Below are 71,905 nucleotides of genomic sequence, written 5' to 3'. Positions count from 1 at the left end.
TCTGATCCAGCCCCGGGGGCTGACCAACCGACGGCTCCTTCCGGCCTCGAGGTCATGGAGCTTGAAGAGGATCTAGCAACAGAGCCCGACCCTCTGGATGACTGGAGAACACTCCATCTCGACTACCTCCTCCATGACACGCTGTTGACAGACAAGACGGAAGCTCGACGGCTCGCACGTCGCGCCAAGTCCTTTGTTCTTGTAGAGGGTGAACTCTACAAACATAGCCACACCGGGATCCTACAGCTCTGTATCCCCATCGAACAAGGGAAGCTTCTGCTGAGTGATATCCATGGTGAGGTCTGCGGTCACCACGCCGCGCCTAGAACCTTGGTTGGGAACGCATTCCGATAGGGCTTCTACTGGCCCACTACAGTAGTCGACGCCAAGCAAATCGTACGCACCTGCTAAGGGTGCCAGTACTACGCTCGGCAAACTCACCTCTCAGCCCAGGCACTCCAGATGATCCCCATCACGTGGCATTCATGGTCTGGGGGCTCAATCTAGTTGGGCCTCTCAAAAAGGCACCCGGGGGCTACACCCACTTGCTTGTCACCGTAGACAAGTTCACAAAATGGATCGAAGCTCGGCCGATCTCCGTCATCAAGTTTGAGCAAGCTATGCTGTTCTTCCTCGACATCATCCATCGCTTCGAAGTACCGAACTCCATCATCACAGACAATGGCACACAATTCACCAGCAAGAAATTCATTCGATTCTATGATGAACAACACATCCGAGTCGATTGGGCAACCATCACGCACCCCCGAATGAACGGACAGGTCGAGCACACAAATGGCATGCTCCTACAGGGCCTCAAGCCTAGGATCTTCAACTAGTTGAACAAGTCCCACACACGCTGGGTCATCGAGCTCCTTGCAGTGCTCTGGAGCCTAAGGACAACTCCCAGTTGGGCCACCGGCTACACACCTTTCTTCATGGTCTACGGTTCCGAGGCCATCCTCCCGATAGATCTTGACTATGGAGCGCCAAGAATCAGAGCATACGATGAACAGGGAGCCGAGGCATCCCATGAAGATGCCATGGACCAGCTTGATGAAGCCCACGACATCGCCCTCCTCCATTCGGCCAAGTACCAGTAGGCGCTGCTCGGTACCACAGCCAACAGGTGCAGGACCGAGCCTTCAACATCGGGGACCTAGTTCTCTGCCTCGTGCAGAGCAACAAGGACCGTCACAAGCTCTCCCCGCCCTAGGAGGGGCCATACGTCATCGCGGAAGTACTCCGGCTAGGCACCTACAAGTTGAAAACCATCGACGGCGAGGTCTTCACCAACGCCTAGAACATTGAGTAGCTACGTCATTTTTACCCTTAAATAAACACATACTCTTTCTTATCAGTTTTTGTCTCCAAAAATCCCCAATCTTTAGTGACATCCGACCCCTACAAAGTGCGAGGGGTCGGACCTCACACTAGGGCTTATATAAGTACGTTTATCTTACAAACACTCTTTGTGTTATCTTTGTAAATATTCTCTGAGTTTTCCCTCTTTTCTCATAGCGAGTCCTGAGGGCTAGGATTTTGGGAACAAAATCTGAGTATAACTGGTAGGACTGCGGGAAACCCACGCCCCAGCTACTACGACCTCCTTGCTCACCAGCGTGATTAGAATTGGCTCACCCACACTCCGAGTTTTCATGAGCTTAACTATGGGAAGGGTCGGAAGGCACTAAACCACTTTTACAAAAAGAGGGAGAAAAGCCGAAAAGTTGTTTGCCGTAACAAAAGTTGAAAACTTATTCATTTTTCGCACAAATTTATCACTTACAAAGTGATTTCCACGAAAAGGACTAATGTATTCATAAATACAAAAGACTGTTCACCCAGGGGCTCCCCCACAAACTTATTCGATTACAGTTTCTGACCAGCTCTACTATGGGTACTACTACGATCGCCGTGCCACACTCTCCACCGGCGATATCCTACCGCTTCGCGGGATCGTCGAGGGCGCCATCATCTGCAACATCGAGCACCACGTCGGCGACTGTGGCACCTCCATCAAGGCATCCAGGGACTGCACCATCGTCATCATCCGCAACCCCGACAACGACAGCTCCGCCGGGGCATCCAAGGACTGCGCCATCGTGATCAGCCGCAACCCTAACAACGGCGTCTTTGCGGGGGGCATTTCCCGCCAAAGAAAGGCCGCCACAAACGATGGCAAAACCGACGACGCTCAGCACCCTCCAGTGCACCTCCTCCTTCGACGAAAGTGATCCCTTCTCGGTGAAGGTGACCAGCACCATCTCATCTATGTTGGAGGACCTCTAGCTCGACATCACGCTCCAGATTCATGAGTGGATCTGTGAGTTTCTCTCCCTAGCATTACCCTCTCTCACTTAGGAACCGCTGGGACGCACGAACGCATTCGGTGAAAAGGAAGGAGAACAGGTAGCGGCTCAGAAGCAGGCGAAGGAATGGGACAAGAACTCCCTTCCCCCTCCCTATTTAAGGAAGAAGTGCCACAGCTGAGGAAAGGCAAAAGGTTGCAATGAAAAACTCTCTCCCTTCCCCTAATTAATGCCGATGGGAAATCAATGCTGACGGGAATCCAAGGGGACGCGCCTGGACCAACGGGACGCGCTCTGGTCGATGAGATGTTGCCTGGTAAAATAGGATGTTGCCCGCACGTGGCCCACCACTACCGCGTGTCGGGTGCAAGAATCAAGGCGCACCCGCATGCAGGTGACTCTCCACTTCCCCAAGCAGGACATGGAACGACCCAACGATGAAACCCCCATCCAGGGGGCCCAACAGGCCTCCTAGGTCGATCGGACGGCCTAGGTAAAATGACGAACGATCGACCGCTGAAAGATAAGCACCTCTGCTTACTTACTTTGCGTGTTAATTTCATTACCGAGCTTTCGACCCCAGCAACGGCAGGGGCACGGACATTGCTCGGGGGCTACCGAGAGTGCCTACTCGTTTAGGCATCCCCATTACCTGACCCCTCCTTACGTTTAAAAACCAGAGACATGGGGTGCAGGTGTAAAGCTTTGAGTAAAACTAGACGAACCGCTAGACCCTATGCCCCAACGGCTATGGTGTTTTTATTCACCAGCATAATCGAATTCGTAGTTCCCCGTACCCCAAGCTTTTGCATCCGCCTTCTCGAGAAGGGTTAGGAGGGGTCCACCTACAGAATCTCCTTCAAGGAGAAGCTGTCAGGTCACTTAAAGTCAATCGAATGGCTCGAATCACCACCGAGAGACAAAAACAAAAAACTACGGTGCTCGTGCAGGTCACGCCGGCCCCATCACAAACATCGGACTCGAACCCTGCACGGACATGTCCGGTAAGAGCTTCTCATTGCTCATGCCACCGAGGTAACATTATCGACCCCCGCTTTTGTTTCAATTAAATCATACATTAATCCCATCATCTAGACAATGCATATGTGATCTTTGCATCTCAACACTTCGTGTCGCGCCACGAAGCAGCGCTCGCCTCTTTCGATATGAGCGACAACCGACCGAGGTTCGAAGGCCGGCCAACGAAGGGCTCGGGGCCATCTCGTGTCAAACAGAGCCAGGGGAGAAAACCCGTGATGAGCCCCAGTGGCCTTGCCCGACCCCGCTCAGAAGCGGATAGGGACATCTTGACCTTTCTTGTTTGATTCTAACCTCAAGCCAAACCCACAGAATCTCCATCGAGGAGAGGCCAACGGGCCACCAGAGCCTATCGAACGGCTCAGGCATCTACCGAAAGGCGAGTTAAGAAGTAGTGGAATGCCACATGAGGGCTCTGCCGACCCCGTCAGCGAATGATGGACCTGGATTCCACACGAACATACCCATTAGCGAGCTCATTGAGTGCGACACTAGAGCCGTCGAGGCAAGTGTCATCAACTCAACCCCTCCGATTGTGGAAACTGAGGATAGGGTGACGCGCGAAACATGGCCGACCCCTATCAGACCCTAAGGGGCTCAGAGGCTCGAGCCGCTCAATCTGAGATCGAGAGACCGAGGTTCGAAGGCTGACCCACGAAGGGTCTGAGGCCGCCTCGCGTCAAACAAGAGCTAGGGAAAAAACACAGATGAGCCTCAGCGGCCTTTGCCAACCCGCATTGAGGGGGAATATGTTGGAAGGCAGGTCAAGAAGCAACGGAACGCCACCCTGTCACAAAGCGACGGGATCGGATTCCATCCGAACATCCCCATTAGTGAGCTCATCAGGCACGACACTTGAGCTGTCGAGGTAAGTGACGTCGCCTCAACCCCTCTAGTTGTGAAAAACTACAGACGAGGCGATAGTCACAAAATGAGCCGACCATTGACCAAATCCCCACCACGCGCGGGGGCTCGGGGAAGGCCGGGCGAGCAATAGGACCAAACGCACGGTCATGGAACGATTGCCAAAATCCTAAGTAGGGGGTACGTGCGAATACAAAAGTAAGTTCGCTACCCTCGCTCCAATCTCTAGTAACATCCGACCCCGGTGACCGCAAGGGGTCAAATCTCACTCGGGGGCTGATAAAGGTACGAATACCTCCTTTCTTTTTTCGAAACAGTCATTGCGTCAGACCTTTTCCTCACGGTAAGACTGACGGCAAGGTTTGTGGGAACAGGTAAACGAGCACGCCTGGTAAGACAGCAAAAAGCCCACTCCCCGATGGCTACGGTAACTTTGCTCACTAGCTTAATTGAAATTTTCCCCTTATACACCTCAGGCCCTATAGTCTTAACGAGCAGAAGGGTCGGATCACATAAACCTTTTTTCTCGAATGCAAAACAGAAGAAAGTAAGATCAAAACGAACGAAACAAAATTACAAAATGAAACTATTTTCAGACATAAAAGTACCGACACTTGTCCACATGTTACAGATAGATGTTTATCAAACTTATTCAACTAACTACTTCCTCAGAGGGAGAACTATGCCTTTTAGCCTGTCCACTAGGTTCTGCGCAATGGGAGTGACTGCCTTCTCAATCTCATCCAGCTCAGAGCTTTCATAGCCAGGCGCGAATCCACGGCTCATTACCTCCAAGTTAACTTCCCGATCATAATGAGAGTGAGCAATAGCAAAAGCTTGGGTGATCCTGGTGTGGAAGGCGTTCTCCTCAAGCTGGCCCACCCATGCCATGATATCCATGGCACAGGCCTCGAGTGAGCTGGTTTCCTCTGGCCGTGCCACCCCTAGGTCATCGAAGACCACCCCGACGGCGGCGCACAGGAGATCATGCTCATCACTCTCAACCTGAAGAATCCCCCGCACCTCAGCGAGCTCCGTGCCCAGCCTAGTAGAGACATTCTTGGCCTCCAGCCTTCGGGTCACGGTGACTCCAAGTTCCACCCGGAGGGAGTTGACCACCTGACGCGCCTCATCGCACTCTCAAACGGTCCAGTCGTGCTCCTTGCGGACTGAGCCGTGCTCTGACCGAAGTCTTTCTGCAGTCTGGCACAGATCATCTTGCTCCCTGCGCAATCGGGTGATCTCCCCGATGTCCTGATTCGCCCTCTGCTGCAGGGCCGCGGACCTTTCCTCGGCCCTCAACTTGAGATCCTGCTTCGTCTCTAGCTCAACCAGGAGGTTGACGGCCCGATGGCTAGCCTCGGCATCCTTCTGGAGCAGCTCATCCCGCTCCTTTTGGACCCTAGCGGCCACCTCCTCGTCAAGCTGCATCCTCGCCGATAGATCCTGGAACATTCCATGGACCTCCTCCATGTCCCAACGCGCCTCAGCTTCCCGCTATTGGGCGACAGCAAGCTAGGCGCTCACATCTCCGTGCAACCGGGCCTTCTCAGTGAGGCGGTCCCATTCCACCTTCTGCTTGCGGAGGACTTGGGATTTCCCCCGGCTATGAGCAGGACTAAAAAGAAGATCGGTATCAAAAATACGAAAATACAAGAATACATGAAGAAAAGAAGAAAGCGAGAGGGAGGATCAAGGGCATACCCAGCCAGTGGGAATGATGATGTCACGCAGGATGCCCCTGGCCTGGGTCAAGGCATCAATCATGGCCAAGAACCCAATGTCGAGACTCTCTCGCTCCATGCTCTCGAAAGCATCGTTGAGCGAGAAGAGAGTCAACGTTGGGTCCTAAGGCGCCATCCACCAGAGCGGCGGCTCACCCCACGTGGGCGACCCCCTGCTGATCCTCTCCACCACAGCCACTATGCCCGGGGACCCTCTGGTCGTGTCCTCCTCAGTTCGGCCTGCCTCGGGCGCCGCCACCAGGGCCGCCGGTGGCATGGATTGCACCGCTCCCTCGGACACCGCCGTGGCTACATCCGGCTGCTCCTGACTTGGCACGGTCACGGCCACCTCCGCTTGCGATGCCAGGGGCTCAACTTGCGACACCGCGCCCACCACAGGAGGCGCCACAAGCGCGGGCGGTGCCTCCGTCCCCTCCAACGTAGGCAGCGGAGTCACCTCCACCATCATCTGCTCGGCGACCCTCGAGGGTGCTTCCTCAGCTCCGGCGCCTGCCTGACCCACTGAGGGGACGGGTGCCCCTGCTGGCGGAGCCTGACCACCCGATGAGGCCGCAACATCGGCTCTGCTCCTGCTCAAAATAGGAGCGACGTTAGGCGACGACACCCATTCCACCTGAAGAGCGACACTCTTCTTAGGCGCCAGCGCCAAGGAACGGCCCCGTTGCAAGAGTCTGCAAAAAGTTAAAAGGCATAAGGTCACACCGAAAAATAGAAAAATAGGAAATGCAGAGGAATCGGTGACTTACTCCGGCGCTGTTGGGCGGTTGGGACATTTTGGGGACAAACCCACAGTTTCTTGCCCCAACTCGTCTGGGCAGGGCCGCTTCGAGCCTACCCCCTGCTCCTAGGAAGAGGGGATCATCTCCCTTATCTCCGAGGGCGTGGCGGCGGAGCCACCCCTCTCTGTTGGTGCCTCGGGCGTGGCGACAGATCCGCCCGCCCCCGTCAGCTCGTGGGGCGCGGCAGCGAAGCTGCCCCCCTCCATCGGCGCCTCGGGTGAGGCCACCGATCCACCTCCCCCCATCCACCAGTCCTCCACCAGCACCCCGAGCATGACGGCAGATCCTCCCACTCCTACCGGTCCTGAGGACAGGCCAACGGTTTGGCCCGCCTCCACTGGCGTCACAGACTCACTTCCCCCCGTGTGGAACGGGAAGTTACCCTACGTCGACAATTGGGTGATTGTTAGCGAATCCTCGCCCTCTAGGACATCTCAATCCACGTCGGCTACTACCTCATCAAACTCCTCATCGTCATCATCATCGTCGTCGTCGTCACTGCATGTCTAATCTCCTCGATCTCGCGCTTGCTACTTCCGTAGCATCTTCTTCTTTTTGAGCTCCCGCGTCCTCCCAGCCCACTCCGCCGTGGTGCGATTTGCTGTCGCTAGGATCCGGTCCTTCGGCAGCGGAGCCAGGCTATCCTCGAGAACGAGTCTCTGTGGCTGGTCCCACTATCCTAAGGTCAACATCAAGGGGCCAGGAATTCAAGGAAAAAGGAGACACTGGGGAAAAGAACTTATGAAATCGATGAACCTCAGTTCCGACCGCATTGGGGGATGCCCCGGCACTAGATACACAAAGTCAAGGACAACGCTGGCGTTGTCCTTCATAGGCTCCATCGCCTCCATGATACGCTGCGCCACTTCAGTGGGAGGGAGCGCTTCATCGACAAGCGTCGTCCCTTCGAGCAACGCCCCAGGCGCCATCAGGTATAGAGGCAGCACGCGGCTCATTAGTGCCGCCACCCTCCACGTATGGTAGGCGCCGATGATCCCCGACCCTTTCACTCCCCTCTCCGTCAGAAATTGGAGGGTGGCAAGATGGTCCTTGAACCTCTTCATATCTTTGTCTGGGACACCCCACATCCACGACCCCAGGACATCTTCGATGAAGCGCTCGAAGAACACCAGCAAGGGGGTGGCCATGTCGTCCTTGACGTAAAACCACTGCGAAGGCCACCCCTTGTTGGAGGTCGATAGATGCATCAATGGGTAGTCGTTCGCTCGATTGTTGCATAGATGAATGCTGGCACATCCCATCGGCATGCTCAGCTCTTGCTTCCCAACCCGCTTCTTCGACAGGTTGACGGCGAAGAGATACCACCACAGATCGAAGTGGGGACTAATCCCCAGGAACCCCTCACGCAGGGCAACGAACGCCACAATATGCTAGACCCCATTGAGAGTAAGGTGCTGCAACTCCACCTGGTAGTAATCCAATAGCCCCCGGAGGAACTTATGAGCAGGTATGTCGAATCCTCGCTCATGGAAGAGAGCAAAGGACACGACGTATCCTTCGGCGGCGATGGCTCATCCTCATCATCAGGCAGCCACCACTCCTCGACGACGGTCAATGGGCAAATGAGGCCACGGCGGATGAGGCCCTCCAGGCGCTGAGGGGTGATGTTGGATCTGCACCATGGCTCCATTGAAATGATGGAGGAGGGGGTGGATGCGAGCTTGACGGCGGCTGCGGTGCGGATGCGAGCTTAACGATGGCTGCGATGCGGGTGTGGGAGGTTCAGGCGATTGGCGGTGGGGGTTGCAGATGCGAAGGCGAGGAGGCAAAGTACGGAACCCTGGGGGCAAACCTCATGGTTTTATAGGGGCGATAGATGCGAGAAGTGCAACCGTCCACCTCGGTCTCCGAGACTGCCACGATACACCACCACGTCATGTCGCGGAATATGCGCCCGCGATCCCTATCCTTTCCCACCAAAATCACGCTGGGCAATTTGCTTTCCCAAGCAGACCAGGAATCTTTTCCCACAGAGGGGATGCAGGTCAAAAAGCTTCTTTTCTGGCCCTCCTAGACCTAGGAGTCCAAGGGCGGGCCCAACAGTCTCGATGGCCATCCCAACGAGGGATGGGCCCACAATCAAGTCCAAGCCAGGCAAACCCTGGACGAATCCCCACTAACGGGATACCAGGATTTCCTTCAAGCTGTCCAGATTAACAAAAAAACAAAACTCACAGCCATATCCACGAAGGGTCCGAAATTACCCCCTAGGCGATTCTATCCGAATCACCCGGGGGCTCAGGGGCTACACCCGACGGGTGCGCTCGCGCGCACCCTCTGGCAAATCGAAATACCCCTCGGGCAATTCTGCCCGAATCGCTCGGGGGCTCGGGGGCTACACCCGTCGGGTACGCTCGCGTGCACCCGCTGGCAAATCAAAATACCTCTCGGGGGATTCTATGCGAATCACCCGAGGGTTCGGGGCTACTGTCGGGGACCTAATACCGGGGTATCCAATGAGGTGGAACTAATAACCATCGAATGTTGATGCTTCCGGACAGACAAGAACACTACTACACTTCTTGCCCAAACAACAGAAGATTGGTTCCGCCTAGCCTGACCCCCGAGGGCTAAGTCTTCGCCTCGCCCGACGTCTGAGGGCTAGCTCCACTTCGCCCGACAGCTGAGGGCAAGCTCTGCCTCCCCCGATGGCTGAGGGCTGGCTCTGCCTCACCCAAACACCTAAGGGTGGGCTCCGCCTCGCCCTCTCGCCCAGCGCCTGAGGGGTGGCTCCGCCTCGCCCGATGGCTACACCCTGTTCCTTCAGACATACGAGCACAGGGTACGACAAGACATTCGAGTCAACCGCAGTACCGAGGGCCATGCCCTGCTTGGCTGTAGGAAGGTACTGTCAGGATACGATGGGACGGGCGCTTAGAACTGTCTAGGTAAAGACTGACATGTTCTACCTTAAATTACTGATAAACTTTCTCTCCTTATCAATTGCGGGTCAAATTAACTGGCACAACTCAGGAGGAATTCGTAGGATCGGCTAGCCCTGTGTTGAAGCCAAGCGGATTTCCAGCCTGGCTCCATCAAACAGATCTTTTCGACTTGCTGTGTACCAGACGCATTGACACATTTTTGCGCCGAAAGTTCTCGTACTACCTTTTTAGTTTCACCATCTTCTCATGTGCGCAGTCCGAGTAATATAATCCCTCGGTCGTCTTGGATGGATTCACACTTAACTTTGCCTAAGATGCATGGTGAGATGATTGCTACGTCCCGTCTGCCGATGCCCCTACATTCATTCATACAAAACAGTCGATTTGTTCGCATTTTATATCCTTTCTCGTTAGATTCATCGGCTCAATGATTTACACTGATAATACCCACCTATCTGATGATTTTTACTTAAATCTGCGTGTATTGTACTTGTCAACATAAAATCAATCACAATCCACGAGCTTTACAGTCCGTAACAGCCGATTTCTTCGTGTATCGGCCGTTTAGTCGATTTTTCCCGTTTGGCTGCTCCCGAAGCGGCACACTTAGAACTGTCTGGGCAAAGACCGGCATGTTCCACCTTAAATTACTGATAAACTTTCTCTCCTTATCAATTGTAGGTCAAAGTAACTGGCACGCCTCGGGAGGAATTCACAGGATCGGCTAGCCCTGTGTTGAAGCCAAGCGGATTTCCAGCCTGGCTCCATCAAACAGATCTTTCCGGCTTGCTGTGTACCAGACGCATCGACATGTTTTTGCGCCGATAGTTCTCGTACTACCTTTTTAGTTTCACCATCTTCTCATGTGCGCAGTCCTAGTAATATAATCCCTCGGTCGTCTTGGATGGATTCACGCTTAGCTTTGCCTGAGATGCATGGTGAGATGATTGCTACGTCCCGTCTGCCGATGCCCCTACATTCATTCGTACTAAATAGTTGATTTGTTCGTATGTTATATCCTTTCTCGTTAGATTCATCGGCTCAATGCTTTACATTGGTAATACCCACCTATCTGATGATTTTTACTTAAATCTGCATGTATTGTACTTGTCAACATAAACCACGAGCTTTATAGTCCGTAACAGCCGATTTCTTCGTGTATCGGCGGTTTAGTCGATTTTTCCTGTCACACTTAGAACTGTCTGGGCAAAAACCGGCATATTCCACCTTAAATTATTGATAAAATTTCTCTCCTTATCAATTGCAGGTCAAATTGACTGGCATGCCTCGGGAGGAATTCACAGGATCGGCTAGCCCTGTGTTGAAGCCAAGCGGATTTTCAGCCTGGCTCCATCAAACAGATCTTTTCGAGTTGCTGTGTACCAGACGCATCGGCACGTTTTTGCGCCGACAGTTCTCGTACTACCTTTTTAGTTTCACCATCTTCTCATGTGCGTAGTCCGAGTAATATAATCCCTCAGTCGTCTTGGATGGATTCACACTTAGCTTTGCCTGAGATGCATGGTGAGATGATTGCTATGTCCCGTCTGCCGATGCCCCTACATTCATTCGTACTAAACAGTCGATTTGTTCGCATGTTATATCCTTTCTCGTTAGATTCATCGGCTCAATGCTTTACATTGGTAATACCCACCTATCTGATGATTTTTACTTAAATCTGCATGTATTGTACTTGTCAACATAAAATCAATCACAATCCACGAGCTTTGCAGTCCGTAACAGCCGATTTCTTCGTGTATCGGCCGTTTAGTCGATTTTTCCTGTCTGGCTGCTCCCGAAGCGGCACACTTAGAACTGTCTGGGCAAAGACCGACATGTTTCACCTTAAAGTACTGATAAACTTTCTCTCCTTATCAATTGTAGGTCAAATTAACTGGCACGCCTCGAGAGAAATTTGTAGGATCGGCTAGCCCTGTGTTGAAGCCAAGCGGATTTCCAGCCTGGCTCCATCAAACAGATCTTTTCGGCTTGCTGTGTACCAGACGCATCGACACGTTTTTGCGCCGAAAGTTCTCGTACTACCTTTTTAGTTTCACCATCTTCTCATGTGCGCAGTCCGAGTAATATAATCCCTCGGTCGTCTTGGATGGATTCACACTTAACTTTGCCTAAGATGCATGGTGAGATGATTGCTACGTCCCGTCTGCCGATGCCCCTACATTCATTCGTACAAAACAGTCGATTTGTTCGCATTTTATATCCTTTCTCGTTAGATTCATCGACTCAATGATTTACACTGATAATACCCACCTATCTGATGATTTTTACTTAAATATGCGTGTATTGTATTTGTCAACATAAAATCAATCACAATCCACGAGCTTTACAGTCCGTAACAGCCGATTTCTTCGTGTATCGGCCGTTTAGTCGATTTTTCCCGTCTGGCTGCTCCCGAAGCGGCACACTTAGAACTGTCTGGGCAAAGACCGACATGTTCCACCTTAAATTACTGATAAACTTTCTCTCCTTATCAATTGCAGATCAAAGTAACTGGCACGCCTCGGGAGGAATTCGCAGGATCGGCTAGCCCTGTGTTGAAGCCCAGCGGATTTTCAGCCTGGCTCCATCAAACAGATCTTTCCGACTTGCTGTGTACCAAACGCATCGACACGTTTTTACGACGACAGTTCTCGTACTACCTTTTTAGTTTCACCATCTTCTCATGTGCGCAGTCCAAGTAATATAATCCCTCGGTCGTCTTGGATGGCACACTTAGCTTTGCCTGAGATGCATGGTGAGATGATTGCTACGTCCCGTCTGCCGATGCCCCTACAGCGACCCGTTTGATACGTGACAAGAGATAACTAAGTACAGTAACTAAAGAGAGGATCACTATAAAATCGTAAAAGCACGCTCTCTCTCCCTCTCTGGGCGCTCTCTCTCCCTCTCTGGGCATTTCAAGTTTTTTCACTCTCTCTATTACATCAAATTTTTGGACACATGTATGGAGTATTAAATGTAGATAAAAAAATAACTAATTACACAGTTTGATTGTAAATTATGAGATGAATCTTTTGAGCCTAGTTAAACCATAATTGGACAATAATTGTCAAATACAAACGAAAGTACTACAGTGCCGAATACTGATTCCAGCCGCGAACTAAACAAGGCCCTGGTCTTCTCTGCCAAGGAGAAGTATCGTGTATCGATCAAGAAGCAGCGTACGCATGCCTACAGCCTGTTCGGGAGGCCGTATCGTATCGTAGATTATTTACTGCTGGCTGGTTTGGTGTGAGAGAAAAATACTATTTCCGACTGAAAATTTACGATCGTTTACGACCAAGCGAACATGCTGCTAGTCATCCAATGGAGTTGAGGACGGTTGCCGCGAGTGACCGGCGACTGCCTTTTTGACTCACGGACCCGGGTGTGGCTGCTGCTGAGTGCTGAAGAGCAAAGCAGCGCAGGTTGGCTCTGCCTCGGATCACTCGAGCACATCTAGACAGAGAGAGACCGTGGTGACTTAGCTGCTGCTGAGTGCTGAAGAGCAGAGCACGGGGATACCTCTAGTTCCATATACGGCCCGTTCGCTGGTTGATTTCTAGAATAATAAACCCGACTAGTCTTAGTTTATTATAAGAGAAAAACACTCTTGGCTGGCTGATAAGCTACGACTAAAACTAAAAAAGTGAACGGGCTGATAAACTGTGGTAGTACTTTGTTTCATCTCTTTATGGCTTAAAAAAGCGGGGGCCCAAAAGTGGCTTTTAGGGAAACCGGAACGGATGCCGGAATGCAGGCGTTTGTGGAGAGCACGAGAGAGGAATCGATCCTGAGAATCGGACCAAAGGTGATCGCATCGCCGGGCCGGCCGGCAAACACGAGCCCCGGTCTAGCATAGCATAGGGCCGCTTGGGCCATGGAGCAGAAGCCATTCTTTGGTTTCTTCAGATGTGCCAGTCCCAACACTGACCGGATGGTCCAGACTCCAGACCCAGAGGCCAGAACTAAAAGAAAAGAAGGCGGAGGAATAACGAATAATCTTCTTCGTAAGCAGAAGCACAGCGTCATCAGCGAGTGACGCTGGGCTGATGGTCGCCCCCAAAAAAAAAACTGAGGCCTTCTTTCGCCGACGGCGTCGTGGTGTGGCGCCCATGGACAGGACCACCCCCACTAGTGCCGCAAATTAATCCGAGCAACGGCGCGTAATAAGCTCCTCTGATGGATGCAGCGAGATTGAAGACCACCGCGGGCGTACGTGGCAACCAAATAGTAATAATATTACTACGCACGCCAGAGCGACCTGCCACATGCGTGTCACCGGCTCGCGCTCGCCACGGAGCATGGGCGGCCGCATGCGTCGAGTGACCGGTCCGCGTCAAGGAGAGGCGTCAGCCGTCGTCCGGGCCAGGAGGAGACGCGCCAAGCCTGCCCGCGTCGTCGGCACGGCGCAGGGGTGAGGGGTCCATCCAAGCGCCAAGTGCCGGGCGCTCCTCGACCGATCGAGGCCCCGCAGCGTGGTGGACTTGGGGGGTGAAGGAAGGGAGCGCCGGCACCTGGTACGTGATTGTAATGCGGCTGCGTGCGAGTGCCGAGGACATCTTTTCTTTCTTTCTTTCTTTTCTTTTTTTTTAAAAATTAATACAAAAATACTGCTAGTAGTAGCTCAAGTGCTCAGTCTCCCCCTCCATATACGCTATGCTGCCGCAGAGAACATTCCATTTGTTTAGACAGTGGACTAGCGTGGAGCCAACACCGAGGTCCATTGGTTCCCTAAACAAGGGGGTAGTTTGCAACTTAACTTTTTTACCACCCACCTGTGCTCCGATCCATCGCTGATTTTCTCAGCGCCGTTCTTGTCTTAGGACCTCACTCGCCCCGAACACGTTGTGTGCCTGGGACGAAAACGGATCGGATACGGACGAATATCATCGATATTACATTTGTTTTCATATTTCTGTCCGGATTCGGATTCGAATACGGATAGTGTCAACTATGTCGGATATGATATGATCGGATATCGATATCATAAATATGCGATTTAAGTATTCGGATACGGATACGGTATCGGATGTTGGATATCCGGACTCAGATACGGACAGATCTCAACCCCTCTAAACGGATTCGGTTTCGAATACGATCAAAAAATATCCGTACCGTTTTCATCCCGCCTGTGCCACGGGAAATGGTCCGTCCTCCACCGTCAGAAAACACGGTTTCTCCACCACCACCAGGTCCAGGTGCTTGGTTCCTCGGTCTACTACTCGAGAGAACTTGCATCGCCATCATCATGCCAGCGCCCAGGCCATATACGCCATATAAACGTCCACTCTTCCTCTACTAAGGGTTTTTAAGATCCGGTGACTAAAATTTAGAAGGTGTGTCGCATAAGGTGTTCGGATACTAATAAAAAAAATAAATTACAGAATCCATCGGTACTCCACAAGATAAATTTATTAAGTCTAATTAATCCGTCACTAGCGCATGTTTACTGTAGCACTACAATTTCAAATCATGGACTGATTAGGTTTAAAAGATTCGTTTCTCAAATTAATCGTAAGCTGTACAATTAGTTTTATAATTAATCTATATTTAATACTTTATATATGCGTCAAACATCCGATGAAACAGTGGTCAAATATCCGATGGGACAGCCAGGAGGAGAAACCAAACACCTGATGCCACCGGCGCGCTAGAAAGCGGCGATTTTCCTAGCCTTCCCGTGCGGCATGAGCACCATGACATGCCGCCATCAGAGCGTGACCGTCAGACCCGGCCCAAACGGTATGGGGAGGAAACAACAGAAAACGAAATTAAAGCAGACGGACCAGCTGACCAAGCAGGCAAGCACACAGTGACACAGCACTGCTCCTGCTCCAGGACTGGCAGCTCGGGTCCTTTGCCTCGCCGAAAGCTCCGAAACCGGCTGCCATGTTCCTGCTGTCCGCTTCTCGCTCTCTGCCTCTGTATATGCCGTATCTGCCGCCCGGCTCGCCCGCGCCCGTTTCGTTTGCCACTTTGCCGTGACGAGGACCTGACTCCTGAGGATACTCTTTACCAAAAGCCACCAAGCAAGTTTTACTGGAACCAGCCACCGCTAATCTTGTAGTAGCTTTTACTTAGGTCCCGTTTAGATTTTAAAAATTTTCACCCTAAAATATCACATCGAATCTTGCGGCACATGCATGGAGTACTAAATGTAGACGAAAAATAAAACTAATTACACAGTTGGGTGAGAAATCGCAAGACGAAACTTTTGAACCTAATTAGTCCATAATTAGACACTAATTGCCAAATACAAACGAAAATACTACAGTAACAAAAACCAAAACAATTTGCCAACTAAACGCGCCTTTGTCCCTTTGTTTTTCAGAGAAGAACTCTGCCTTTTCGCGCCCGGGTTCCTTGTTTTTTTTTTTGTTTTGATAAGTTGGGTTCCTTGTTCTTGTTTGCTTGCTGCTCTTCTGTTCTCGGGACCAGCAAAGTGTGCGGGAGTAGAGTAGCGTAATAAGGCTCCGTTTAGATCCAAAGTTTTTTGAATTTTTACTATCGCAGTACTTTCGTTTGTATTTGATAATTAGTGTCTAATTATGAACTAATTAGGTTTAAAAGTTTCGTCTCGCGATTTCTCATCTAACTGTACAATTAGTTTTTTTTCATCTATATTTAGTACTCCATGTATGTGCCGTAAGATTCGATGTGACGGGTACTGCGCAAAATTTTTTGGAATCTAAACAGGCCCTAATAAGAGGAATTCCATGCGTGCTATTAAAAAAGATCACGTTGTCTGAGTCTCTGAAAAAGTTCAGTAATCTTTAGCGCTACTGCTCTAACTTTTTTGTGTCCTTCATACCACTGTCGTCACTCTGGGCTCTAACGCCGTCAAATTGTAGGTTTGAAAAGTCAAAAATACCCTTAAGTTTAAATATGTTATTAATTTTTTTGAGCATCTTAACGGTTTTAAATGAAAAAACTCAAAACTAGAAAGTTGTAGATCTCGTCGAGATTTATAATTTTTATATAAAAATTATCTTTATTTAATTCCGCAAAAAAAGATATATTAATCATATCAAATCATATTTTTTGCGGAATTAAATGAAGATAATTTTTATATGAAAATTATAGATCTCGACGAGATCTACAACTTTCTAGTTTTGAGTTTTTCATTTAAAGTCGTTAAGATGCTCAAAAAAACTAATGACATATTTAGACTTAAAGGTATTTTTGATTTTTCATACCTGCAGTTTGACGACGTTAGAGTCCAGACTGACAACCGTGTATATAGAATAAAAAAAAGTTAAAGTAGTGACGCTGAAAACCGCTGAACTTTTTTAGATGGTCACGTAATATCATGATCTTTTTTAATAACACGTGAGGAATTCCCCCTAATAATAATAACATAACAAGCGGATTCACATTTGGTTACCTCTGGTTACCTCTGAACTTCGGAAAAGGACGTGACCGAGAGACTGCGAGGGTGTGTCGTGTGTGGGGGGAGAGAGAAGGGAGGACCGGCGAGGAGGGGAGAGAGAGAGAGGACGTGTGTTGCCCCCCATTAAAAAGCACACGCCGCTGAGCTCTACTAGCACAACTGCTCCCTCCGCCCGTCTCTCTTGCGGCGGTGGAGGATTAGGAATTGAGCTCACGGCAAGCTCGGGGAGTTACTGATCAGAATCCATCTGATTCCCACGCGCGCAGGCGCAGCTGCATTCCGCGTTCCAAGGCGGCGGGAGGCGGGTCTTGAATCCAGAAACGCTCTCTCCGCGTCGCTCTCGGCGGCAGCGGCGGGGCAGAGCGCCGTGGTGACTGGTGAGAAGAAAAGAAGCCGTGCTTGCTTCAGAGTGTCGGTGGTGCCGGTGTCCCATTTCCTCCGCGCGACTGTTGTTCGAGCCTTCAGTTCCCGGTGGCGGCAATGGCGCCAGGCCTGGGGTTGGCCTACCCGTGGGGGAGGGATGTCCGGCGGGGCACGCCGGTGGTGGTGACCATGGAGAACCCCAACTACTCGGTGGTGGAGATCGACGGGCCCGAGGCGGAGGCGCTCCGGGCTGGCGGCGTGCCTCCCACCATGGACAAAGGCCGGGGCCGGAGCGCCAAGCAGTTCACCTGGGTGCTGATCCTCCGCGCGCACCGTGCCGCCGGGTGCCTCGCCTCGCTCGCCGCCGTCACCTGGGCGCTGCCGTCGGCCGTCGCGAAGCGTTTCCGGCGGGCCGCCGCCGCCGAGGGCCTCGGCCACGGCCACGGCCGGGGCTGGCTTCTCTACGGGTTCATCAAGGGGCTCTTGGCGCTCTCCGTGCTCGCCCTCACCGTCGAGCTGGCGGCCTACTGGAAAGGGTGGCACTTTCAGAGGCCGAATTTGACCGTGCCTGAATTGCATGTGCCGGAGGTGGAGGACATTCAGGGGTGGCTGCACACGGCGTACCTGGCCTGGATGTCGTTCCGAGCGGACTACATCCGGCGGCCGATCGAGTTCTTGTCCAAAGTTTGCATTTTGCTGTTTGTTGTCCAATCGTTGGATCGGCTCGTCTTGTGCATCGGGTGCTCCTGGATTAAGCTCAGGAAAATCAAGCCAAGGATCGAAGGGGACCCATTCCGGGAGGGTTCAGGGTATCTGCACCCAATGGTGCTTGTTCAGATTCCTATGTGCAATGAAAAGGAGGTAAGGAGCTGAGTTTCCTTATGCAGCTTGTGATGTGCTGGTTCATTGGGTTGTGGATGACAGAATCATTCTTGCAACAGGTCTATGAGCAGTCGATTTCAGCCGTCTGCCAGCTAGATTGGCCTAGGGATAAGTTTCTAATCCAGGTGCTTGATGACTCGAGTGACGAGAGCATTCAAATGTTGATCAAAGCAGAAGTTTCTAAGTGGAACCAGCAGGGTGTGAACATTATCTATCGGCATCGGGTGTTGAGGACTGGGTATAAAGCTGGGAACCTCAACTCTGCAATGAGCTGTGGCTATGTCAAGAATTTCGAATTTGTTGCCATCTTTGACGCGGACTTTCAACCAAGCCCTGATTTTCTCAAGAAAACAATCCCACATTTTGAGGTAAGAGTTGTGTATTCAATTCTACTATATCAGCTGCTGTGTGTCCACTTCATACTATAGTGCAAATCTTTGGGTGATTCAGGGGAACCCTGAGCTTGGACTAGTTCAAGCCCGATGGAGCTTTGTGAACAAGGATGAGAACCTCTTGACCCGCCTTCAGAATATCAACCTTTGCTTCCACTTTGAAGTGGAGCAGCAGGTCAATGGGGTCTTCTTGAACTTCTTTGGGTTCAATGGAACTGCTGGAGTTTGGAGGATCCAAGCTTTGGAAGAATCAGGAGGCTGGCTTGAGCGGACAACCGTGGAGGATATGGATATTGCTGTTCGCGCACACCTGAATGGATGGAAGTTCATCTTCTTGAATGATGTGAAGGTACATTTGAATAACCATAGCATTTCACATAGCAATCGGTGATGTCCATGTGGAAACTGATTTTTCTTGGCATCATCATCATCATCCAGGTCTTGTGTGAGGTTCCAGAATCTTATGAAGCATATCGGAAACAGCAACACCGGTGGCATTCTGGCCCAATGCACCTTTTCCGGCTGTGCCTTCCGGACATAATTACTGCCAAGGTATGCAATCCTGATAGCTCGAAGTTGGAACTTGTGCTGGGGATCAAAGTTCCTTTTCTCGGGGGTATGAATCAATATTTTTCTTTTGACGAAAATTTGCTACTTTGAATGCAGATCTCCTCATGGAAGAAGGCAAATTTAATACTATTGTTCTTTCTTTTGAGGAAGTTGATACTTCCTTTCTATTCTTTCACATTATTTTGTGTCATTCTTCCACTAACCATGTTCGTTCCCGAGGCCGAGTTGCCTGTGTGGGTCATCTGTTATGTGCCGGTTTGCATGTCCTTCTTGAATATTCTGCCATCCCCAGGATCATTTCCCTTCATTGTACCATACCTCCTCTTCGAGAACACCATGTCAGTGACCAAGTTCAATGCAATGGTCTCTGGGTTGTTCAAACTTGGGAGCTCCTACGAATGGGTTGTCACCAAGAAGTCTGGTCGATCATCTGAATTGGATCTCTTGACATCAGCAGAAAAGAATAGGAAGTGCATCACACTTCCTCAGCTCCAGAAGCGATTGCCTGAAAACAGTGAATTGATCGAGATCAATGCGCGAAAGGAACAGCGAGAGAAAGTGCCAGATGACGCCAAAAAGGCTAACAAGATCTACAAGAAGGAGCTTGCTCTTTCTCTGCTCCTACTCACTGCTGCGACTCGGAGCCTCTTGTCTGCTCAAGGGATTCATTTCTACTTCCTTCTGTTCCAGGGGGTGTCATTCCTTGCCGTTGGCCTTGATCTAATTGGTGAACAGATAAGTTGATTCCTTGCATGCTATTGTTCAGACAGCATGGAAATCACGCATATGTTCATACATACAGTGATATTCAAAATTCTAAACATCCCGTTCATGCTTAGAATTTTGCTTCAGAATTGCAACCCTGCTCAACGACAAAGGGGAGTGCAATTGGTTCTGCAGTTCAGTTCAGATTCAGGGCACAAACCCGGAAAGCCCAGCAGTACGTAATAAACCTAAGAGTAGATAGCTCTTGTTCATCTGTACACTGTCAGTAAATGTTCCAGCAGTGTTCATATATAGAGTTCTATTCCGCCGATGTTCTTTGAGGCCTCGTTCGCTTCGCTGAAAAAACAAGCCGAAACACTGTTTTGGCTGATTTGTTATAAGAGAAAAACACGGTTCCGGTTGAAAAAACAAGATGAAAAAGACGGATTATAAAAGAAGCGAATAGGGCCTGAAAAATGTGTACCGTGTTCATTTGTAAATCATGATACGCGAAATTGGTTCCGAAGAAGATAAACTGTGAACATGTACAAATTCTGTTTGATATTTGTCGCCCTCCTAGCTAGGTGAATTGCATTGCAGCCTACTATCTTGTTGTCTGTCGGTGGATCTGCTTTCAGAGTTCTAGCCAACAGGCAGGTAGTTGGATCAACTATTGGTGCAGTGAACTTTGTTCTCACGCACCATCATAACTTCATAAGGGCATCTAGCAATTTATTTGTGGTGCACCGGCGTCACAATTGTCCTCTCACTTTCGTTGAAGATGCTATTACAGGGTTCCAGCTACCTCTGTCCTGATTACTAGCGATGACTGGTACGTGCCAGCAGGTTGCTACTTGCAACTGCTAAGATCTCTGATCCCAGAAGTAAACACAGTTCAGATAATCAGATGTGCAAAACTGAATTGTGGAGATGGGATTTCACTTCCTGTCATCTGAAAGTTTCTGAACTGTGCGAAAAGAAAATTGGTAAACTTGCCTTGACAGGTCAATACAAGCAGCCAAAATTCTGTTCATGCTTCATTCAATACGTGAAACGCTGGCCATTTCTGTTGTGCCAACGTTTTATTAGTCCAAATTTTGTTGATTTACCAATTGAAAAAAAAAATGCTGATTATCTTGCAGTGCCAACTAGCACTACTTTCTTTGCCATCTAAAGTAAAGCACCCCAGTGCAATGCTACAAAGGAAGTGATGCTGCTGAACTTTTTTTTCTTTTTTTCTTTTTGAGATGCTACTGAGCTGCATTGAGATGGAAGAAGTACAACAGTCCTTAAAAGGCTCTTTTATTCATCTGACAAAGCCATTAAACTTCTTTTTACTCCATTGCTGATCTACGCTTCCAGGCACCATGGTGTCATTAGTGCAGCTCATCTGATGTGATCTGATCTCGCCAGGCCATCAAGGAGGGAGTAAACGCAACTTTGCTCGCCGATCAGCAATCACTCGCTAGTAAAGAGTCACTGATCAGCAGAACAGCAGTACAACTATTGCCTGTGATTGCACATGAACATGAGCACAGAGGTAACGTTAGCACTGCTTGTTTGGAAATGCAACTCCATCCAAGATGAAGATGAACCATCGGTGCTTGTGATTGCCCAACGTACGTCAGTACGAAACACATGTTTTTCGCAGATTGTTCCCATGATGTGTCGGTGGGGAGACAGGAGGGCTGGTGGGAGGACTGTTGGGGAGGACGAGAGCACCAGAACCTCTCTAACTGCAACCAATGGCACAGCGGCAGCGGAGCCCGCTGCTCTCCGCAGATCCGTATCGCGGGCTCACGGCCGCCGTTCTTTCTGCGGCACAGCCATGTGCGTAGGTAGGACCTCGACGGCCTCGCTCGCTCCCTACCGGCCCCCCTGGCGCGATGGGAAGGGAGTGTCACATTTTTGGCGAGGCATAATACGTGGCGTTGATTTGACAGACGGCGACGATGGACAAATGGAGGCCGGCCGATGCGGGCGACGCCGACACGACGGGGAGGGGCCGGCCTCGTGCTGTCGTGCATGCGAGTGGTTCGGGGCGCAGCTCCGCGGTGTCGGCCGAGGTGTGCCAAACGGCTGCTCTGTGCTGTGTCAGACCGAAGAATTCACTGCAGAGCGCTGCCACGACGAATGTTCGTCGTGCCACGGTTTCTTCGTTGGCTGTTTAGTTCACTGCCATAGTTTACTGCCACAACTATGACACGCCACACTTTCTTAACATCTTGTCCCACATGTCATAAACTTAATTTCGTGTCAAACCTTTTCACAAGTGTGGCTTCAATTTTGATCGCCACATTTTCTTTGGTATCCATAATTTGCCGAAGTTTAGACATGGTAAGTTTCGGTCACCAACCAAAACTACCGTTTTCAGTGAATTCAGGTCCACAGTCCACTTGCCTTTCGCTCACTTCTTCGTCGCATTACATGTCCTACAGGTTCTGTGCTTACTCGTCCTTTTCCTTCCAGTAACAGCGAGGCCTGCAGCTGCTCCTGAACGCTTGTACCAGAAGAAGAAGAAGAGCATTCGGCCATTCCTGATACCGCTCTGACCATGGACCGTGTGGGTGGATACTATCACAATATCCGGTTAGTTGTGTTAGATGGTTGTCTTAGGGTGCGTTTGGTTTGCTTAATATCCCTAGAAAGGAGATAGCGGTCCAAGGAAAACGGTGTTTGATTCGCGGACGAGCGGATATGGATATCACTGACAGGGGAATATTCTCTCGGATGCTGGATATCATTGCCACCAAAAAATTGTCTGACGAGCTCATCCATGTTTTCTAATCTTCATCAATAATAAATAATTAATGATTATTAGTTTGTTATATTATTGCTTAGTAATTATGATGTCAAGATTAATTTTGATAAGTGCTAATAGGTTAATTAGTATATGTTTTGTATTCTAATTAGGATAATAATTATGCTAATTAACATATTTTATTTTTTAGTAAATTAACATATTTTATTTGTAATATCGGAAGCAACAAAAACAAATCTCTTCTGGAAGATGTACATGAATTGCATGTCCTCTCTCTTTTTTTTCTGCCCAGCGGGCCGTGACGGCCCACGGCATCCTGTTGAATTTCTAGCTACGGCCCATACAGGTTCCAGTGGCGGGTGGATAGGCCTACCGAGACCGTCCTGAGTATAGATGGCCAACGGACCGGCCCGAAGGGGGTCGGGCCAGCACGGCACGCGTGCCACTCGGGCCATGCCGAGGCGGGCATCGTGCCTGACCAACGGCCTAGGCACGGCCTGCTGGGGTTTTTTTTTGGGCTGGGCCGGCCCGAAAAGCATGACCCATTCAGCGTGTCGGGCCAGCCCGGGGCCCACGACGAATTGCGAGCAGCCAGAGAGAGGGGGAAGGGGAGCAAGCGTGAGCGAGCAACCGGAGATCGTGGCGTCGGGGCAGAGCTCGTGGCCGAATCTGGCGTCGGGGCGGAGCTTGGGACCAGCGCGCTCGTTCCCGCGGCGGCCAAGGCTGTTCCCAGCGGCGTCACTCGACGAGAGGGAGGGGGCATCGGCGTCCGCGCTCGGCTGTTAGCCGTCGGCGGCGGCGCTACGAGCGAGGAGGTAGCGCCACGCGGCGTCACGAGCCGGAGGGGATGGGGAAGAAGGAGCGGCGTGCGCTGAGTCATGGGTGAGGCGCGGCTGAGGGGAGGAGTCACGGGAGGAAAGCGGTGTGGACGCGCGGTGCGAGCCACGACTCATGAGCAGGAGTCGGGCGCGGGGGAATGGGACAGTTAGGGTTATAGTGTGCACAGGAGTACAAGACTTGGGCTCTTAGCAGGCCAGGCCAAGGTGGTTACCGGGCTTGCCACTAAAATGCGGGCCGTGCCGTGCCAGCCCGCGTGCCTAGGGTGTGGCCCAAGCACGACCCTATGCATCGGGCCATGCTGGCCTGGGCCTGCACAATATCGGGTCATGCCGTGCTTGGTCCGGGCTAAAAAACCGTGCTTCAGACCGTGTCAACGGGCTACGGGCTGTATGGACATTTATAGTCCTGAGCTCCTAGCGCGTGTCAGCTCTAAACAATTTGTCAGATTGTGTCACCAGGCCCTGAGTAGCGCACGTGATGGGGTAAATGCTGCCCACGGGCCACGCGGCGAAGAGGACGTGCACATGAGCACATCACATGCAGCGGCAGCAAGAGAGCGCGCACGGCTGTTACACTAGCAGGGCCCTGATTGTTAGCCATGCCAGTCGTCCAACAGAACGCGCATTAAACTTGGGGAGCTGTGAGTTACTTAGCTAGGTTCGTCGTCGTAAAACATGTACTCACTCTATCTTAATAAAGAGAATACAATTATTCTCACTTTGCTTGAAATCAACAATTTCATACTTGATCAATTCATCAATACGAAAAATTACTAATTAAATATCATTAAAATGTTATGAAATATATTTTTATAGAAAATGTATGAGACATTAATAATGATACTATTTTTCATAAATTTGGTCAGCCTTGAGAAAACTTGGCTCATTTCAAATATAGAATTGCATTTTTGGGGACATAGGGAGTACGTTTAGATTTAAGTCCCTGATTTAGCATGAACACTCCTATTTTTGGTGAATTATTTTCTTAAGGGAGAAGTCCTTTTTTTTACCATGAAACCATTGCCATAGTTTAGTTTTAACCACAGAACTCAAAAACAAAAAAATGTAACTATTAAAGTTATTCACATTTGGCCATTTAGGCTATTTTGATGGTAGTTCTGGGTTACTTGTGGCAGTGGGCCCATATGTCATATCTTCTCTTCTGTTCATCTCTCTCTTCTTTCTGTTGCCCCTCTTCCACACTGTGCTACCACATCCTCCCACTTCCTCGACATACTCGGCACCATGATGGTCACTACTATCTCACTATGATGATAACAACAAATGATGACAAGGAGCAACTCCTTTATGCCGATGCCTAAAGGACATCCTCCTTTGCGGATGTTGCTTCCCTCTTGAGGCGGACAACAACACCACCCACATCGCCACATCAGTCATCGTCGTTGTCTCTAGTGGTAGGTAGTAGCTAGTAGCTAGTCTAACTGCTCCTCAATGAGTGCTACCACGTACAATGAGTAGTCCACAACACCACCTCCAAGCGAGCACAAAGCAATAGTCGGTCTCAACAAGCCCTCGCTAGCCTGTTGAAAGCCCTATGTTTGATTTTGGTAATTGAGAAAACTAGCTAGTGGACGAACCTCTTGCCAAGTGTTTGATTAAGCTAGGTTAAGTCCACACCTAGATGGAGATCAAGGCTTGGAGATGGATGAAGGGTGATCAATTAACATGGAGCAAGCTCTCACTAGGAGAAGAAGAAAGATAAAAACAAAATCCAAGTTGTGAAGGCAAAGGTATAAATAGGGATTTTGTTTTGCCGGTCAAGACACAATAGAGTGCGTGGTCGAGTATAGGATAGATAGTCGTACTATTAAGAGAAAATCTCCAAAGTTCAAATTGGTTATCTAAGTGGCACTAAGCATGAAATTATACTACGTATGCATTTGACCTAGTAACGAGGTGAGATAACGTGAAAACCCTTTGAAAAATGTTTGTGAAAGTCCTAACTCACTTGCACACATGTTGGAACACTTGGAGTTGGCACATTTGAAAAAAGGGGTTAAAAACCGAGCTAACAGAAGCTTTGGATGGGCATCGCATTGATCCGATGGACCCCGTCGGAGCATAAGTTACATTGTGTGCGACTAAGTGTTAACTTTGCCTAGGGTTAGGCATCGGGTGGTCAGATGCTAGGCATCGGACCAATCCGATGGTCCTAAACCTTCTCTGGGTCGGCTTTGGACAACATCAGATCGGGAGAGCCTATAATCCGATGGTTGCTCAAAGGGCACCATAGGACTATAAGGAAGCACCGTTCACTAGAGTGGCCCTTACTTGTTAGCGTGCGTGAGGTTTGAAGGTGGCATCAGATTAATCTGATGCTTGGCATCGGTCCAATCCAATGGCCAGATGAGCGCTATGGGAGCTTTCTGTGTTGCATTGAATTGGGTGCGACATTAGTACGATGACCATCGAAGTTGCTGCATCGGAGGAAGCGTTGCACTAGTTGTTGCCCCGTCAACAGCTAGTTTCTGTCTGGGCCACGTGCGAAGCATCGGATCGGAGCAAGCACAGGAGCATCAGACCATATGCTATGTTCTACTATAACATTGCATATGATATGTTGGGTAGGATCTGATGCTCATAGGAGCATCCGATGCCCATAATTTTAGTGTAGTTAAGGGTCCCAATGGCTCTATTCCAAGGGGGCTTATAAATAGGTGTTGGACGGCTCTTAGTGAGCTCTCTTGGCATTCTAAGCAAACCAACACACTTATGAGCATCCAAGAACACCTCCCACTCATCTCTTGACTTGTGCTTCATCCAAATTGAGTTAGGGAGAGATCTAGCGCATTTGCTTTAGAGTTTGCAGCTAGTGGCACTAGTTCATCGATTGGGCTACGGGTTTCTTGTTACTCTTGGTGGTTTACACTACCTAGATGGCTTAGAGTAGCTTGAGGTCATTGAGGAAGATTGGTGATTGTTCTTCGCCTCTAATATGATTCTTGTGAGAGGTATTGATCCCACCTCGCGGAGTGCAAAGGGTACTCTAGTGGAATGCTCGTGGATAGTTGGAGTGCACAATTTGAGTGATTCTTGTGGCTCCCTTGGTGGGTCTAGCTTGTCATGCTAGTGAGCTCATGAATTATCACATGGGGACTTGCCATAATGTGGATGTAGGTTGCCGGTTGTAACACCCTCGGTGTTACCCTGTACAATCGTTTGCCAAAACACTGCATAGCATCATATTTATGTGTAAATGCATGTGATACAGGGCGTAAATCAAAGTACGTAACGTAAAACAACCAACGGAAATGCTTAACGATAGGTCGTTCGTGACCTATATAATTTTCAAGTACGGATGTTCGCGAATTTTTATTGAACGAAAATGCTATAGAACGTATATACGGAATTTTAGTAAAGTTAGAAGTACGCACCGTGTAGGTGACGCTGAAATACCTACGGTCAAGAAATGAATCCACTAACTAGCATACCTAGTAGCTTGGAAATCGAATGTGACGCGAATCCGATCGAGCCTTAGTCGAATTTCTAAAGCTAAAAAACGGGTTGACAAAGACGAGTTTGGCAATTTTTGTAGGGAATTTGGGTTAAGCAATGGTATGATGTTTTAGCTTGGTTTAGTAGCCCCATGTATCCTTTTGATCACCGTGAAGTGGGTTTAGGTCGAGAGACAACCTTATGGTAGGATTAGAGGCTTTAAAATTCATGCTCAGCGTGATATCGGTGGGTTCGCAGGTAGTGCGCGGTCACCACACGTGGCCCTGGTGTTGCCATGTCGGCCTTGCCCGTGTTGGCCGGTCAAGGCCGCCCTGGCTGGGCTGCGACCTGGCTAGGCTGGCCATTGTGATTGTCTCTGGCTGCTGCCCCCTCCTTAGCCACCGTCGCGCTGCTGTCTCCTTCTTCCGCTTACGCCGTGGTCCCACCTAGTCGCTGCCGTCGTCTCGGCGGGGTGCTGCTCGCCCGTGGCCGATCACCTCCCCATGTGTGCCTATCCACCATCGGCTGTGTCCCGCCGAGGCGGCATGGCGTCCCTCTATCGGGTCTCTACAACTTGCGTCGCGTCGTCGCTGCTGCTGCTGTGCGCCCCCGCTGCATCGTCACGTGGCCTGGCCACCATCATCTTGCGAGTTAAGGCGCTGCGGTCGCACATCATCGTGTTGGCCTCGTACGCGCACGTGGAGCCGTCATCCGTCGCACCATTGTCCTCTTCCATTTAGTGGTTGTGCCACGCCGCGCTCCCCATCACAGTCGCCTTGAATGGCGTCGCACCGGTCGACCGAGCCACGCTAAGGTCAACTCGCAGAGCCTGGCCCATCCATGTAATTGCGCATGCCTAGAGCTTGAATTGGAGCCTAGCTTCGCGCCAAGCTTGCCACTACTGCAGTCGTATGGTGTCAGGCTTCAATTTGAGGTTTCCCCCACCGTTGACCCCCTTAAGACCGAACGGCGTCGTCCACCTAATTGGCCTCACACCGTCCACCTCCGTCCAATTAACCGTGCACCCAACTAGCTCTGGTGGTTAGCTCGCGATTGGAGTCGACCCGATGAGCTTTCATCCTCCAGTGAGGTACTACGGAGCATTTCCCTTGTGGTGGTGCGCCATGGCCGTCGGGGTGGGTGCTCGGCCAGGGCGTTGTTCCTTACCCCTTTGTCTCAATTGAGCGGTGCTTTTGTGTCTCCTTGACTTGGTTGCCTCTCCTATGAAATAGTTTCACCAAGGGTGCAACAAGTCACCGAGAATGCCGTTGTCACGCTTGCCGTGAACCAGAGCAACCCTGCGCATGTGGCCAACCACCTTGCTGAGCCTCGCAACTTCGTCCAGGCTATCCTACACGTCTTTGGTGAGGCCCTCCTGCTTCTAGGGTAGATGATTGAATCGGTTAGGGCCGAGGCTCGCCGGAGCGCGTGGCCGCCTCCGGCAAACGTGGTGTAGATGCTATGTCCGTGGCTAGCTTGTTCGGGAGTAGAACGGGTATATCTAGGACCTCTAGAATGTTATCAGCACTCTAGGCATGGAGTCTAGGTAGTGATGATAGCACTAGGCTAGATGTTTTCGCCGGCATCAGTGTCACCACGGCCAAACCCCGCTGTGGTGCATGGCCACGCCTCTATGAGGCACCAATCATGGTGTTTTATACCTCTATCAACTGCGATTGTGATAAAGAGTGTCATGGTGGTGATGTTTGCTGCCGAGGAGGTCCGTGCTCATCGGCGTTTGGCCGGAGATGCCACAGCCTCTAATAATTTTTGGCCAGGGACTTTGGAACAAGAATTCAAAGTAAGTCGGGGGGAGGGGGGGTTAGTGAGAGCGTCAGAGAGAGAGGAAAATAGTAGAAAGGACTGTGGGTCCATTTGGTTGAAAGCCGGAGGCTCTTTTGCATAAGCGTCGGCGCGCGCACAGGTCTCCCCTCTGTGGGCCACTGTCGTGCGTGGGCCGAGCCGCGTGGGTTGAGCCACGTGGGCCGCGGCGGTGTGCTACGCGTGCGCGCGTGATTTGCGGGAGTGGGCCGCACCGCTTGCTCGCGGGCTGCACGGTGGATTTTGGTTTTTCATTTTCCAGTGAATTAGTAAAGGTTTATTCAATTTAATGTTGAGCTGAACTTTGAAATTTATAGTAAATTATGTAGATGTCTAAAAATAGTGAAACAAAATTTATTAGGTTCACAAAAATGCTATCTAGCTGCTGGTGTAGTTAGTTTATAGTTATCTATGATAATGGTAGATTCATTAATTCATTTAGGAGAGCGTAATATGATTTAGCTTAATATTTGTAGGAATTTTTGTGGCAAATTGGTGATAGCTTTAGCCATGAAATTTTTATGGTAGGTTCATTAGATTATTATGTGTTCACGATAATTTTTGTAGCCCTTGAGTAGGTTGATAAATAGAGTGCTAGTACTCCTTGTTTTAGTATACATATAGTAAATCGGTATTAAGAGTAAGAATGCCTTGCTAAGATAGTACATGCCATGTTTCATACTTGTTGGTGGTAACAATAGGTAACTTAACACCTTAGTCGGTAGAACTAGCTTAGTAGCTTGATAGGTGTGTTCGTATTTTAAGAGTTGCTGTTGCCGTATTACTAAGTGTTGCATCATCATTTCATGCATGTAGATAACGAGTTGGTAGAGTTCGTGCCTGCGGACGAACAGGATTTCGAGGAGATCATTGAAGAGTACGAGGAGGATATTCTCATTTAGGAGGCAGCCCCAGAGGCATTAGTTGCTGACTTTGTTGACACACCGCCTGCCCAAGGCAAGCCCCGGTGCATAACCCTTATTTTGAATGATCACTGGATATATATGATGTGCATTTACATTACAGGCATTTTATGGAAACTACATGCATAAATATATCTACCTATGAGTCATACTAGTATAGGTCGAGTAGCTGCTATGCTTAGGATGTCGGTAGCGTGAGTAACCTATCGTTACTCACAATAGGTGATTATTATCACTCATGATAAAATGGTGGAAAGAAAAATGGAGACCGTGCAGGGATATGATTTGGGTATTGGTGGGTGTAAGAGGTTGTGTCCTGTGGCCAATGGGACATAGCTTGGTTATACTTTTTCTCTGTCTGTGTTGGTTAAGGATCGGCCGTTGCAATGGACACTAGGCAAGTTACATATTTATTATCCCGAGCACATACTTGGGTATGGGCGTAAAGAAGGCTTGTTGCTCTCTTGTCGTGGGTTCCGGCTCTTTCCAGACCGACTGATTGGAGGCGGGGATGGTGGAGGTCTAAGCACCGCACTAAGTCCGAGACTCAGGAGCGGGGGCTTAGAGTCCAAGTTTGGACGGGGACCTGGACCCCTTGATAGGAGAGTGGTGAGTTGGTCCTGCTTGTGCCTAGGATACAAGCAGAGCGTGTGTTTCGGGGTACCTAGCTGGGCACATTGATTTGCGAATCGCCGCCGTGTTGGTACGACTTGTCTAAACTCTAGCATCGTAGTAAGAGCTAAAAGATGAAAGGTGATGAAATATAACTGTTTGCTCAATTCTTGTTTGAAAGTAGAACAGGTGTTTACATAGAATGGCTAGGTAATAAATTAATCATGACTGCTAATATTAACTTACATAAGGATTCACTATTAGTATTGCTTTCTGCAAAAAGAAAACCAGCAAACCATAAAGTTTATCATATTCCTTGGAGTCGGGAAATTATTTCCACTAGTCGGATAAGTCTTGCAAGTACATTGTGTACTCAGGGTACTGCTTGAGATGTAGCCGTTGTGTGAAGGATTCTTCTGGTGGGCACAGACGGATCCTTGCTTATTATCGATAGATGTTTACTTGCTGTTTATTTTTATTCCGCTGTTTAATATTCCGCACTCTGAATTTGGTAATGTAATAATACAATTTTTAAGAACTCTGGACGTATAAAATGGACTAAGCAATGTAAACTTGTTCTCATTATTGGATCCTGCGGGAAAATGTGGATTATTCGGGCTCTCCCTTGGGGTGTGCTCGACGGAATCCACCCAATGTAGCTCGCTCTCGGGGCGCTTAGTGTCTAGTGAAAGACGAGCGCCTCCATAAATGTATTATTTCGGGCGGTTCTGCCATATCGGCAAGCAACCGAGCCTTAGGGATAAATCTTGTGTCTTCACTTGCCCTCATTGGTTTGCTCACTACTCTCACTTGTGCTTACTTTCATTCCTTACTTGTGAGTGGTAGTTGTTTGCCTTGCTAGCTAGAGTAGGATAGTAGTAGTTGTAGTTGTAACTAGTGTTAGTTACCTTGTTTAGTAGCTCTCTTGTGTTGTTCTTGGTAGTTGTAGCTTGTGTGTTGTTGTGAAATAGAATAGAAGCCAAGCTACTAGAACTTTGTAGGGGCTTGCATTGGGTGAAATAGAGCTAGAGCAAGTAGTTGCTATTAGGGCTTCTTGTTGTACTAATCAACCTTAGTATTATGTTGTGTAGAGAAAACTTTTATAGGCTATTCACCCCCTTCTAGCTATCTAGATCCTTTCACCTATGTGCTAGGCCCCTCAAGAAGATTCAGATGGCACTAACAATGTAGGAGGCCACGATGCACCTGATCCACGCATCATGGGCTGAGCTTGTCGCGGTCGGGCTGCATGTCGACCATGCTGTGGCCCCCCTACCATGGGGATCAAGGTGTTTGATGCCATCCATAGCCTCAAACTGCCACTCCTGACTCCCATGCTGTGGGCACAACTAGGGACCTGCCCAGGTATCTTTTCATCCTGGCCCAGCTCAAGGAGGAGCACAAATTCCTCGCCAATAACTGTGGGCTCATTGTTGAAAGGTCCTTGTTTGGTTTTGGTAATTGAGTGACAACTTAGGTGGACTAATTGTGTTTATGTGAGATACACAGGTGATTAGTCCACAGGTACATGTGTGTGAGCAACATATGCCATGAAGGTGAAAATGGCTTGGAGATGTTACAAAGCTCACACATGTGATGATGAAGGAGCTTAAATGCACATGAGACATGACATTGAGTCATGTGATCAAGGTGGAGAAGATCAAGACAAGACTTGGCTTGATGGACCGGTTGCAAGCATGAAGGGTAAGTCAAAGGCTTTGGAGTGATGGACCGCGTGGCGGTGAAGCTTGAGCAAGACTTGGCACCGATGGACGATGGCAACGGTGAAGAGCGAGTAGAGTCAAGATCAATGAACCAATATGATCATGTGATGATATGAAGTGGATCATATCATTGTTGATCGTATTGGTGCATATGTTGCATCGACATTGAAGGAGATGGAATGGAATGCGCAAGGCAAAGGTATAACCTAGGGCATTTCATTTCACCGGTCATAGGTGTGTAGAGAAGTTTATGACCGGGTTTAGGATAGATGGCCGTACTATCAAGAGGGGCAAACTTATTTGCATATCGGTCATCTAGTGCCACTCGAGTGATCTAACTTTGCATTGTCGCTAGGATCGAGTGGCGTGGCAAGTTGAGTGGCTAACATCCTTTGGGAAATGATTGTAAAAAGCTAACACACATACACATGGTGGTGTACACTTGGTGGTGTTGGCACATTTACAAAGGAGGTGGTGTTTGCAGGGTTGAGATGGGTTTGGGTCGACGCTTTCGGAAAAATAAAATGTCTATTTTCTATTGCGCCGGATGCAAATTATTGGTGGTTAGCACATTGGTGCAAGGGTGAAGAAGTTAGAAGTGAAAACGAGTTGGTCGCGAAGACACTGGCGTCGGTCAACTGACCGAACGCTAGGTCTGAAAGCACCGGACGCTGGCTGGCTGCGTCCGGTCAGGCTGACGTACGGTGACGCAGTAGCTGGAGTGTGACCGGACGCTGGCTGCGTCCGATCGCGTTCGACCGGACATGTCCGGTCATGCTCGGGAGCTTACTGGAAACGACCGGACGCTGAGGGTCCAGCGTCTGGTCAGTTGAAGTTGCTGTGTCCGGTCAAGTCAAGTGACCGTTGGAACCGGGACACGTGGTCGTCTGCGAGCGACCGGACGCTGAGGTCCAGCGTCCGGTCAACACGACCGGAGCGTCCGGTCAGCCCGACCGTTGCCTAGTGAAGGGGTAACGGCTAGTTTAGCCCTTGGGGCTATAAATAGAAGTAGCCTTCGGCCATGGCTGGTGCTGAGCACCTTGGGGGACTTTGTGTCCATGCTGTGCTTAGGAGCCCTCCATCACACATATACTTGATAGTGATCATTCGATTGTGTGAGTGAGCGATTCTAGTGCGATTGCATCGTGAGGTTACATCGAGTGGCACTAGATGATCGAGTTGCAAGCCGGTGGTGCTTGTTACTCTTGGAGGTTGCCACCTTCTAGACGGCTTGGTGGTGGTCTCCGTCGAAGCGCGCAAGAAGCTTGTACGGCGTTCCGGAGAAGTGCTTGTGAGGGGCATTGTGCTCGCCCCACGGGAGTCGCGAAGAGCAACTCTAGTAAAGCGTGTCATTGAGCTACCCTCACTCAAGGGGTAGGTTCTTGCGGCGCCTGACGTGCGGGCTTAGCGGGTGATGCTAATTAGCCGCCGAACCACCAAGTGAGCGGTCGACACAACGGGGACTAGCGTGTTGGCAAACACGTGAACCTCGGTAGAAAAATCATCGTGTCAACCTTGTTCTTCCCATTGATTTGCATCCCTATTACACAAGCTTGCAATTACTTTTATACATATTAAGCTTGTGTAGTTGCTCTTGTAATTAGATAGCTTACGTAGCTTGCTAATTACCTTCTTGCTTGTGTAGCATAGAAGTAGCTCCCTTGCGTGGCTAATTTGGTTTTAGTAACCTTGTTAGTTACATTGCTTAGTTTGTGTAGCTAAGTATTTGCGCTCTCTAATTAGGCATTAGTTGCCTTGTTATTGAGCATTGCTAGTGAGCTTAGTTAGCTTTGTGCTTTTGCTTACTAGCATGTGTAGGAGCTCCCTTGTTGCTTAAAGTACTAGTGGCATAGGTTTGTGTGATCTTGCTCCTAGAATTATTTAGGAGAGCTCTAGCTAGCCCGGCACTTTAGTTGCATAATTAGTATCTTTGCAAGGTGCTAGTGAACATATATAGAGGGGTATAGTCTTGGCTAGACCGATTGTTTTAATTCCGCATTTATATCGGTTAGCCGACGCGATTAAGTTTTAGAAAAAGACTATTTACCCCCCTCTAGTCGCCATCTCGACCCTTCAACTGTGCAGTGGCTCACATAAATTGTTGAGAGAATTTCTTATTTGACACTGAAAAAATGTGTCGTTCCTTTCTTGGCCCTGAAATTTTCTTCGTTCCCTATTTGACACTCACTTCAACTTTCATCCCTAATTTGACACTACCGTCAAATACGTTAGTTAACGGTGTTAACTAGCTGTTAAAAAGACGTTTTTGACTCTAGAAAAAAAAGCGGCGAAGCAAATTTGAGAGAAAAAAAAACATGTGCCTTTTTTTGCAGCTGGGCGCATGCATCAGAGGCGGGCGCAGGTTTTTTTTTCTTCTCAAATTTGCTTCGCCGCTTTTTTTTCTAGGGGCAAAAACATCTTTTTAACAGCCAGTTAACACCGTTAGCTAACGGATTTGACGGTAGTGTCAAATTAGGGATGAAAGTTGAAGTGAGTGTCAAATAGAGAGCGAAGAAAATTTCAGGGCCAAGAAAGGAACGACACATTTTCCCAGTGTCAAATAAGGAATTCTCTCTAAATTGTTGAGTACCTCGGCGACAATGACCTCACTAACCACAATAAGGATGGAGGATGCCAGCATCACTGCCACACAAAGCCCACCATTTCTTCTAGATCAGCTCATCTATGGTAGAATCTATGCCACCGCCTGCAGATGAGGGGGCGGGGTGGGGAGAAGGCGCCCATCGACTGTGAATTAAGAGAGGGAGGCGACGGTGGATGTGCCAAGCCCGTAACATAGCCATGCATTGCGCCCACATGCACCACCTTTGGGGACGTCTGTGCCCGAGCCACTATCATGCTCTGCGCCCCCACTGATAGTGTCGTATTCCCCCACAATGATGTGGAGGGCGGGAGAGAGAATAGAGTAGGATGAAGAGACGAGAGAGGAAATAAACATGATAATATGTGGGCTCCACTACCATGTGTCATCCACGTCAGCGAAACCACCCATCAAAATAGCTCTTTTTGACCAAATGTGAACAATTTTGATAATCGTATGGTCAAAGATTTCTGGTTTGCAGTTCCTTGCCCAAAACAAAACTCTGATAGTTCGATGGTCGAAAATGGACTTATGTCCCTTTTCTTATTGATAGATGATATGACTTCGCTAATCTCAAACTCAACTACTCGGTTTATTGGAGCAACGTACAGCTGATGAGATGTAAGGTAGTGTTTGGTTGCTAGATCCATGTTGGATGGGATGGGATGGGATGGGATGGTCCTTCTTATTGAAGTGTTTGGTTTGAAGATAAGGTAGATGAGATCATCCATATAGAGAAATGTTTATTCAGGTCCAACTCATCCCTTCCACGTTGCTATGCAACTGTCCGCTTCTTTCTCTTTGCATTAGGCGTGGGTCAAGCCGCCGCCTTCTACTGCCTAATCTTTGCAGCCGTCGGCCAACTCCTTCTCACCAACATGCACCTCCTCCACCCTTAGGTTGCACTCTATACACTCGCTTCCCTTCACCGACAGCCAAGGTTGATGGCTTGCCTCCCTCTGGCCTTAGGATGTAGGTCCAGCTCACCGGACAAAGCCTGGTGCTACAAATCTTGAGTAGTCGGGCCATCTATACAGTCCACAACTAAGTCATGTGGTTCTCCTATCTAGATCTGTGGAGACGGTCATCCATGGCCAGCGGTTAAGCCTAGACATTCTCCTTGTCTAGATCTGGGGTGGCGGCCATCCATGGCCCGCGTGTGACCAAGCTTCAATGACCTCCATGCCTCCGCCTGTGTATCTGTCGCGGCCAAGCCTCGGCGTGGTAGTCCATCTCTTTGTCCCAAGCCCTCCACCACCTACACTTCTCTCCTCACACACCATAACCGCAACCGCAAATGGTAGCTGATAGTGCGCCCGTTCTTTTTTAAAGAAAACAGTGCATCCGTTCTTCTTATTTTTTGGAGGAAAATGGTGTCCGTTCTCACTGCCCCTATTCCACATAGTAAACAAAAAATTGAAATCGCCTCTATATATACTCTGAACCAAACAATCGAATGGGATTGTCTTGTTCTCAAAATCAGGGATGGAACCATTCCATCGTCTATTTTCTCAAAATCAAGCACATGATAAGCGCGGGCTGCTTGTTGCATCAAGTCGACATGGGTGTATGGCCTATGTCTAATTTATTTTACCAAACACATGTAAAAGAACGGACGGCTACACCAATTGATGAACTGAGCGGCGTGATCTTAACCGTCGGTTAACTCCATCTTGCACAATGGATCATCAATAAATCAAAGCATCACTAGATCGTCAGCACATGCGTTGTTGAGCGAAGGCGGTTGATCCACGTCGCCTTAGTAGCTCCTCTGAAACTCTGAAGAGCCGCCGGCTGGGTCCTGGCACGAAAGGCTACACCGAATCCACCACCCATCCGTCCTCAATGACCTTTTGCATGCGTACATATCCATATCCTGCAAGATTTGATCGATCAGCACGCGAATTGTCATTCACACGCTGCAGCTGTCTGCCCTAAATCCTAATCGATTATTGCATACATGCATGCTCTGCCCATGCATGCATGCATGCGCTGCGCAACGTGTGTAGGTTAAATTCCGGCGTAGATCTACCCGGCCGCAAGTAGTGTAGTAAGTTAAAACCAAAAGTGACGCAGAGACAGGTTGTTGCTAATCGCGCGGTTACTTTTCTTTCTCAAATCTCATCGGCTTCAAACTGCTGCTTCAGAAACAGAAAAAGGTGTCAAGAACGAGCTGCTGTTTCATCTCGTGCCTGCTCAGATCGGGATCCCTTCACTGTTCATTACACAGTGGCTATCTAGCTAGCATTGTACTTTGCAGCCTTGATTGCCTGGAAGAACAGTGCTGGTGTGCCTACGGGAACACTTATCAGTGAAGCATCGGCTGCAATATGATGGAAAGGCCGGTCCTGCATTGGGCCAAAAGTACCAGGATTTTGACTTAATCGTATATAATATAATTAGATATTGATAGCAAATTGTCTTTATTTTATAAATAACGAACTGCTATAATAACGAACTGCTATAAAACAGTTTTGTCGCGTGATGAGACTCAAATTTCAAAAAATAGAAAACCCTTCAATACGATGTCGAATGAAGATAATTTTTATATATAAATTGTAGACCTCGATAAGATCTACAACTTTATAGTTTTAATTTTTTTTCATTTGAGGACAGTAAGATGCTCGAAAAAATAATATAAAATTTCAGCACCATATTTTGTCACGTGATGAGACTCAAATTTTAAAAAATAAAAAACCCTTCTATACGATGTCAGATGAAGATAATTTTTATATGTAAATCGTAGAGCTCAATGAGATCTACAACTTTGTAGTTTTGAGTTTTTTCATTTGAGGACGTTAAGATGCTCAAAAAAATAATTTAAAATTTCGGCGCCTCCCGAAAATAGAAAACTGCTTTTGAAACCGGCCGAGGACCAAATTCCGTCCGGTTTTGATAGTTGGAGGGTGTTTCTTGACCGGTTTCATAGTTGAAGGTTGAAAATCGAACTTTGGTGCAAGTTGAGGGTTGTAAAGTGTACTTTACCCTTTTATAAATAACGAACTGCTATAATACAATCGTCGTTACGTTCACACCAATTCCATCTGCAGGGTTGTTCAGACCGAGTGACCGACAGACGTACGTATTACGTGACATGCATATGCATCCGATCCGACAAGTGAAGAAGACACTATGCCAGAAACAATCCATTCAGGGTCTGCTTGGAATTCGAAAATTTTTCTCCATGCCAACGATTTTGCTGTGAAATTGAACCTATTCCTGCCATATAGGCCCTTAACAGTTCGCCAACTCGCACGCACGTGCATGGAAACGAGTAGTTTTCATGGCCTGCTGCTCCTTGTGGCGATCGATGAAGCTCGATCAATCATAGAATGCAAATTAAAATGCCGTGCCGATGTGATCCGAATTGAAAAGATTATCTCCGAACTGAATTTTGATTGGAAAAAAACAATCAAATGATCGGCACCTCAGAGCTGGCACATGCATGCGTTAGCTACACGTACGCTCCACGTAGTTTGTCAGTGTTTCTACAAAATGCAGAGGCATTTGCGTCTGCCGTCCCTGTGTTCTGCAAGCAGTGCTTGGGTGCAACAAGCCCATGTTCCTATCTAGCAACAGAGCATGCATAGCAGTGGTGATTGGTGAGATGTAAGGGTCACATGTAGTGTCGCCAACGGCCAGATCAATTGATCAATCTTTCTTTCATTTCCATTTTGACCCCGTTCACTTCGCTGAAAAAATGAGCCGAAACACTGTTCCGGCTGATTTGTTGCGAGAGAAAAACACTGTTTCGGCTGAAAAAACAAGTTGAAAAAGACGGATTATAAGATAAGCGATCAGGGCCTGATGACGGCTTGTGAATTTTCTTCAATAAAATCGACGCAAGGAATTACATAAAATCGACGCAAGGAATTACATTTATCAGTTGGATATATCAACATGCCAAAATACGACAACAAAGTGACATATACAATTGGTGAGTGTTTGCTCACTTATAAGATACACTCATTCTCTATCAATGTGTCCAAGGCCCCAAGCTGGCCACACCGACGGATTATATATCATCCAGTTGCAGATTCTTGCAGTTTACATGCGGCAAGTTGGCAAAGATCACATGGGAATTCCTCCAATCATTGCAAATAATGCTAACAGCTTGATGATGATTACGATTATTAGGACAAGAAGATTTGTCTTAAGTTCGCCTGCGTGCATTTCAGGTGAGAAAGAACAGAGGGTGCACTCTATTGTTCGTCATAGTAAATTAAGACAGCTCAGCAGGGCCTCATGTAATCATGTTTGCGCAAGTTTGGTGTCTAAGCCGAAGTGAGTAAAAATTACAACTGCATGGACAAATTACGAGGTGGATTGAGAATTGCTTTGCCAGAGTAATCGTCTTGAAATCTGGAATAAACCTTTTGATGAAAATTCTGTAAAAATTTGATAAAAGCATGGACGTACGTACACACCAGACGTTTCCCTGATCTATCTATCCATGCATGTCAGACAAGCACAGTAAGAAGACATGCCTTGTGAGAGCTATGCTTGCAGGCTGACAGCTCAGTCTACTGATTAGCAGAACCAAGGTCCACCCACATAGCCAAGTGAAATATCCTTCGCCTCTCTCGCCTATAAATGTCTCCTTGCCGGGTCATACACATAACACACCACACATCCTGCAGATCTAGCTACACATCTCAATCTTAACTAGTCTGTAACCGGAGCTGCTTCTCCTGGGAGATATGAGAAGGAAAGCCATGTTCACGGTGGGGAAGAAGAAGAACAAAGGCGTGGTGTCGCGGATGAGCAGGAGGCCTTTCCAGCATATATATGGCTCTGAGGAGGCTCAGGAGCTGAAGAAGATCGTCCCCGACGCCCATGACGCCGATGTCGACGTGTTGCTCCGGCGGACGGCCGACTACATCTGCATCCTCGAGCTCAAGCTGACTGTCTTGCGGAGGGTCTCAGCCATCTACGGTGTGTGATTTGGGAGGATCACCTTCTGGCACCTTCGTCGTACGTGCTCCACTGCAACATCCACGCACGATCAGAGGTTTTGAGCTCAAAATCTGTTGCGGTTGTAAATTTCATCAAGGGGAGGAGGGGAGAATATTTCTTGCCTGCTCATCTCTTGAGGATTGTGCCCCTCAGCAGTAGTATGTTTGTGGCTTCTATGTGAACGGTACATATGGGAGTTTTTTTTCTTGAATACGTACGAGTGTGCGTATCTTTGTATTAGAAGAAAGCAGTTTATATTACAAGGGATGCCGCAAGCGGCCTTAAAGTACATATGGGAGTTATAGTTTGGATCCAATATGTGTGGTGCATATGGCAGTTAATTAGTTTGCAGGTGAAGCCAAGCCATTGTTATGGTCAGTGGTGTTTAGCCTGTTTGCTTGAAGAACAAGGATCCCTGGAGTTTGGTTTTATTCAGTTTATGGAGTTTTTCCTGTTCAGCTTTCCTTTTAAAGATCCCATGAGAGTGAACTAGTTATTGCTCAAGTAATAGACTATTTGGATACAACGATTTCATCCTTCATTTAACATGTTACGAAAATGAATGGACTTTTTATTGTTTTTGTGTGTGGGATGAATGATCGACACTACAACATGAACAGAAAAAAAAAGACACATAAATCAGTGACGCTAAAACAAGAAAGGTCATAGATGCAGGATTAGAGATGCATCTATCTACCAGGCGTCTCTTCCTAGTTTGCCAGGGCCACATAACAATAGTACACATCTCTAATGTTTACATATTAGAGACTCGTCGATTCAATAACCATCTCTGAATATTTTCATAGACATGCCTCATTCAAGCCCATCTTTGTGAGGTAACATATCAGAGACGAGTACATTTTTAGAGACGTGAATTTAGAGATGCTTGCTTTACCCATCACTAATATGCATCCTAAATTGTCACTAATGTGTCGCAATGGGAGTTGCAACCTTCATAGGAAAAAATAGGCTTCAAAGCCTCTAACATGTAGCAGATGCCAATGAAGGACCTGCCAAACCTAGTCTGTGACCAGTGGTTGGTGTTACGTGACTTTAACCTTATCAACCAGGCTACGGATAAAACCAACACAAACTTAAATCGTCGCCTTGTGGGATCGTTCAAAGCGACATTAGACGTCATTAAAGGAGATTAACCTTAACGGCCGTCGTTTCACTTGGAGAAATGGTCAAGACAACCCAACCATGAATAGAATTGATAGATCAGGAGCTTCTCTTCCCCCACCACATACAATCATTGCCTTCTATCATATCTGACCACACACCCTTACTTCTCCAAGGTGAGACAGGCCAAATTCCAACCAATTTTCTTCTAGTTTGAAAACTTCTGGATGCACATGGAAGGCTTTAAAAAGGAGGTCCAAGTGGCATGGGACAAGCCGGTGAGATCATCGCAACCCCTAAAACAGCTAAACATAAAGCTAACACGAACCGCTAAAGCCATCAAGAAGTCGAGCAAAACAAAGATTGGTGAAGACTGCAACTAGACATGGTCAAGGAGCTTATTCAATAAAACAACAATTTCAACACCACTAGTTTTGCCCTTCAACGGTGAAAGTGGACGGTGATAATAAGCTTCACCACCCTTTGTTTCAAAATAGCAGTGAAAATGATGGTCACTATTGGCTCCTTATACATGTCGGCAGTCATAATCAGAAAAAAAAAACAAAAGGAACCTAGCTTCTAGCATACAGATCCCGCTTCTAGTCAACCGCTGCCATGTCATCCCCTCTGTAGCGGTCATTGCCTACATAGGATTTTTTTGGAAAGAATCCTAACACTATCACCCACTAAACCCACATCATTGCCTCCTCGCCCTGGCCCATTATCGTATCTTTTCTTGGCCCATCGCCGCTGTCGGATTTGAGAGAGAGAGAGAGAGGGGGTGAGGGAGATTGAGGCCGGAGGGAGAGAGGATGAGGAGATCAACTCATGCACCGGAGAGCCACATGTCGAGGCCCATGTGCTACCACGTGGAAGGCCTCTGCCTAGGCCCACGCATTGGGAGCTCTAGTCACGCCCTAGAGGGTAGGGCATTATCGTGGGGCCTCAGCCTGAGCCCATGCACCAGTGGACTATTGTTGGGTGCCGCTGCGTGGGGCCTCCATGCCGGGCCAGGCCACCACTAGAAGCTGAGGGGACGATGAGCGAGAGAGAGAGGTGTTTCTATGTTCACATGGAGAGAGGAGGGGGGAATGGAGACACAAGGATCATAGAGAGGTTGCAGTGGGGCTAAGGATTTGCATGCTCTATGGCTAACCATTTGCCGGACAACACGTTAACACACAAGTCCCACATGTCATAGACCCAGAGAAAACACACGTAGTGGTGAAGAGAGACAAATGCAAGTTGCTTCGGGTAGTTTTTTTTACCGTTGGGTCTTCTCCTGAACCGGCTGTGAAACTCATTTTCACCATCGGTATGGGACAAGAACCAACATTGAAAATAATTTTCATCGCCGATTTTGTTTCAAACCGACAGTGATATATTTTCACCAACGGCTTTAACAAAACCGACATTGAAAAATGTTGTTGATAAATATTGTTTCCATAATAGTGATTCTTTGTCTCGAAATCCCACAAGAAGAAAGGCTCCTCACCCCAAGGAACTCTACATGCTCAAAAAGCTAGAGAATCAGTCCTTGGGACTTGCACTAATTGAAAAAACAAGAGTCCGCCGCCAAAGATCTCAACTTACCTACATGAGTTGAGGGGATGCAAACACTAAATTATTCTAACTTTGTGCGAACTTAAGACCTAGAAGAAAAACACATCCACTACCTACAAACTAATAATTGGTTCGTGTAGACCCATGAGGACAAAGTGAAGGTGACATGGGACCACTTCCAACAACACTTGGGGTCCTTGGTAATTAGTGATGCAACCTTCAATTGAGCCTTTTTAGGGTACCAGCAGCATGACCTTTCCTCCCCTAGAGTCCCTCTTATCACATGATGAGATAAATGAGACAATTCTTTGTATGACTGGGACGAAGCATTAGGCCTGGACGACTGGGGTGTTTGGTTTGAGGAGCCACTCCATCCCAGATGAGGTGGTGCATCATGAGTTCATTCCTCAAATTTTATGGAATGACACCATTCCTTATACTAGTACTAATTATTAGCTTGTAAGGAATGAGGTGATGATGCATCAACCTCTTCCATTCCACAAACCAAATAAAAAAGATGAGAAATGAGTAGATGGTGGACCACCTCATTCCTCAAACCAAACACACCCTTCATGGCCCTATTCTTCCAGGACTGCTAGGACATAACCAAAGATGACCTCACAACAGCATTCAACCAATAAGACAGCACGAGTGACCAATACTTTAACTTGTTGAACACATCAAACTCTATTCTTGTGCCTAAAAAACTCGATGCCAAGCATATGGTGGAGAGAATAAAAAAAGGTTGAAAGAATTTGCTTTTAACATTATAGATATAGAATATAGACAGATATTTTTTGCCTCTGTATTTTCTCTCATTACATCCTTTAATTTCTCTCTCAGTACTTTCAGCCTGTTCGCTTGTTGGTTTCAGCCAGCCCAAACCAGCCAGCCTACAGTGTTTTTCTCTCACAATAAACCAGCACCAGCCAGCCCAAACCAGCCCAGAAACCAACCAACGAACAGGCCGTTTGACTCAATGCAAGTACCCTCTTCTTCACTTTAGCGTGGTCCCTCAGTAGCCAAGTCATCGCTTGCCCATCACCTTCGCTCAGTTCTCCAAAGCCCTTTCCTTACTATTTTCACTCTGTCAAGCCATCAAGTCACATCTTCCTTTAAATCAACTTTAATCACATAGTAAAAATAATTTCATTTGCATTGTTGTCTTCTACTTGATTTGAACTAGCAAGCTTCATTAATGACACCATCCCATATGCGATTGCTTATATCTCATCTCCACTGGCACACATGCTTGCCAATTCATCAATTATGAAACATAATTTCCATGTTGCATTAAAGCTTTGTATGAGAGATCAATAGATAACCACCAAACCATGTCTCTTTTAGTATATTCACCACATGCTTGTCACTTATGCATTTCATATCTATGCCTTGGACTCATTTCTCATCTGCATGTCATTTTGTAGATTTGCTTCATTTGAGCCCAATCACAATAAATCATACCCATGACTAACGGTGCAATCTCAAGAAATATATTAGTTTCTTAATCATGTTGTTATTCAATTCACCAAAACCCACTTAGAGCCTAGATGCACTTTCACAGAGAATGAGATAAAGGAGACAATCCTTTCTATGACTGGTGACAAAGCACCAAATCCGGACGGCTTCATAGGCCTATTCTTCCAAGATTGTTGTGACAAAATCAAAGATGGCCTCACAATAGCGCTCAAATAGTTACACAACATGAATGGCAAAAGCTTTAACCTATTGAACATGTCCAACATTATTCTTGTGCCTAAGAAACTCGAGGCCAAGCATACACGGGACTTCTGCCTGATTAGCTTGATCCATAGTGGTTAGGCCATGACATGAGTAGCGTGGCACCAACGAAAGTTCTTCTTTTAATTTGCGTATGCAAACAGTAACTGTCACTGTGTTGGAGAATACATTCTATCATATGGGCGAAAAGTGGAGAGAATAAACATGGGATGAAAGAATTTGCTTTTAATATTCGGGCACCTACCGTTTAGCTCATTATTCAGGTAAAACGGGTGCTTAAACGGGGAAACGGTCGTTTAAACGGTCAAACCAACCGATTAAACGGAACGGTGTACCTCAGTGTAGCGTTTAAACGGTGTGTAAACGGGCTAAACGTCCATTTAGGCGAACCGTGAATATTATAGATATAGATATTTTTTACCCTTTGTATTTTCTCTCATTACATCCTTTAATTTCTCTCTTGTATATGGTATATAGATTGTATAGTTTACAGTATACATATTGTGGATGGAAGAAGAAAAATAAAAGAAAATTGAATCTCCAGGAACCACCAATCCACACCCAACGATGAACTAGGAAAACAAAGGGAATGTGACAAAGCCAGGCCCGTGCGTTTCGGGCTGCTGGCTCCTACAATAGAGGCGGTCGAGCCGGGCCACGAAACGGATCGGATCATGCGGGCCGAAGGCCGTGCTTGAGCGCGGCCTCCCAGACGACGTCGATGCGGTCGACGTCGATGGCGCCCACCTCGTGGTGCGTGTAGCCCTCGAGGAAGTGCACGACGCCGCCGGCGTGGCACGCGTGCACCACCCCGCGCTCCAGCGAGTACTCGCAGGCGCCCAGGCCCTGCACGTCCTTGGGGAGGCGCATGGCGGCGAGCTTGCCGTAGGTGCAGTCCCGGCGGAAGCTGATGATGGGCGGCACGACAAACTGGTGGAAGTGCGTGCCCGGCGGCGCCCACCGCTGCTCCCGCGGCGACAGCCACTTGCCGACGATCCACGTCCTGCAGTGCTGCGCGGACCGGTACTTGGTCACCTGCACCAGGTAGTGCTGGTACTTCGCCGGCGCCTCCTTCTGGATCTTCTGGAACCGCTCCGTCGAGAGGGTCATCATCTGCAAATAAATAAAACACGTACGTAGCACACGTGCGTTGCGTGCGTGTTTATTTATTGTTATTAGTTGGGTGGTGGGTCGGTGATGGAGCTAGATGCATGACGCCACGCATGCATGTACACCAGGGCACGAAGCATATGTACCATGACGCGGACCCTCTTCTTGCACAGGTACAGCGCGATGGCCCTGCCGAGCTTGGACGTGGCGCCCGTCAGGAACACCTCGGCCGTGCCCTTGGGGATCTCGTTCAGGATCACCGCCGCCGTCAGCGTGTTGCCGTGGACGACGCGCACGCGAAGGTCCGGGTGCTTGTTCACGAACAGCGTGCCGCCGCCGTTCAGCGCCTCGTTCTGCACAAGCCACCATGTCTTAATTAGGTTGGCTAGCTCCAGCTCCAGGTCATGAGAAGGCTCCATACGTATATACCTTGTTTAGGGCTGCAAGGCTTAGGACCTTGACGCCCATCTTGTCGGCCCTGAGGATGGCGAGCTCGATCTGCTTGTTGATGCCGTCCTTGGCAAACGGCAAGAAGTACTGCAGTGCAGGCAATGCAGAGACCAAAGATAAAAACACACCATCATCGCATGACATGACATGAGACACAACACAACACAAGACAGGAAACGAACCTGGAAGCCGTATCTGGGGACGGCCCAAATCTGGTGCAGCCGCCCGCGGAGGTTGTAGCAGGAGATGACGAAGGTCTTGGACCAGACCCACATGGCGAGCATGACGAGGACGGCGAAGGGCCACATGGGCAGCAGGAAGAGCTGCACGGAGAAGGGCGTGGAGGCGAAGGTCCGCAGGACGAAGGACACGTGCAGCGACTGCATCACGTCCACCACGTGCGCCAGGAACACGAAGTCCGGCACCTCGTCCACACCTGGTCCATCGAGGACGAGGAGTCGCATCAGAGAGTCAGAGCAGATCGACAAGCGTCAGCGTCGGGACGGATCAGCAGCGGAATGCAGGGGGCGTAGCGTTGCCGATCGATTCTGTTGTGATTGACATCCCACCTACTGGCTAGTGGCTACCTAGTGGCGGCGACCTCGCCATGCCAGCCTCGCCGCTAGCGCTAGGCCGGCGACACCTGGACGACGCTGGCCCCGGCGCCCGGCGGTTGCCTGTGCAGTTTGATCGATCTCGCTATCGGACCACGTCGGCCGGCGCGCGCTGGTCCGGGCCCGGCCGTTCCCAACCGCCTACTCTCCTCCTACTCGGCCATACCAGGTTGAGGTTCAGAGACGGACGGGTGCTGGCGACGGCGACGTACGCGCCAATCACCAGGCTACCGCCTTCATTGCGGCTGATGGCATATCCCATTCCCATCTGCCGGATGCTGACCGGGGGATATTTACATTGATTGAAACAGCGAGCTCATCTTTTCGCCGGCCGGCCGGCCGTGAGGAGCCCGTCCGTGTCCGTCTCGGCGCTCATGCGCTGTCCTCCACAGAAATGATGAAACGGTCATATCGAGTGGTTTTGTTTTTTTTTTTTAATTTCTCCGGCGACGAATTGCTGAGGGGGACACTACGGGCCGGCCAAGCACGGCACTAATTAGCATGGCCCAGGAACGGCCCGGCCCGACGGCCTTCGTGCCGGTGCCTGGCATGGCCCGGCCTTAGTGCCGTGCCTGGGCCGCCATTCTGGCCCGTAGTGCTGGCCCGGGCACGGCACGCTATATGGGCCGGTCCGACAGCGGCACGGCTCGGGCGCAGGTGGCCGTTGGATCTCCGGTGTGGGGGTATGGCCCCCCGATATCCATAAGATAAGACATGGGCCGCACCGTCAGAGGTGGCTTGGTCCATAAGATCAAGACGTGCACGGCGCTGCTCGACGTGCACCGCAAGATATTATATAGTGCCCCCGCAGCGCCGTCTCGCTCGCTCCTCTCTCGGCGAGTCAGCGTCGCCGCGTCGGCGACTCGCTCTCCTCTCTCGCCTCCGACTTCCTCTCTTCTTCTCGCTCTCCGATGGCCTTTGGAGCCACCGCTGGCTGGCACTAGCGCTGGCACAATCTCTAACCCTAACCCTTGCTCAATCCCTAATCCTAACCCTTGATCTCGCTTCATCCTCGCCGGATCCGTCGTCGACCTCGCCGGATCCGTCGGTTTCCTCGCCGGATCCGTCGGATCTCCGGCCTCGCTCCCATCGAACCATTGGATCCGGCCGTTGGAATACGGGGTATAAAACCCATCCCGGCGGGCCGGCCGCATCTCGCTCCGTCGCGGCATCGCCCTAATTCATTTGCTCTCCTCCCTCGGCGAGTCGGCGTCGCCGCGTCAGCGACTCGCTCTCATCTCTCGCCTCCGACTTCCTCTCTTCTTCTTGCTCTCCGGTGGCCTTTGGAGCCACCGCTGGCCGGCACTGGCACAATCCCTAACCCTAACCCTTGATCTCGCTTCGTCCTCGCCGGATCCGTTGTCGACCTCGCCGGATCCGTCGGTTTCCTCACCGGATCCGTCCCTCGTTGTCTGTGCTCGCTGGATCCGTGCCTCGTCGACCTCGCCGGCGACGAATTGCTGAGGGGGTTGCGCCGTTGCGTCGCGCAATGATGAAGAGCTTGGGGCCTTGGGTTAATTCCCTTTCTAGAAACAACATGCGTTCCCAGCTCAAATTAGAACCTTCTGCAAATGATGTGAAACAAAATTAATCGAGTAGTACGTCCTATTCGATCTATTAACTGCCTATCTTGTTGTGGTATCTTTTCTGGGTAATTACAATGGACCGGATTTTGGGCTATTTAGGCCCTGTTTGGTCAAAGAATTTTCAAAGGGATTTAAAAAATAAATAAATTCGAAAGAAAAGGAATTACAACATAGTGTTTGGAAGTGTTCCTTTCCCAAGAAAAGAAAGCCATATTAGTGCAAAACATAGGAAATGAAACCACCACTTCAAAGTTCAACCTAAAGGAAAGAATCTTTGCTCTCTCTTGCTATACTTGCTCAAGTTCTTGTATTTTTACCCTCCAGTTTTAGAATTCTATAGTTTTCACTATTCACTAAATCTTTTTTTCCCCTATTCCTCTATCTTTCATTGTTCCAAACAGGTCCTTAAAGGTAAAAAATAGTGACATTCATGTTTAATAAGAGGGTGTTTGCTTCCCAGCCACACCTCGCCACCGCCGCGGTTGAGGCAGCCACACCCATGCAGGCCGGTGTTTGGTCTATTATTAGCTTTAGGCTGCCACAACTTTTAATACTTGCATGCAGTAGTAATTTTCGCCACACTTGTGGCACCGGTTTTCCTCGCCTCCGCCACAACCCACCACAGTTGCGCGTGGCATGTTGGCTGGGAACCAAGCAGCCCCTAATTGCATGCAATGCAAATAAATTAGTAGACAGGCACCACTAACCACTAGCCACTGGTCAATCTTACACGCAGCTAAACCTGTCGTCGTACTTGTGGATGTGGTTGGGCTTCCCGTGCGATGCTGTAGCCCACAACCGCAAACGCGAAACTGGCTTTTTTTTTGGTTGAGAAAAGGCACAAAACTTCTCGTTGCATTTTATCAGGAATTATTGTTGTTGAGGACATGCATGCATGCAGCTAGATATATGTACCAGTCTGTCTTCTGCACAACCATGTGTTTTATACAATTCTAACACATGAATTTTTTTGCACCATAAGATTAAGATCCAACGGCCTCCATCCTTCTTCTACCTTTAGACAATCACAAGATCACAGATCCACATATCACAAATCACATATCAGAGAAAACAATTTTTTTCTATGAAAGGACAAATTACAGAGGGGTTGGTTTCATTGCTGCCCGTTCGTCATGGGTCACCAGATTCGCATTCGCGTCATGCGTCGTGGGGCCCTGGCTGTCGCGTCATGGGTCGTCAGATTTGCGTTCGCATACACGCATACCTGGAAGTCTCCGGCTTGGCAGATCTGACGGACGCAAGCAAACCCATGCAACGATCCAGTGGACTAAAATCCATGTGTTTTTTTTTTTGTGTTAAAACACACATGTGTTGTATAGCATTTCTGTTTATCGATTAAAGCTAGAAGGCTAGTTGGGCTGTCTACTCATCTAGATCTTGTACTACTTAATTAGGACTATCAGACTATCACTGGAGGTCCAACTAAATCTCGTGAACCCATACATATAGCTAGTTTGGTGACATGTCATGGACCACCATAATAAACGTAGAACTGACAACCAAAAGGATGTTATGAAGCAAAAGCTAGCTAGACGTGTGGGTGGGTGTACCTGCGCTCATCTTCTTGTGCATTTCCCACGACTTCGGGTCGATGGTGCCACCCAGCAGATCAAACAGCGGCATGAAGAGACAGAAATTGGCCTCCTTCTTGGTGTGGTGGATCGCGTGGTACCTGCAGCATCAAGAGAAGGGCTAGCATCATGCATGCGAGTGACACAGTGTATCAGCACCCGGAAAGCACCTGGGCAGAATCACAAGTCACTAAAAGGCATCCAGTTATCATTCAGCACGTGATCATTGCAGAGGGATGTTGTGTACTCCTACTCCCTCTGTCTCATATTATCTGTCGTTTCTGGTTTCCGTGCCATAAGTTTGATTCGATTTATAGAAAATACGTACAACATTTGTATCTCCAAATAAATTTATTAAAAAACTAGATTCAAATATTTTTCCAATAATACTAATTATGTACCATAAATATTAATATTTTTGTAATATATATTTTATTAAAGTTGTTTCTCGAGAAGCGAAAGCGGAACAGATATTTTGGGACAGAAGGAGTACGTCGTAGGAGGTAGGAGTAGTAGTACGAAGCGTTGCAAGCAACAGGTAGTAAGGCCAAGGTGGTTAGAAGGAAAGCTGGTGCGCGACGACAAGCCATAAAGCGAGATGCATGCAACACTGCAACTGCTTGTCCGGTACGGGTTCATGTTTCAAACAGCCGTATTGTACGTATACGTTATATAGTTGTTGGCTGACAACTGTGGATGGAGTAACAGCTAGGCGATCGTCGATGTGCTACCACACAAATGTTATGTTGTCCAGACAGATCGAGCTCGAAATGACGCAGCAATCAGACTAAGAACAATTTACTTAATTAGCACACCTAGCTAAAAGGTCGAGTTTGGAGAAGACAGAAGATGATAGGGCAAAAACTCCCTGCCTTAACTACCGTGTGCACACAGTTCGGTTGGATGTACGAATCAGCTAGTGACACCATGCATCATTCTTGCGTAGCTCATATATAGGCGTGCGTGGCGCATGCAAGTGCACACATCTAGTGCCATCGCTATCAAGATTTATTTTGTTTTGTTTCTTCTCTTCAGCTAAAGATCGATGTAGTAGATGCACGGTTTGCAGTCATGATCATCAAATGAACCTACCACGTGGCGGGGGCAGCCAAATCGTGGTGAACTGAGCACGACTGTAAGGCAAGAACGAAGCGAGAGCCGGGAGTGTGAGAGCCAATAACATGCACGTACGTCGGGGTGTAGATGAGGTATCTGAGGACCGGGACCGCCTGAAAGAGCGAGCTGGGGACGACCTCGATGTTGCAGTGTCCCATGGCGCGGAGGAAGTCGAAGCCGAGCACGTAGGCGAAAGCGAGCGCGACGGAGCCGGACCCGGCGGCGCACGCGGCCGCGAGGGGCAGCGCCATGAGAGCGCCCAGCACCATGTGCTCCAGCGGCGTGGCCAGGCCGGCCGTGAACGGCTGCGGCACCCTGGTGGAGTGGTGCAGCGAGTGGTAGCGGGCGTAGAGGAGGCCGCCGTGGAACGCCCTGTGCGCCGCGTACGCGAGGGGCTCGGTGGCCGCGGCGTGGACGAGGGCCGTGACGGCGAGGCCCCGGGCGTCGACCGGCCAGAGCGGGAGGTGGCGGAGCGACGGGAACGTGTACAGCGCCGTGGCCGCCATCAGGACGTGCAGGATCAGGAAGTTGTCCCTGCATGCATGCACGCGGCAACAAGGAAAAAGAAGGACGTGACACACGGCTTGCGTCGATTATTGATCGATCATCAAGAGCTAGGGGAGCAAAGATAGATGTTCCGATCGATTGCTGCCCAGGTGCTAGCCGTACGTAAACGTACCAGTCCCACTCCCTGTCGATCTGGTGGAAGTCGACGCCGTCGCGGACGACGCGGCGCCGGCGCGTGGCGAAGAGCATGTTGCTGTAGGAACTCCAGAGCTGGTAGGTGAGGGCGCGGAGGCCGAAGAGGAGGAGCAGGAGGAGGATCCAGCGGTCGGGACTCGCCGCCTCCCACGCCCGTGACGCCACCGCCTTGCTCACCAGCGGGCCGTACAGAAGGTACTGCGTGCATGCAAGGTTTATTAAGCAAGCGAATCGATGTCGATCGTCCCCAAGAGCTAGCTGCTTGGCGTCGACGTATCGTACGTACCTTGTAGAAGCCGAGGTTGTCCCATGGCCAAGACGCCAAGAGCGCGGCACCCATGTCGTCGGCGATCGAGATGGAGAGCTCCGGCGGCCGGGCTAGCAACGACTCTGTCGTACGTGTCCTTCCCTCAGCTCAGCTCACTGCTGCCCTACTCTGCCTATGTCGTGCTTTTTGTAGACGGACTCGTCCGTGAGCCAGCCGATGAAATGAAGGCGTGTGTGGACTGTGGACAGGACAGGACAGTTGTGTTCCTCTAGCTGGTCATGCACGCTGCATCGGCACGGCATGGCTTTATACATGTAACTTGCCAACTTGGTCGCCATGGGATGCAACTGGGGCGTTAGGAAAGACGCGGGGCGGCAGAGCAGGGTTAGGTCAAGCATCGTATACGATCGTGGATTATAAGTTGAAATAATATTTTTCTCTCACAAAAAACCAGCGTGTCGAACAGGCTGAAGGATCCCTCCACCTGCAGCTCGACGTACAGCTTAGAGTTATGACGCCTGAAACCCAACAGGCCGGATTGCGACGCGCGCGGCGTGCTGGTGACTGTCGTCGTCGTCGTCGTCTCGATCCATTTCTACGGGCGGTGGGCTGCTGTGGCTGGTACAGGGCAGGAGCGAGGCAACTCTCGAGAGCTGCAGGAGGCCGGCCATGCTGCCGTGCCGGTATCCCAACTCCATGAAGCAGCAAGCAGCCTTTTGAGTTTTCACAGGCGCCGTCGCCCTCGCCGTCGACGCGCGCGCGGCTTCCTGGTCAAGGTCCGCAACCAAAATGGATTCTCGGTGCAGCTAGCGGTCATCCGCGGGGGTCCGGTTCCGGTCGGGTTGGGTCGGATCAGTTGCACGCAGCATTCGCCGCCATTAATTCGGCAATGGGCACGCGGGGCGATGGGTGAGTGAGCGAGAGAGAGGTAGCGGGGAGGAGCCGGCCGGTAGGCATTGATGTCGGAGCTTTTCAGCGTTATTACTTCCTGATGATGCTAGTGGCTCGCGGGTCGCGGCGGCCCCGTTGAAACCTGTGCCTCATGTCCTTGTCCTTGCTGCTTTGCCGCGCCGCTGGGCGCCATGGGCACGTAGTACGTCTGGTCGGCAGGCGCACCGCGCACCGCACCGCATACGTGCAACGTGCTCGATCGTCCTTGCAAAGGCGGCGAGGCGGCGAGTCCATGTACTCCCTCCATCCCACAAAAGAGTTCGTTCTGGAGGTGTAGAGAGTTTTCACAAATGAATTCGTTTTCAGTGGTCCACGGTAATTAAAATGTGACGAGTTTACCCCGCGTATACGGAATTAACGCCTCTTCGTTGATAGGGAGTAACTAACGCGGCCAGCAGCATGCAAGACCAATATGGGCCATTGGTTATATATTAGACACACACTTTCCCGTGCCAGGGATGATGTGATTATGTGGAACATTCGGAAAATTCTATTGGAGATGGGTGCCTGTGGTTGCTTGCAGTCAGTGAGCCATCATACGAATCTGATAGATTGTTGACTTTGAATATGTTATTAGTAGCGTTACATAAAAAGGCTTCTTCACCCCCTTTCTCCAGCTAGCAGCAATAAATCCGACTCCTAATAATTCCTAAAATCATGTATATATAAGGAGAAATCTTTTTACATCGTAGCTAGCTTTCGTAAATAGATCGGTATACCTAGCGCTCGGACGCCAGCCCCTGACAGCATCCGGATGTAGGTTATATCGTACTCGTTGTGTCGCGCTGATGTCCCCCACTGCGTCCCGTTCCCCACCGCGCCCCTGTCCCAGACAGATTCAGCCACGATGACCGACGAGGACACGAGATGGCGATGCGGACCGCGCTGACCTTTCTCCCCGCGTTCCTGCACGCCCCCGCGGCCTCCTCGGCGACCGGCGGCCTGCGCCTCCTCAACGACCGGAAGGGTCACGCCCCTGTCCCCATTCCCCACCGCTCCCCGTCCCCCCACCGCGCCCCGTTATCCACCGCGCCCTTGTCCCAAGAGCACGAAAACACTTCAAGTGCAACATCGCAAAAATATGTAGTACAGCATCGAAATATAAAATACCGCAACATCGCAAAACTATGTAGTGCAACATCGAAAATTATGTACTGTAAAATAAAAAATTATGTACTGCAACATCTCAAGCAGTAATCCTACAACATCTCAAAATCAACCATGAACACATGGAAAAAATGGAAACAACTCAATAATCACCTTTCAGTGCTGCAATATTTGAAAAAAGTAATTTCAACAATTAAAATCCCCTATTGCACAATCCCAACATTAGAACTCCCTTTTCTGCAACACATGAATCACCTTATTGCGACATTTGAAAAACATATGTTGCAACATCCAAAAATCCCATTGCAACACGAAGAAACAACAAAAGGGCGTACAAAAACAGCAAAGGGGATGTACAGGCTGCTCCAGCCTCTGGCCCCATCACCTTCGAGCTCGTCAAAGGGAGGAGGGAATAGGACTCTAGAGCCCAAAACCTTAGCCACCGCCGCGTCCCTCAAATCCAGAGGAGAAGGGCTCAGATCCAGAGAAGGATCGACCGACCTCGTCGGAGCCACCGTCGTCGTCCTTTTCCCGAGTTGGGGGAGCAGGGGCTGGGTCGCTGAGGAGCGCGGGGTAGCAATGGAGGTCACGGAGGGAAGAGGAAGGAAGGGAGGGAGCGCGGGCGGGCAGGGCGGTAGAGAGTTGGCACGTGCGCGACGCGTCGCGGCAGTGAGCCGGGGGTGGGGATGAAATTTCAAATCTATGGCCCAACTTTTTTTTATGCAATTTATATATTTTATTCAAACTTACATATACATTTTTATACAAACTCGTACTTGTAGCAAACCCATGGTTCTCTAGTTGATGAGTTGAAGCGAGTTAGGTTGGAAGACCAAATTTATAGGGTGGAATAGATTAGATAAGATAGCTAAGAGCATCTCGAAGAGTTCCCTATTTGTCTTCCTAATACTTATTTTTTAGGAAAATCAAAAAAAAATCTCTCTCCAACGGTTCCTAATCCATCCTCCTAATATTTAGGCACTTGGGAAAACTGAGTTAGTTCCGCGTAACTTTATGCGGCTCCTGAGTCACGCGGATCCTTCTCCCCTTCGGGCTGAGCAACCGCTATTTAAAACTATGGTTGCGACACGACGATGACGTCGAAGCTGCCCAGCATCTTGATCTCCTCGCGCAGGAGGTAGAAGTTGGCCGGCGTGAACAGGCGTGTGGCGTGCTATTTCTCCAGGCGCCAGTGCTAGGTGGTGAGCGCCAGTGCTAGGTGGTGAGCGCCAGCCGGGACCCGGCCGCCCGGTGGTCGAGCACGACGACGTCCCTGCGCAAGGCGTGGGTGCAGGCGTAGGCGTGTCGCCACATGTCGGGCAGCGACATGCCCTCGCGGAGGCCCGTGTGAAGCCAAAAAAACGACCAGCCGGCTTTAATCCAGCTCAGCGAACAGACTGACTCTATTGATCCTGAAGAATTTCTCACGGACCAAACCATTTGATTTGAACGAAGATAGTGGGCACACGGAAGTACACACATATATAATATACATCCATATCATCCTCTTGTCATGATAATCGAATCAAAATCTTAGGTTATTATATCATCTTGAGCGATGTGTGAAGGGTGGGTAGGGATCGATCGATCAACCGCCCTGAAAAGAACGCAGAACCACCTCCCGTTACTACAAAATTGCGGGGCGGGGCGGGGCCAGCTGCTCCGTGGCCGTGATCCGTGCTGCAGCGGCACACGCTTCGGTCTCCGCGGCCTCCAGTTTTTCATCTGCTCAAATAATTCATGACCATGAGCACTACGGGACGGGCTTTCTCTTTCGAATTTCGATTCGACGAGGCCGGCCTCATGCGTCGTTTGTGATGGGATGGCAGATTGTTTCTTTGACAAAGGGATGGCGGCAGATTATTGGCCGAGAGTTGCGCGATTTTCCTGGGTGCGAGAGCTACGCCATCCCATTCCCATCACAAACGACGACGACGAGTTGATTCCCATCGGCTTTGGCTCTCTCTGTCCCTGGCTGGAATGAAGTGTTCTAGTCAGATCAAGCCCGTGAAAGATTTTGTCTCGGGCAAGGCCCAGTGTCAAGTCGAGGAGGCCCACGTTTGTTCGCAGGGGCGGGCGGGCCGGCCCGTCAAGCGGTGGGGTGTGTGAGAGAGGGGACGGCAGGCAGGCCAAGGGAGAAAAGCCAAATCAACGGTGAGCTCCGATCCCCGCGGCCGCTGGGTTGGGTTCGTGGCACGTGCCCGATGCGGACGGCACGAAAACTGCCGGCAAATTATTGGCGTTCGGTTCGCGCGATCGATCCAGCCAGTGGACGCCGACACGGTGCTGCTGTTAGGGAAGACGAGCGGATGGACACGGACGGAAGCGCTCAACAGCCGCGGGCGCGGGGGGCTGGCCCAGCGGGGAGCGGACCGGTTGCTACGGAGGGTGGCCGGGGTTGGCCCAGCGGGGGCCTCCTTGCTTGCCGGAAAAATATCCAATGGGCCCTCCGCCCTCGTCGTTTGGAAACCACACAAAACCCCTTCTTGGCTCTTGCACGAGAGATCTTACAATTACAGTCACACGGCTTGTCGGCTTCCATATACCTGTTCCATCACGAGATCTCCACCGGCTCTTGCACGAAAGCATGGTTAGGCTTTCTGGAACACTCCATCGATCTGGCTCCTCGCAGTCGCAGCTGCTCCGGCCCCAGGAAAGTGAAATTGGTTTACATACGGTGTTAGCAAATGTGCCCATCCCCCTGCCACTTTCTTATTTCTAATTACAGAAGAGATTCGTTTGTTCAGATGTTGATATGGTACCCGAAACATGATTTCACCACTGATATATGCCATATTGTCCTCGTTCGGCTTGCTGAATCTTGGCTGAAAACACTGTTCTAGCTGAATTGTGTGAGAGAAAAGCACTGTTTCGACTGAAAAAAAAGTCGAACAAGCTAAATACGAGGTCAGCCAAACGGGGCCATTACCATCAACGATTCTTTTGTGAAGTAACTTTATTACTGCCCAAGACTTATTAGAGCCTACTATCAACAAGCTTTAATTTGGCTTCTGTACGAGGAGATCAGAACACCGTTAGGCTACCTAGCTTCACTCCACAAGCCTACTATGAATGGTTATCATCATATAAACATCTATCTCAACAAATAATTGTACTTCCAAAAAAAAAACCTTGGGGCTATTACAACAACTCTAAGATTCATGCATATTGATAGACATAGAGATCTTGATGAAAAATTCACCTCCAACAGCTTTCTAACTAGATCCGATCTTTAAATGTTCCCATCATCTATTCTTGGTTTCTCGCTCATCAAAGATAGAGAGCGGAGATGGCTCTCTAAAGTATCGAACAATATATAGAGAAATATATTGTTGGAGGATAGAGAGATATAGATAATCTTTTTTATTATAATGACTCTCCAATAAGAATTTAGAGAGTGACTTTAAAAAAATATTGGAGATGGTCTTAGTGGGTGTTTGGTTGTCCCTCCTAAATTTTAGTCGCTGTCCCATCGAGTGTTTAGACACATGCATGGAGTATTAAATATAGACTAATTACGAAACTAATTGTATAGTTTACGACTAATTTACGAGACAAATCTTTTAAGCCTAATTAGTCCATGATTTCATAATGTGGTGCTACAGTAATCATGTGCTAATGACGGGTTAATTATGCTTAAAAAATTTGTCTCGTTGAGTACTGACGGATTATGTAATTTATTTTTTTATTAGTATCCGAACACTCCATGCAACATCTTTAGAATACATCTTCTAAATTTTAGTCACTGGATCTGAACGCAACCTCAGGCTTGCCTTCACCCTCCGGAAACAGCATTAGGCGTTTCACTCTATAAGCCTATGTGGTGACCATATATGAATTGCCAGTTGCCTTCGTGCGCGCAATGCTGCATCACTACACTACCCTATGAACCCTGTCACTTGCGTGATTGTCCTACTTTATGTGACACCCCACTAGACCCCCGGCACCATGCATCCATGATTCTAGGGTGTGTTTAGTTACCCAAAATCTAAACTTTCGCACTATGCAAAAAGAAGATTCTCCGTCATATCAAACTTGCGGTACATGCATGGAGTACTAAATGTTGACGAAATCAAAAACTAATTGCATAATTTAGTTGTACTTTACGAGACGAACGTTTGAGCCTAATTAGTCAATGGTTGGACAATTATTACCAAATACAAATGAAATACTACAATGTGCTACAGTGCTGATACGATACGATGTCCCGATCTTCACGACGTAGGATCAATCACTAGATAACTAGCTGAAGAACAACTAGATAACTTGCTGCAGGCAGCGATAACTAGTGCAACCTGGCAAATAAAACTTGAAGCCAACCACCGTCTTTAACCGGCAACCTGAATCGAGGATTCGCCCAACCACACTCTCAAAGAACCAACCAACACAACCTACAATCAATCAAGGCAAACCTTGAAGGGAGTAGGAGCACCAATTGGGAGCGGATGAAGCCGCCGCTTCTGTAAATCTCGCGAAGGAAATCACAAGAGTAAAGGGGTAGAGATCACTCTCAATATTTGTTAGCACACAGCTGAACAAAGGGGGTTCTGTATTTCGATTATCAAAAGTCTTCTTTTACTTAGGAGTACATGGATATTTATACTAGGAACAGCCCTCCTATATAGGTATAAACACGAAAAGAAAACGAAAGGGTAGGCTATGTGAACAGACTTCCACGAAATGGGTTTCTGAGCAGTTTCCGCGTGGTTGTTGGTCTTCTGCGCAGTCTTCAATGTTTTGGTAATAACTCCGTCTTGGAAAATCCAAAAGACGTGTGGTTGGTTGCGTTGGAAAGCTAACTTGATAAGGTTTCACACCATGTATAGCATGCACAACGAAACATTATAGAATGGTATAGTTTAATATGAGAAGTTGTACTAATATCATGTCCCGATTAGACTGTTAACCCTCTGAGCAGTCTGCACTAAAGCTGGTTGGATCTGCACTAAAATTGGTCGGCTCTGGTCGGCCTTGAAGCATTAGAAACTAGACTTCACAAGCTTTCCAAAAAGTCCTCATGGACCTCCATAGCCTTCGGGAATAAAAAGTTATGATATTTTCTTCTTGATAGTACTGTCAGTTTCGAGCGGTCTGACCAGTATGCACTAAGCTGGTCGGATTTCATTAGTTACTGCTCGGAACTACTCAGCATTAGCATCATTGGAAAGTAGACTCAATAAGCTTTCCAAAATGTGCTCATTCATCTTCATAGCTTCTGGAAATTAAAAGTTATGAATATTTCTTTTCGACTGTTCTGCAGGACTGGTCTAGTTCGAGTGTAGTTCTTCTCTGTGGTCATCACCTTGTGTGTTCTTGCCATACTCTTTAGTAAACCTGAGCAACAACAACGTGCATGACTTAGGCAATATATAATTCTCATTAATATTAAATTGAACTTCATAAAGTAGCGCGCTCACCTCTTGTTGTAGCTTCTTTGCTCGACTACGTGTAATTGGGCCACCAAAGGCTTGGGCTGGTGTTGATGTTGGTGATACTTGAGTTGGTGTTACTTGAATTGGAGGTTGTAACATGTTGATTGATGACGTGGTCATATCATCCTCCCCCTCTTGAAAAGGAGTCGTCCTCGACTCTAATCTGTCTAAACCCAATAATTGTTCTAGACCAACAGGGCTAGATGCTATGTTTTTGTTACAATCTTCTTCTTCCATCATAGCAATGTGTTTGAATCTATAATCATATAGACCAAGTAGTAGTCTTATAGGTGGAAACCAAAAGGATTTAGAATCATGTTTAGCTTTCACCTTGAATGGATGCTTAGAATTAAGAGTGAATGTTGATGTCCTTGGCATGGTCATATCATCCTCCCTCACTTCAAGAAAAGCCATCCTTGACTTTTGTTCTCCTGAAAACAACCGAAAGAAAATAGAGAGTGGATCCAAATGCCAATTGCTATGATCACTTATTGAAGATTGTTCATTGTCTTCTTCACAATTCATATGCACATTATTTCTTTTCCGGTGAGAGAAATAGTTTCTCAAATTTTGTAAACCTGAAATTAGCTTTGAAAATGGTAGCACACAAATTTCTTCCAAACCACTTATTTTATTCATGTTATCATGTTTCATCATAGGGAGATCAACCATATCAAATGATGGGAGTGAAACATTCATAGTATTATAAAGATTCATATGGCACAATGTATTCAAATGTTTAGAGATGTACCTTTCAAACTCTATGGTTCCAGACGTAGATGGAAAAACTTTGGGTGAATGAATAGAACATGTTTGCACAAGATTTCTTTCTTTGGATGAAAAATATGAACAATGGAATAATATTGGTAATTCTGAACAATAAGCATTAAACAATCTATTCATCTCAATTTTAGAAAAATATGGTTCACAAGATGTACTACTCATTCTATTCAACTTCAATTCAGCAAACTTGTCCCATGTTATGCAAAGGGCACAAACATTAAATTGATTTATAACATGATGTCCAATGATGTTAAATGTAAACCTGCAGCCATATGCACTATTGAAGGATTTCATAAATGATAGGTTAAGAACATTTTCAAGCAATTTATCAATCTCAACAAATTCATCAAGCATGACATAGCACACACATTCAGTAGGGGATGTTCTTGTGAAAAATTCAGCATGAGTAAGCAATTTCACATGGTCCACATTATTGACATGTAAAGTATTACTTATATTAGTCAAAGCATAGCAATGATCTTTCATGATTGAGCAATGGTTATCAACTTGTAAATTTTTAGCACTTGTATTAATATATGAATCTATCAAATCAACACAGAGAGTTTGTGTATGCTCAATTCCACTTGAAACAAATAGATCATCACAATTTCTCACCAATTTATTTTGTAAATTCAGATTTAAATTATTTTCATTACCTTTCAGGTTTGATGATGGTGCATGAACGGTGGATTGTATCTCTGAGTTTCTACCTCCATCATTGCCATGATTCAAACTTGGGGCAGCAATGAATTGGTTATCAACATTGAGTACCTTTTCACTTCTCTCATCAAGTATGGCGGAGTTATGAGCATCAATCTCTTCCTCATTTTCCTTGTACACCTGCATATTTTGAGAAACAACACTAAGAGTAGACATTAGTGGGTTAATGTTTAAATCATCCTCACATGTTTTGTAATGAAGCTCTCTCTTTTTGTGTGGTGTATCCCTCACACTCCTTTTGTTGATGCTCTCAGCCTCACATTTAGTGGAATCACACAACTCACTTTTATTTTCACTCTCACTCAATTCGGCTATGTGGCTCTCATTCTCACATGGGTATTGATGCACAATCACTTCGTCGGCTTGTGGAGCACCATACGAATAGGCGCCATCATTCATGGTCTCTTCCAATGACATTATGACAGCAATAGTCAAAGCACAACAACCATCTTTTGACTTCTCAAAAGACATTGAATTTGCATTGGTTGAAGTGGATTCATCTTTATCAATCTTGCCTTCAATCTGAGTTTTAAGTGGCATGTTGGAGCACAAAGTTTTAGCACCACTGTCCAATAATTCATCACATATTGCAGCTGATGGTACCACACATCTTTGCATTATGTTCATGCTTGGAACAACATTAGTTTGCAACCGCAGTTTTGTTGGAGCATGATGAACTTCATCTTGGACAGATTTGTCACTCGCACTAGGTGACACAATAGTAGCATCTTTCTTCTCACATTCATCTTGCAAACTGAAGATATGGGTAGCCATCATGTTCAGATTAGATGGTCCTTCAAAATTTGAAGTGTTCTCAATCTCTTGATCACATTTTTGCTCTGAATTTTCATCGTATTGTGTGGGGGTATTAACCCCTATACCCTTACGGCTAGGCTTGGGCCGGCCCGGATCAGAGGGTTCGGTCCACCAAAAGATGACACGTGGCCCGGCTAACCTGTTCAGAGTCCTGCGTAAGGAGTCAAGACAGATTTGGCGATCAAGCAAGACCCTGGTCGGTTAGAATAGGAATTCTTATCCGGCCACCTATGGCAATTGTAACTAGCTAGGATTAGTTTCTAGATCTATAACCCTATCCCCCGGACTATATAAGGAGGGCAGGGGACCCCTCTAAAAAACATCTCTCATTGACGTACATCAATACAATCAGACGCAGGACGTAGGTATTACGCCTTCTTGGTGGCCGAACCTGGATAAAACCTCGTGCCTGTCTTGCGTCACCGTCTTGCTTGTGGCTTGCGCATCTGTCTGCCGATAATCTACTACCTTGAGCATACCCCTAGGTAGACTGCCGACCATATTTTGTTGATAGTGGCGCGCCAGGTAGGGGGTGTGCGTACTGCTCTCCAAGCGAACAAGATGGTCATCATCCCTGGCTCCATGGCTACACCGAACGGCTTCACGTTCACCGTCGGTCAGATCACCTAGACCACCGGCTCTGATGACTTCATCGCCATGACCACGGAGGAGGCGTGGATTCAATCTGCGTTGACCGCTGCTTCACCTGCATCGGCTACGGCTTCGACCATGGTGGATACGGCTCCGACCATGGTGGGTATAGCTCCGACCACGGTGGATATGGCTCCGACCATAGTGGATCTGACTTCGACCACAGTATATCTGGCTCCGACCACGCCCGCGTCATCTTCAGCCATGTCGACAACCCATCGTTCGCTTCCCCGCTACAAAGGGAAGCAGATCGACAACACCGACCTGCTCGACTCCATCGATCGGGTCGGCACCAAACTTGCTAAAACCCTAGCTCTAGTAAGTTCAATTCAAAGTCAACCTAATGAGCAGGTAACCACTCCCCACAATAGATCTACCCAACCAGCTCGGGCCAGTTGTCCTGCACGACTCGGTACAGATCTCGTGGTCATATCTACTCCTGAAGGGCGCTTCGCTCGTCGCTGGCCAGCCTCCACGATGGGTCTTCGGCTCTCCGAGTACGAAGCCTCGATGGAGAACTACCAGGCCTAGCCCTACGGCCTACAAAACGCTGCCTCCAACTACACGTATAATATACAACGCCGCTCGGATCTGTGTTTTATACATCGACCTCGGCCGAAGCCACATGACTTCATCAACATGATCCGGATTGAGGATTATTAAGAAGGATCCATCCATACAATCCAAGAGGGTGACTCTAGCTCCTCGTCTGGCATCGCATCTAATGCCTCCATCCACACCAAGCTCCAGCATCATGGCGATGAAGGCGTCGAATATGATCTAGATATCCCAGACCACGCCCCAGGGTTCCCACAATTCCTGTCTTTCCCACCAAGGTGAGAGGATTTGATCAATGTTGTCAGTAATGACGAACCACCAGCAGTCGGTGAAATAGAACAAGAAAGGATTGCACATGAGGCACGCAATATTGACCGGTTTAATCGCCAATAAATCAAAGCCGAAGCAGAAGAGGAGGCACGATGCATAAGGGTCCAGCCACGTGACCTCAACAATGCCTTCGACAGGGTGGGGGGACAAATAGGTCTTTAGGACTCCAAGCACCAACATGGACGTTGCTATGGCGACAATGCAACGGCTACCCAATACCCTAGAAACCCAGGTAGTTCGCGATGAAATACAAGCTTATCTGACGGCTGCTATGGCCCAGACCATAGAGATTGTAAATCAAGCCCGGGCTCCATCCGTCTCAGTCGAGTCACGCCACAACTGCCAGTACTCAAGTCGCTCACAGCCACCCAACCAACGTGGCTCGCGCAACAACAACCCATCAGAAAACTGTCGAGGCAGAAATGGTGGCCATGATGGTGGTCGGGATGACAACCGCCGTCGGGAGGACAACCGCCGCGACGTCCAGGACGACAACCGACAAGACAACCGCGATAATCGCCATGATAACCATGGTCGTAGGGCTAATCTAGATGGCAATCGAGATCACCGTGATGGCAATAACAATCTATGCCATTACCTCAGAGGACGTGATCTGCGTGATGGCATCAATCAGAGAGCCAACGATCGTGCATCCCACAAAAGCTATCGCCGTATGGAATATGATACCGCCCACGGCCCACCAGGTTTGAAGCAGTTTACTCTGCACCTTCGCCAAGTCATATGGCCCAAGAACTTCAAGCTCGAAAAACTTTAGAAGTACGACGGCAAGGAGAACCCCGAATTATGGGTCATGCTCTATGAAACTGCGTGTAGATTAGCCATGGCTGACGAGCATGTCATGTCTAACTACTTCCCAGTCGCTGTTGGCCATGCAGGTCACCAATGGCTGGTCAGCTTGCCGGCGAACTACTTTGATTCTTGGCAAGAGCTCAAGCAAGCCTTCATCGACAACTTCATTGCTACTTGCGAGCAACCCGGCAACAAATATGATCTACAGCTGATCCGAGATCAGAAGGATGAGCCACTGCGAGAGTACGTCCGGCGTTTCTCAGAGATGCGCATCAAGGTCTCATCAATCTCTGACAACGAGGCAATCGATGCTTTCATCACTGGCCTACGCTTCCACGACTCCCTAAGGGATAAGCTCCTCCGCAAGAGACCTGAATCAGTTACAGCGCTCCTGGCCACTGCTAAGAAATATGCGGACGCCGACGACACTAAAAAGATAATTATCGAAGTAGCAGCAAGGGTTCCACGCTCCGACCACCACCCACACCGTGACGACTACCGCGGTAACCGTGGTCGTAACAACAATTTTGACCGCCGTAACCAGCGCAACGACTCCCACGATCACCACGACCAGTGTAATCAGCGACGTAACTACCGTGATGATTATAGGGGCAAGCATGCTCGGGAAGACGACGGTGAGGTCAACACCGTTAAAAAGGTGGCGGGCGTCGTAACTATGAAGAAGACTACGCCAAAGCATTGAAAGGGCCCTGCTAGCTCCATCCCAAGTCAAACCACACCATGGAGAATTGTCGCGTTCTCAAGTCTATCTACACACGTCAATAGGCTCTGGATACATCCGACAAGCCTAACGATGCAGGGGAACAACGCAACGAGGATAACGACGATGAAGACGCAGATCCCCATCACAAGTACGTTAAGCCAACTGATCACATGCACACCATCATTAGAGGCAAAGTGTCCATTGAGACCAAACGAGAACACAAGTTGCTCGCCCGCGCTTGCTTGAACGTGGCCAACACCAACAACCTCATCGCCGATCCACGGCTTCCTCCTTGGTCTCACCGCGAGATATCCTTTAGCAGAAAAGACCAATGGGCCGCAATACCTGAACCAGGACGTTTTCCCCTGGTCCTCGATCCTTGTATCAACAAAGTTCAATTCGACAGAGTGCTGATTGACAGCGGCAGCTCCATCAATATACTATTCAAGAATAGTCTGCCAACCCTGAAGATAACCCAGGCGGATCTCAAGCCATACGAGGCACAGTTCTGGGGTGTTCTCCCCGAACAGAGCTCTACACCTCTCGAGCAGATCACACTGCCTGTGCAGTTTGGGACCCTAGACCACTTTCGCACCGACTATGTCAACTTCGTGGTCGCTGACTTCGACGGCACCTACCATGCTATCTTTGGTCGACCATCGCTCACCAAGTTCATGGCCATACCTCATTACATGTATCTGGTGCTCAAGATGCCTACCGAGAAAGGAGTTCTAACCCTCAGGGGTAATGTATATGTAGCTTATACCTGCGAAGACAATAGCTTTAAAATAGCAGAGGCTCACAACCTCTCTATTCGCATGGCTGAGACCATGCTCGACACCAAGAAGTCCTCGACCGACCACCTGGAGATCCCAAAGCTTGAGGCTCCACGCAAGAACGTCAAGTCCAAGGAGCACAAGGTGATCCAGCTGGTCGATGGTGATCCCAACCAAACAGCCCTTATCAGGGCCAACCTGGATCCTAAATAGGAAGACACGCTCGTCAGGTTCTTGAGGAGCAACGTGGATGTGTTTGCATGGAAACCTGCTGACATGCCCGGCGTACCTCGGAACTTGATCGAGCACTCCTTGAATGTCAACGGCAAGGCCAAACCTATCAAGCAGAAGCTATGATGATTCGCTCGTGACAAAAAGGAGGCGATTAGGGTAGAAGTTACATGGCTTTTGGCAGCCGGATTTATCAAAGAAGAGTATCATCCGAAGTGGTTAGCTAACTCAGTTCTTGTACGTAAAAAGAATAATGAATGGAGAATATGCGTTGATTACACTGATCTCAACAAACACTGCCCTAAGGACCCCTTTGGCTTACCTCGCATAGACAAGGTCGTAGATTCAACTGCCAGTTGCGAGCTGCTTTCCTTTCTCGATTGCTACTCTGGTTATCACCAGATCGCTCTCAAAAAGGACAATAAGATCAAGACATCTTTTATCACACCTTTCGGCGCCTACTGCTACACGACCATGTCGTTCGGGCTCAAGAACGCCAGGGCTACCTACCAACGCGCTATATAGGCCTGCCTCAAAGATGAGATAAAAGACGACCTCGTCAAGGCTTATGTTGATGATGTAGTTGTCAAAACCAAGGAAGCACATACCCTTGTTGACAACCTGGAATGCACCTTTGCAGCCCTTAACACATTCCAATGGAAATTAAACCCAAAGAAGTGCATCTTTGGTGTTCCTTCTAGCATACTACTTGGCAACGTCGTTAGTCACGATGGCATACGCCCTAACCTAGAGAAAGTCAAAGTTGTCTTGGACATGAAGCTGCCCAAAAAGGTGAAGGATGTTCAGAAGCTTACTGGATGCATGGCCGCTCTTAGCCGTTTCATATCAAGATTAGGCAAAAAGGGACTGCCATTCTTTAAATTGCTCAAAGCATCCGAGAAGTTTGAGTGGTCGAAGAAAGCAGACGCTGCCTTCACACAGCTGAAATAATACCTTATGTCACCTTCGGTCCTCACTGCTCCCAGAGAAGATGAAACACTCATGCTTTACATTGTGGTGACTAATCGAGTGGTCTCCACTGCCATGGTGGTTGAGCGTAATGAGCCCGGCCACGTCTACAAGGTACATCGACCAATCTATTTCATCAGTGAGGTGCTCAATGAATCCAAGACCAGGTACCCACAAATTCAGAAATTGATCTACGCCATACTGATAACATCCCAAAAGTTGAAACATTACTTCGACGAATATTGTGTGGTGGTCATGACTGAGTACCCTCTGTGAGACATCATTAGCAACAAGGATGCGAATAGGTGCATCATCAAATGGGCAATGGAGCTATGCCCCTTCTCCTTGGAATTCGCAAGTCGTACTACAATCAAGTCTCAGGCACTCATCGATTTCATCGTCGAGTGGATAGACTTAAGCACGCCTACCTCTCTAGGGCCCGACAAGTATTGGAAGATGTACTTTGACAGTTCTCTCAACATCGACGGCACAGGAGCAGGAGTCCTTTTTGTGTCACCATCCAAGGAGCAGCTCCAGTACGTCCTTAGGATTTATTTCTCAGCATCTAATAATACCGCCGAATACGAAGCATGCCTGCATGGTTTGCGCATTGCGGTCGAGCTCGATGTTAAATGTCTCTATGTCTATGGAGACTCAGCTCTAGTCATCAACAAACTCAACAAGGACTAGGACACGACCAGCGAAAGGATGGATGCATACTGCAAATCGATCAGAAAGCTGGAAGGCAGGTTTTATGGCATCGAGTACATACATGTGGTACAGGACAAAAATCAAGCAACAGATGCACTGTTAAAGTTAGGATCATCCTGAGCTAAAGTCCCACATGGCGTATTCGTCCAAGATCCCACGGTCGACAAGCCTCTAGACAAGCAATTGGTGGCTATGGTTCTAGCGTCGAGCACCACTGAGCCACCTCTGACCACTCATGAGCCCGACTGGAGAGTACCTTTCATCAAGTACCTGACAGATGGCAGCGGTTACACTGATCGGACAGAAAACGAGCGCCTGATGCATCGCAGTAAGCAGTATCTACTTGTTGATGGCAAGTTATGGTGCAAGAACGCAAAGGAGGAAATCTTGATGAAGTGTATAACCTGGGAGGATGGCGAACATCTCCTAGACCAAATCCACTCTGGCTCCTATGGCAACCACATGGCCTCAAGAATGCTGGTTGGCAAGGCTTTCCGAGCAGGGTTCTATTGGCCATCAGCGGTAGCTGATGCAGAGAAGCTAGTCCAGCACTGTGAGGGTTGTCAATTCTTCGCCAAAAGAATCCACGTACAAGCACATGAGATCTAGACAATACCAGCCTCTTGGCCCTTCGCATGCTGGGGACTAGATATGATCGGGCTCTTCAAACTGGCTCCTGGGAAATTTACATGTGTCTTTGTGCTGATCGACAAATTTTCTAAGTGGATAGAGTACATGCCTCTGGTACAGGCATCCTTAGAAAAGGCTGTCACGTTCCTCGACTAGGTCATCCACCGCTTCGGCATACCCAACAGCATCATCACTGATCTGGGTACTTAGTTCACCAGGAACGCTTTTTGGGACTTCTGTGATGAAAGGAGCATAGTAGTAAAATACATCTCGGTGGCGCACCCTAGAGCTAATGGACAGGTCGAGCGGGCAAACAGTATGATTTTGGACGCATTGAAGAAGAGGATGTATAGAGAAAATGACAAAGCTCCCGGAAGATGGCTCAAAGAGTTACCAGCCATGGTCTGGGGCCTCAGAACCCAGCCCAGTCATAACACCGGTGTCTCACCATACTTTATGGTTTACGGCACTGAGGCAGTTCTCCCAGTAGATATAGCTTTTAGATCAGCACGGGTCGAAAACTTCGATGAAGGCAAGGTCAACAAAATGCGGGAGCTAGAAGTGAATAGTGCAGAAGAGAAGCGGCTCAATTCTTGCATATGTACAGCCAAATACCTTGCTGTTTTGCGTAGGTACTACAACAAGAATGTTAAAGAGCGGTTCTTCATGGTCGGGGACTTGGTCCTAAAGTGGAAGACGAATCAGGTTGGTGTCCATAAACTCACAACTCCATGGGAAGGGCCCTTCATGATCAAGGAAGTCACATGACCAATGTCTTACAGGTTAGCTCACCTAGACGGTACGGACGTACCAAATTCATGGCACATCGACAAGCTTAGGCGTTTCTATGCTTAACTGCTGAGATATGTACTCCTCTTGTACTTTCAATTTAATTCAATAAAGCTATTATGATTTCTCCGACCACTATGATTGTGTCACTTCGAATTTTAAGGTTATTCTAACTTAGCTAGTCAAAGCTGACCACCATTCCTTCCTAGGTTTTTGGAGCAGGCCCTGTCTCCGGTTCCTCCCAACACGTGCATGGGATCCGCTCTCTACGCTACGGGTGATCGGCAGGTACCCCCTGGTTTGACTTGTTCATGTCTACATGTGCACAGGTCACACACCTCACACTCCGACCACACACCAAATTAGGGCCATACAAACTTTTTAGGATGATGTGTCGAGTAAACTGGTACAAGTAAACAAAATGCTAACATGTTCTCACTTAGTTACACCAACACGAGTTTCAAGCTTAAATACGTTTCATACAAAACAAATAAGCTTATAATGACATACAGTTACGTTATTACAAGCTTGCCTGAAGAGGTACAAGTTTACAATAACACAACTACATCCTTCTTCTATAGCTCTAGCCTATCCTATTAGCTAGTCGGGGCACACGGCACCTGCTGCTCGCTACTTCCGACATCCCGCTCGAGTCTTGGGGACTCTTGTACTGGTCGAGCTGAAGAGGATGGCCCCATCGATGCCTGGCTGGTTGAGACCGTAGGCTTTGCCGATTGGCTCACAACCGATGGCGTGTCCAGCTGGCTTGTTGATGGCGTACCCTGTATAGGTGCTGTCCCACCTCCACATAGGTTAATGTCACCAATTATCTTTGAAGACAGGTCTAGCTAGGTTATCCAAAGCTCCTCAGCCTTATCTGGATCTACCTCCTTCGGGTACCCAGCCTCTAGGCACTTGAGATCGACCAGGGGGTAGTGGGCACGCACCATGCTTAGCACATGTGCGCCTGTGTACTCACCCGCCTCCTTCACGAACTCTTAGAACCATTCCCATGCCTTTCAACATCTCTCGACCAGTCCGAGCTGCGACGTCCTCGGTACTTCCTCTATAAGCGCTGGGTCGATAAGGTTGAGGACGGGCAAAATGCCAGTTGCCACTTCCTGGCACCGGTCCTTCCATGTGTCTCGATCCTCAATGATCTCTAGACATCGTGCCTTCCAGCCATCATGATCTTTCATCATGGTTTCCAGATGCTTCTTGGCATTGACTTTCAAAACTGCAAACCGCACAAGACATTAAAATGTCACGCCACGACAAGATAATGCGGGCAATAGAATGAGCAAGGTGGTCTGGAACACTTACTTTTTAGTTCCTCCTTCATCTTGTTTGTGCGGTCCCAGAGTTATGACTGGTCGTGCGCCAGTTTCTTGTTGTCCTCTGTTAGGCGACCATACTCTATGGCCACATGGCTATTCTCCTCTTGGAGACAGACTACTTTGGCTTCTCAGCCTGCACTACAACTATTACTACCAACAATTCAACAACACGTGTCATGCACGTGTTGTGATAAAGTGACAACTTACTTGTTTTTTCCTGCTCTTTGTTACTAAGCTGGACGACCAGGTTCTGGTTCTATGCCTCTTGCTCCGTCCTCTCCTGGTTGGCGGCCTCAAGTTGGTGGCGCAAACGTTCCACCTCGGCCGCCAGTTCTCTATTGCTTGCTATGATCCCCTCAATCTGGTCGAAGCACTTCTTTCGGTACCTTGCGGTCTTCATTAAGTCCTGCATGTACAAAAGCTAAGTCAGACAAGTTTGACTGGATAGTAGGATCAAGTGGTCATGCAAAACATACCTGGACTTCCATCACCAGACGTTTTGCCGCTCGTTCAACTTTCATGGTCTCTTCAACCTCTGGGATTTCTTCATGAACAACCCATTGGTCGTTCCGCCAGCGCGACGCATATACATGTTGTCGTTTGTCCTAGGGACAGCTGAGGACCTCCTCTACTTCATCCTCTTCGGCCTCTTGTTTGGGTAGCGGCGTTGGTCTAGAGTTTGTAGCCTCTGCGATCACTATGGCTTTCCCACGGGCCATAGCATCGGCAAACGTGCTCTATGCCACCTCCGGCTGCTGCTCCATGATTTGGTCTGTTACCCTTGGCGCTGACGTGCCCCCCTCAGCAGGGTTAGTGCTTAGAGCACCTGTACTTGGCTCGGCTCTCCCCTCGACCACCTGCTCGGGGACTGTTGTCTGGCCGCTCGTCTGCTGAGGCTCTGGTGAACTTTCTAATATAGGTTCCTCCATAGCCAGCTGCTGGGCAGTTTTCTCTAGGATTGCTGGCGGAGCCATGCCGCACCCGGCCAGCTGGTCAGGATTTTCGGTGGACGCCAACCTAATATATCAGAGATAAGTTCAGAAGACAATAGTATTCAATATAAATTGTAAGCTTACATCAAGGTTACAAATACTTATAGCTTGGAAGCATGGAATGATGTGGCGAAGGCACGTCTCTTTGTCCGTGCTTGCTCCACGTGCTCTGTGGGTGCCACCGGGTCTCTTTCCATGACCAGTACCGATGCTGGGGCTTGATGCTCGACCCCTTTGCCGCTTGTCCTCTGCATTGCAGTGGCCGGTGATGCGAGTCCCACTGGCACGGAGGAGCCACCCTGCTCCATCGACTCCAGTTGTCTCCTCCTCTTTCGAGGGATGAGTCAGAAGATGTCAGCATCCTCTATTTCATCATCTGACAATGTAAAGATGGCTTGACGATGCTTGCTAGCTACCGACCGCTTACCAGTAGCCCTGGCCGTTGCCTCCTCCCCAACTTCGAGTACGGCTAAGTCGACGTCTTCGATCCTAGCGCTGGTCTGGGCGGTTGGGCCGGCAACTTGCGGCCAATCCACACCAGGGGGTGGAGACACGAACACTGCTGCTCTATCATGACCATTAATCTAGGAAACATAAAGGCGATAACACAGTAAGTTTCTATTACAACATAACACTACGGGTACAAGGCAGCATAATTTACCTTTGGGGGAGGTCGGGCCAGCTTGAAAGCATGCTCGATGTCGCTCAACCTAACATAATTTGGATCAGCTAAGTTGAATAGCTCTCCAATCCTAGTTTTGACTTCTATCTTGTCAAGCACCTCTTGTCTGGTCCTCATTGGGTCTGCGCTGCCTTGGTACTCATAGCCGAGATGTACCCTCCTCTAGCAAGGCTGGATCCTTCGACTGATGAAGTTCTCGACCACGCTCAGACCGTCTAGTTTCTTCCATGGGATCATCCCAAGAAGTTCTAAGATCTGTTCCAAGTGCTCAGGCTTCTCCGACCAGCTGTTCTTCATCTCCGGAATGAACCCCATGTCACACAATGTGATTGTGTTTGGCTCCTCACGGATGTAGAACCACTTCTTGTACTAGTCATCCAGTGATGTGTTCCAAGGGTAG

At 48.7% G+C, this 71,905-nt stretch overlaps 2 protein-coding genes across 5 annotated transcripts; one reads left to right on the top strand and one right to left on the bottom strand.

The window, feature by feature from the left end:
- Positions 1-17,116: 17,116 nt before the first annotated feature.
- Positions 17,117-20,511, top strand: LOC136541970 (probable xyloglucan glycosyltransferase 2). The gene is made up of 5 exons (XM_066534176.1): positions 17,117-18,261; positions 18,342-18,650; positions 18,733-19,023; positions 19,113-19,226; positions 19,341-20,511. Exons 1-5 carry the CDS (start codon positions 17,518-17,520, stop codon positions 19,986-19,988), a joined length of 2,106 nt encoding a protein of 701 aa, XP_066390273.1. The 5' UTR covers positions 17,117-17,517; the 3' UTR covers positions 19,989-20,511.
- Positions 20,512-44,447: 23,936 nt separating this feature from the next.
- On the bottom strand, positions 44,448-51,849 carry LOC136541969 (very-long-chain aldehyde decarbonylase GL1-1-like). Of its 4 annotated transcripts, none has more exons than XM_066534172.1 (9): positions 51,525-51,845; positions 51,216-51,436; positions 50,612-51,070; positions 49,400-49,521; positions 47,636-47,807; positions 45,811-46,064; positions 45,608-45,715; positions 45,325-45,531; positions 44,448-45,181 (listed from the first exon to the last, which is right to left on the bottom strand). In XM_066534172.1, the coding sequence occupies exons 1-9, from the start codon at positions 51,576-51,578 to the stop codon at positions 44,556-44,558; spliced, it is 2,223 nt and encodes a 740-aa protein (XP_066390269.1). In that variant the 5' UTR covers positions 51,579-51,845; the 3' UTR covers positions 44,448-44,555. The 4 variants fall into 4 exon arrangements, with proteins under 4 accessions (XP_066390269.1, XP_066390270.1, XP_066390271.1 ...); XM_066534173.1 differs by having other exon boundaries at positions 47,636-47,768; positions 51,525-51,844; XM_066534174.1 differs by lacking the exon at positions 47,636-47,807 and having other exon boundaries at positions 44,492-45,181; positions 51,525-51,834.
- Positions 51,850-71,905: the final 20,056 nt, after the last annotated feature.

This window comes from Miscanthus floridulus, chromosome 3 (genome assembly GCF_019320115.1).
Source record: "Miscanthus floridulus cultivar M001 chromosome 3, ASM1932011v1, whole genome shotgun sequence".
Classification (NCBI taxonomy): Eukaryota; Viridiplantae; Streptophyta; class Magnoliopsida; order Poales; family Poaceae; genus Miscanthus; species Miscanthus floridulus.
This window is presented reverse-complemented; position numbering and strand designations above follow the sequence as displayed.

Coding starts and splice junctions, on each gene's coding strand:
- LOC136541969 (XM_066534172.1), bottom strand. CDS start 51,578: ATGGGTGCCGCGCTCTTGGCGTCTTGGCCATGGGACAACCTCGGCTTC. Junction 45,716..45,810: donor TCCCCAGATACGGCTTCCAG/GTTCGTTTCCTG, acceptor CCTGCACTGCAG/TACTTCTTGCCGTTTGCCAA. Junction 45,532..45,607: donor GCCTTGCAGCCCTAAACAAG/GTATATACGTAT, acceptor TGGCTTGTGCAG/AACGAGGCGCTGAACGGCGG.
- LOC136541970 (XM_066534176.1), top strand. CDS start 17,518: ATGGCGCCAGGCCTGGGGTTGGCCTACCCGTGGGGGAGGGATGTCCGG. Junction 18,651..18,732: donor AAACAATCCCACATTTTGAG/GTAAGAGTTGTG, acceptor TGGGTGATTCAG/GGGAACCCTGAGCTTGGACT. Junction 19,227..19,340: donor CGGACATAATTACTGCCAAG/GTATGCAATCCT, acceptor CTTTGAATGCAG/ATCTCCTCATGGAAGAAGGC.